The sequence below is a fragment of the Rana temporaria genome, chromosome 4, assembly GCF_905171775.1.
Source record: "Rana temporaria chromosome 4, aRanTem1.1, whole genome shotgun sequence".
Lineage (NCBI taxonomy): Eukaryota > Metazoa > Chordata > Amphibia > Anura > Ranidae > Rana > Rana temporaria.
In genome coordinates, this window is record NC_053492.1 from 127,676,088 (window position 1) to 127,748,176 (window position 72,089).

The window sequence follows — 72,089 nt, forward strand, 5'->3', positions numbered from 1 at the left end:
ACCCTGCTATATAAGGTTCCTGTACCCCAACAAGCAGCCTAGATGCCCCGCTCATGTGTTTAGTTTAGTTTTATAAAATAAAAATACTGAATAGGATTGAACACTTGACTTTCTGGTAACCTAACCCGCTAAAGTTGCCATGGAAACACATAAACCCATGGAAAAATACAGATTTTTGGTAAAAAATACCCAATCGTTCAAGGAAAAAAAAACTGTTTTTGCTTGAAAATGATTAGATGATGGAAGTCAGCAGAGCTTCACTTAATTTACTAAGCTCTGGGGAAAATTCTCTTGCAAAGTGCAATTTCACCTGCAAGGTGAACAATCTATTTTTCAACCCCACTCTGTATCTTAAGCAATTGCCATGTTTTCTCCTTTAATAAGATAAACTTTTTTTTAACTCAGTACTGCTGATCCCCTCTAGTCTCCTCTAATTACTGTATTTATCAGCGTATAACATGCACAGGCGTATAACCCCCACCCTAATTAATTTTTTTTTTATTCCAAAGCCCCTCCCTGCACATTACACAGACCCCTTTGCATTACACAGACCCCTGCAATTACACTATGCAGACCCCCCGCACATTACACAGACCCACTGTACAGTACACAGTCCCCATGCACTCCCAGGAGACCCCCAGTCTCCTGGAACAGCACTGCCAGCGTACTATAAAGTTTAGAAAAAATAAGTTCCAGTCCCTTTTCATAGATACACTGGGTCACTGTCATTGTAAACCAAAGCCTGCAAAAACATCATTAGCTCCATTCTTTCCGGCTGGTCACATGATCGCTCTCCTCTGATGTTGCACGTGACCGCTCTCCTCCTTCAATCTGAAGCTACACTCAGAGGAGGAGTGGAAGGAGGAAAGAACAACGAGAATTAGGTATTTGCGGACTTCGGTTTACTATGACACTTACACAGTCTACAAAGAATCTATGTGAAGGGGTTGGCAGTGATTTTTTTTATCTTTAGAATACGCCAATGGGCTGTCCCAGGGCCAGGAGAGGTGAGGTGGCTGGCATGACACCCCCCAATGTGTGGCACACGGGGCAGACTGCCCAATCTCCACCCCCTCCCCCGTTGGTATAAAAATAAATATCGGTGTAATTCATGTAGGCACTTTTTGTCCTCTGTTTTCAGGGGAAAAGAGTGCATGTTATATGTCAATAAATACAGTATTTTCTTTCTACTTGTACTTCTCTAGCTCTGACTGCAGCGTTGTTCTGCATTAGTTTAATGATGGTGTTAACAGTGGACCATGCCTGTGCAACATGTTATAACAAAGCTGCTTGTAGTCTTCACCAGGGTTGCATAAGTCTGGGTTACAATGCATAAGCACAACTAAGCAACAGTTGTCATCCTATATTAGGAACAAAGAATACTTATGTAGCAGGCATTTTGTAATGCAATTTCTCCATTTGGCCACAAGATGGACAGAGGAAATTGCTTAAAAGAGAGGGAGATACCAAGGCTCAAAAAGTCCTTTGCTGGGACACAGTGACACTTAACATTGAGGAAAGAAGGAGTGTGAAAGGAGAACTGTGCGTCCATGAGGGACAACCAGGCAGTCCAGCACCCTCCCAGACAAGTGAACCCAAGCCACAAAAGCCCCTGGAGTAGCCCCTGGAGTTGTGCCAGCCTGGGCTCCTGAAGCAGAGGAGAGATCTGGGCTGCCCCAGCACCTTGAGGCTGCCGAGAACTGTATGGAGGACAGTTTGGTGAGAGGACGGGTGCAAAGGGGAGTGCCATCTTAGAGAGAGAGAGAGAGAGACTGAGCCAGAGAGGGGAGGCTAACGTGTGGCTGAGGGAATGCTAGCAGAGAGAGAGGGATAAAGCCACTGAAGCCCCTTTGCTGTACCACAGTTTGCACCCGTAAGTGGAGAGAGACCCACACCACCAGAGGGAGAGAGGCTGAACCACGGTCAGGGTACCAACGTGCTGCACTACAGACTGCATTTGTCCGGGCAACTCAGAGTGAGCGCACATCCCGCAAGAGGGATCATTATTGCTGGGTCTGGTGAGAGGGCTTTGCGCTCATTTTGTTATCGCGCTATAGACTGAGCTATATAAACTGAGCCATTAGTAACTGCCTAACCTTCTACCCTAATACTGCCTGTAGGTCTTACTGCCGGCCGCAACAGGCACCAACAAGCTCCAATGGTTTAGCTAGCGAAGGTTTACAACTAAAGACTGCCCCTAACCATAGTTAATCCTGGAACCTTGGTGGTTTGCTAGTTAAAGGGGTGCTATACCCTTGTTTATGCATTTGAGTGCACTCAAAGCACAGTGTAAGATTACATTCATTCTTGCTGTATTCTGGCTAATGATAATAATTTCTTTCATTTCTATTTGTGTATAGTTTTTTTTTTTGCCCTGTTTGGCAGCCTGTGTTCAAATATGTCTTCTGTGTGAAATTGTGTTTATATTGTTTACTTATGTTAATCTGTATTAATAGATTTAGCATATTTACCACAAGACAGGTGTGCGTTTGTTTATTGGCAATACCCCGCAGCCATGATGAAGGGTATAGCTCACCTGTATTGTCATTTGTGTTTGCAGTATTGTTCAGCCAGGTGTGCCTAAGGGGCTGAGGCTGTTCTTGGAGTTGAGGCGCAGAACAGTGAACCCAAAATTACCAATTGGCTTCTTTGGGGGTGGCACTACATTTATATGAACGCTGGAGATTTAAAACAATTGAAAACAACCTTTTAAATTACATTAACATGTTTCAACATAATGGAAACCATTTTGAGTCCATGCAAGATGACAAACAACCCTGGGGCCCAAGGAGAATCAAATTGTCCATTGAGAGTCATTGAAATCCCCAGAAAATTATTATTCATTTACAGGATTTATATACTGTAGAGCCAACAGTTTGAGCAATGCCTTACAAGATTAGGGCAGACAATACAGTTCCAATACAATTCAATACAGGAGGAATCAGAGAGCCCTGCTCGTTAGAGCTTACAAGCAAAGAGATAGTGAGATATGCATAGATTATCAGTTCTTTATAAAAAAAAATACTTTGTCATGGAAAAATGGCCTCCAACATTTTGTTGAATAGGCACCATGGTATTTATTGTTTTACAATTGGGGTACCTGACCACCGGGCCTTGTCTAAAGTCTGTTTAGTAGCTATAAAGGTAAGAATCAGAATCCTATATTGGTCAAGGATGCAGTTAGGTGGTTTTTCATTCAGTAGAGCTTCATAAGGATTCTTAAAGTGATACTAAAGTCTATTTTTTTTTCATTTAAAAATAACAAACATGTTATTCTTACCTGCTCTGTGTAATAGTTTTACACAGAGCGGCCCATATCTTCCTCTTCTCGTATCCCTTGCCAGTGCTCCTAGCCCCTCCCTCCTGTCGAATGCACCCACAGCAAGCAGCTTGCTATGGGGGCACCCGGGCCGCTCGGTGTGTCCATTCAGACGTGGTTCGACCTGCCTCCTGTCTCTCTCCTCATTAGCTCACTGACTTTATATGACAGCAGCGGGAGCCAATGACGCCCCCACTGCTGTCACAGTCAATGAGGAGGGAGAATTATGGACAGCCGAGACTCTCGTGCAACATCGCTGGATCGAGATGGACTCAGGTAAGTATTAGGAGGGCTGAGGGGGCTGCTGCACACAGAAGGTTTTTTTATCTTTATGCATGGAATGCATTAAGATAATAAAAACCTTCTGACTTTAAAACCACTTTAAGGATACGGGAGCCCAGAACAGTATAAACTAATTGATAAACCCTTTTTCAAAAAACTTCTTATTCTAGAACAATCCCACCATATATGTACTAAAGTGCCAACTGCTCTGCAACCCCAAAAGTAACAGTTTGAGGTGCCTTGAACAAATTTGGCCAGTCTACAGGGTATTAAAACTATTTCTAAAAGGAATTTTCTCAGGATCTGGTTACTAGTTTAATGATGTATGAGGCACCATATTTCATCTTTACTGACATAAGGAGCAGCTATTTCAACCTCCCATAGAAAAAAAAATAAGATTGAAATGAGAAGCTTTGTACTATGCATGGAAATAACGTTAGATACAATTCTGTAATATGTCATCTGTGTCGGGGACATTGGGGAGATCAACCACAGTAAAACAAATAAACATAATGCTTTCTCTAAAAATCACTACGTTTTCCTTGTAATTCCCCTCAGTTGTCTCTTCAATTGTTCCATCGGGGGTAATCTGTAAAATTCTGCTTCATGACACATTGTAATATTGTTCAAACACAAGCCAATGATGTAATTCAGTCTCCTATGATAAGTTTGTTACTTGTGAAGTAATTTATGGTTGGGAAGGGGAGCTGAGCCATAGATTCAGTGCTGTTTATGTTACAATCAAGAAAAGTCAGCATTCCATATGTTCAAGGTGTCTAACTTGTAGCTAGCATTTACCAGAAACTCCTGGGAAATTATAATCAAACGATGGCTCCCAACTTACTGCGCTCAAATGGATTTAACATCCAATCAGCAAAAGAATTAAACTTTTTCTCCCTAGGCTACAGATTGTTATTTTCATAATATTAGTAATAGACTTTTCACTTTTCTTCTATGTGTCATGGCTGCCTCTGGTGGGTAATGGAATGTAGATAAATACATATATTTTATTAATATATATATATATATATATATATATATATATATATATATATATATATATATATATATATATATATATATATATATATATATATATATATATATATATGTTTTTATGCTGTGACTTTTGCATCAGTGTACAGTACATTATTCTATTCAGTAGGTGTACATTTTTGTACCAGTTGTCTATTAGTACCAATCAAGGCTGACAGATGATAATTGCACAAGGAATAGTCAATATGCAGCCTGGGCAATATGAGCAAATGTGTTCATGCTCTGATTGTATGAAAACTTTTTTTTTATTGGTTGAATTATGCCAATACATTTGACTGTCCTCTGATTGGAGGAGGTGGAAATCTTGACATCACCTCCCCTCCTCTCCACCTCATCCAACCAGAAACACCTGGCAATTATTTGAAAAAAATTCAAGATCTTCTGTGAATGGCAGTGCTGAGAGAGCGACCCCATGTACTCAGTGTGCAGAGGGAAAAATGCATGTAAAAGACCCAGAAAAGCATGGCTATCATTCTGGTAGCTTCAACTATTAAAGTATTTAATAGTTTCCCCATTAGCCCCTCAGGCATGAGCTATGAAGATCATATAAAGACCACACCTGGAATTCAGCTTTAAAGTGCATCTAAAGCCAAAGCTTTTTTTTTTTAGTTTTGGACAGTTTGCATACTTTATAAGTTAACAACAAAGGGGAACAGGAGGGGCACAGTGTTGTTACAGTATGTGGAGGTGGGAAATAACTTGCCTGTGCTCTGTATTTTAGCTGTCTCACTACTAGAAGTAGTAGTGGCATCACTACTGTCAGGTACAGTGGGGGCCACATTAGCTGTTTGGGGGTGGATTCTGCTCTCATTGTCTGAGTAGGTAGTGGAGAGTGGATGCTTTTCTGTATGGGTGTCCTCAGGGATAGACTGCCCTTCTTCTTGTTTACCCTTTATCATGTGACATATCACATGACCAGAGGTTAGACTAAAGAGATTTGCCCTCATTCCTAACTGTGTGATCCACTGACAATGTCTGTGAGTACACATAGAATGAGCAGGGATTAAGTCAGTCCCTTAGCTCCCCTCTACCCTTGAACGTCTCATAGCCATCTTAACTTCTTCAGACCCCCCCAGCTCCCCTCCATCCCCTAAGGGCCTTTTAGTTAAATGCACAGCACAAGGTCTCCCAGCTCCCCTCCTCTCCTTCATAAACTGACACAGATGCCAAGGCAATCCTCCCCAGAATGGCACCACTGACCAGCAACATTTTCTCTGAAAACATAACGTTATTTCTTTCTCCCACCAACACTGATGCAGCAGCATTTTTTCTAGTGACACCAAAGTTATGGGGACATTTTTGCTTCCAATGACACCACCAGTGCAATGGATTTTTTTTATTTTCAGTAACACAACCAATGCAGGGTATTTTTTTTAATCCCAGTAACACCATCAATGACTTTTTTTTATGTCCTGTAACACTACTGATGCACAACCATTTTTTTACTTCCAATGACACCAGCAGCATAGGGACATTTTTTTACTTCCATTAAAAATACGAATGCAGGCACAATTAAGGGACCATTTTTATTTCCTATAGCACCTCCAATGCAGGTGCATTTTTTATTTCCAGTAACACCACCAATACATGGCATTTTTTTTACTTATAGTAACACCACCAATGCAGGTGTAAATGCAAGTGTATTTTTTATCTCATGTAAAATCACCAAGGCAGGGGCATATTATGTTTCTAGTAACACAACTGATACAGTAACATTTTTTACTTTCAGTAACACCACCAATGCAGGGGCAATGTTTTCTCACAACAATACAAGGGCATTTTTTTCTTCACCCCATATTTTACTTCAGGACAGTATGTGCATGGCTATTACAATTTTCAATTCACTGCAATATGCCACAACCATCGGCACTATTTCAGTACACATAATAGCCTCCAAGTGTGAGAGAGGCTCGGTTTGGCCTTGCAACAAGGTTCTCCTTTGCAACAAGGACACTTTTGATGAAAGAGGCACTTTCTGTAACCTTTTCTGTAGTTTTCAAGCTTAGAACAATTACCAGGCCTCTTTCTTTCTGATAACTAGCTATGCCCAAGTGTACATATTTCAACACAGAGAAATCCCCCCTGTTCATTTTGTGCAGGGTTCTGCACTGGGAGCGTCTCTAGCTGGAATCCTGGAGCAGTTCAGACTAAACAGTCACAAATTGGAGGCATCCATCAGTTTTATAGCCACTTCTCCTTATCCTGGATTCAATTTGTCTAACTACTTCAAAAAAAGGATCCCAGCTTTGAGAGGCTGTTCGTTTCAGCACATATTGAGCTTGTTCAGGGAATGTTTGTTTTGTGAAGTTTTCACCATGGATCACAGGGGAAAATATGTGAATGTGTAGTATGTTCCCTATATTATTACAGCATAAGAGGAGCACAAAAGGCAGATTGGTCACTTCTGAAGAATTGTTATCCCCAGCGAACAACCTATTGAGAAAACTGCAAAAACATGCATAAAAATCATTCAATCTTTTTTTGCAGTATGACATAATGCCCAGTTGTAACCAAAAAGTCTTTGATAACTTTTATGAAAATAATTGAATTTATTTAATAATGGAGCACTAATTTAGAGCAACCAATCAAAATGATTGTTGTAATCCATAGCAACCAATCAAAACTATGATTAATTGCTAGGCTGCTAAGAAAATATCTATGAGCTAGTTATGGAAAATGTGACCTGGCAGCAATTTCTACAAAAGAAAATGAGAACTCTAGTCTAATTAAAAATCATTTTTTTGTTTTTTTAGCTATGGAGAATCTAAAAGATGTACCACTGACTAAATCACAAACATTTACTTAAAGGGTAATCCCAGTGAAATTCAGACTTTTGTTATACATTTCCCATACAAAATAGCATGTTCTACAATGCACCGCAGACCAGTAATAGCAAATGAAGCCTGTCTTCAGAAAGCAAACTAACCATTACATCCTAAGAACTTCATTCCAACAGCCCCTCCTTCTAAAACACTAGAAACCGGCATACCTCTTGTAACACAAACACTACTGCAGCTTACCATTAAAAACATACTAAAAAACATATGACATTACATTATGTAATCTGAAAGTGAATTTGCTTTGACTGGAGTTTTCTTTTAATAAGAAAGATTAAAGTGCAGTTCATCATACATAATCATAATTGTATATTATTCATTAGTTGTGAAGAGTACATTGAAATAGCATGTTCTCTCTGTGTGTATTTAAAATTAAAAATTTTAATTTTGATTTGATAATGCCTTTGAGCTCCTATTCTGAGTCCAATGCAATGGAATGCAATTATCAAAATGCTCTGCCTGAAGGTAGCCTAACAGACTACCAATGAACCACAAAGCATGGCGGTACACCGCGATGCACTACAATGCAGGTGTGTGAAAGGTGCATTCCTTTAGAACATTCAAAAAGATGGTACCACAATGCATGCATGGAGCATAGGTGTGAAGGTAGCCTCAATCAAGAGTTTTTTTTTTTTTTTTTATTTAGCTACTCAGTAACCAAATTCCTCATAAGCAAACACAAGTGTAAATTACATGTTTTACACTGATATTCACTGCATAGAGAATTTAAGAGGAGTTTTGTTACAACATTGTTCTGTCTAACATTTTTAAAATTTCATCCTGTTGGGAATTTTCAGGAACCCGCCTATAAAAGTAGAGACTGGTGTTTCCATGTGAAATGTACACAAGGTAACTTTTTGCTTGGGAAAATACTTTATTGCTTACAGACACCAGCAAACACAGTTCATCTGTTACCTAGCCACCTGTATCGTGTCTGCCCAACTCAAGGCATCACCAGCTATGCCCCCTACGTTCATTCCTCACACTTTTTCTAGGCACCTTTCCAAATAGACAATGGGTAAGAATGCTGTAAAAATAAATGGGAACAATAATCAGCTTACTTGTGCACACACAATGAAGGCCTCTTGGGGAAAGGGAGCCTTGACTGATGGGGGCATGGCCATGTACAGAATAAGGGGGCTCCAAGGATTGGTTGCTAGGGGGAATGGGATGGGCCTGAGCTCTAAAAAAGTATTGCCCCAGGGAATTCTGGGTCTTTTAAGGAACGTGGTTTTAAGAGCTGCCAACCCTCCCGCCCCTTTTTTTCTATGGTATGTCACAGCTTGCTGTGGTTTCTTGACCTTGCCAGCATAAAATGGCTGTAATGGGCTATGCCCTTGATGGAAATAGCAAGTAGGCGGCCTGTCCAGCACTTATGGTAAGGACAGGCCCCCTCCCCCTTTTGGAATTGTGTGCTCACAGTACAACTGTGACTGGCACTGGTTGAAAAGTGTTCACATGTTATGTTTGGATTTAATAAAGCCGTGGCCTTGCCCTTTCCAACCTAATGGTTGTAAGTGTGTTTATTTAATGGGGTGGAGGGGCAAGGGGGAAGGTTTTTCTATACATCTATGTTACAGTTAAAGGGGTTGTATAGGAAAAAATTTTTTTCATAATAAGCATCCTTTACCTGCAGACATTCCTCTTTTCACTTCCTCATTGTTCGTTTTTGCTCAGAAGTTGCTTCATTTCTTCTCTGTTCACTTCCTGCTTGTCTGATTTTACTGACCACCGTGAAGCGAGGCTTTACTGCGGTGGTCAGTAATGTGCTCACCCCCTCCTGGGAACTACATCTGTGTGGCAGGACACTCTCTACGTGTTATGCCGCGTACACACCATCGCTTTCTGCGATGAAAAAAAACGACGTTTTGAAAAACGTCAATTTAATTGACTGTGTGTGGGCAAAAACGTTGTTTTATGTCTTCTAAAAAACGACAGAAAAAAATTGAAGCATGCTTCAATTTTATGTGTCGTTTTTGGCCGACGTCGTTTTCTGTGTTCTAAACATTGACCGTGTGTACGTAAAAACGTCGATTTAAGCCCGCGCATGCTCAGAAGCAAGTTAGGAGACGGCAGCGCTCATTCATGTAAAACAACTGTTCAGAATGGAATCAGCACATTCGTTAAGGTCTTTTTCAGCTTATAGACAAGAAAAGAAAGCGCTTCTTTAACCCCTGCTTTTAACTGCTACCCAGAAATGGACGTTTGTTGCGGCTGATCTTGTTACATAGTTATGACAAGCTTTTAATTAGTTTCTTTCTTGTTTGATAATGTTTATGTTTGTGTTCTGTTATTTAGTTGTATCTTCCATCTTAAAAATTTTAAATATATATATTGGTCCACCTTTGTTTTATAATTTTTTTTTTTTGTCACCAATTTTATTTGTAATCTCTATTTTGTGTTGATTTGGGAGTGTGTGAAGTGTCTGCAACAACCTAATTTTTTCTTTAACTCACCCACAAGCATGTTTTCTTACCTTGTTAATGTTTGCAATATTTATTTTGTAATGGGTCTGCCCACTCAATAATGATCTCTCAAATCTACAATAAAGAAACATGGTCAAATTTGGCTGAAAAATTAACATTTATTTTATTCTTCATAAAAATTAAAAAAAAAAATGGTGGCAACCCAAAAACACAACATAATAAAAACAAAGATGCCAAGGAAGGCAGCACTTTAGAGCATGCTTGAATATTTCTGAAAACAAGGGTCCCCGAAGCCACAAAAACAGCCTGTGAGTCCACATTAAAATTCCATCAGGGGCACCGTATTATTTCTTGGGCTTTTTCTTCCCAGCAGCCTTCCCTGCAGTCTTCCCTGCAGCCTTCCCTGTAGCCCGAGGCCTTGGGGGCTGGGTTCCTGGAGGAGATGAGGTGGCAGGAGCCAGAGCAGCCTCATGAAGAGGAGGAGCAGGAGCAGGAGCAGGAGCAGGAGGAGCAGCAAGGACAGGAGGAGCAATCCGCACAATGTCGGTGTCGTCATCGAGCTGCCCCAGGGATGCCATGCTTATGGCTTTGAAGATGAGTTGTTCGCAGCGCACACGCTGGCTCTGCTCCAGATTGTAGAGCCTGGCTGCAATGAGCGCTGCGAACCCCTCAACTTCACTGGGTGGCTCTCGGATGGCTGCAGTAGCTTGGCGAAGCAGGCCCTGGGTCTCCTCCTCCATTTGTCGCATACTCCTGAGCCGTTTATTGGGATTGCGGAATGGAGGGATCCGGGAGATGGTATCCCGCCGGCGTGCCTCCTGGGTCCCACTGGGGCCTGCCACCTCCTGGCTCCCAGTGGGCTCTGCCACCTCCTGCCTTGCAGTTGGCCCTGGCTCCTCCTGGCTCCCTGTGGGCCCTGTCTCTTCCTGGCTCCCTGTGGGCCCTGTCTCTTCCTGGCTTTGGTCTGCCTGTGTATCAAAAAAAGGAACATATTTTATTTGCGTTTGTCATTAATCACACACATTTTTAAAATCATGAGTGATGCAAATTGAATGTCAATATATATTACACACAGGGTCGCCATCCCTAATTATGTGGCCCCTTACACACCTTCAGACATGGTCCCCCTGGAATTATGTGGGTTGTTGCAGGCCTAATTTAGCAAATAAGTGGCCTTTTCCCCCAAAAATTAATTATTAAATTTCGTGTCAACTAGATTGTACTCAAAAAGGGTGTTTTCCATCTGGGACCCCTTGCAGGTGGATTGCGTTACTCCCCCCTACTGGCCTATCTGAAAATGCCACCCACTCCTTCATAAACATTATTAATTGGCCAATTTTGTCCCCATCATGTTTTGCCACTACTGACTATTGATCTTATCCCTAAACTTAGGAGATTCACTTAGAATTTAGAACAATAGTAACATACATTTAACATTATTACTATACTTGTCATATACTAACTAAATTCATACCAAAAACACATACCATGCTCCATGGCTCACAATTGGGGTCCTCCAGGAACTCTTGCTCTTCCTCCGAGCTTGCCTGCTCTTGTCTGCAGGGAACACTGGAGGATTGGCTGCTGGGAAGCTGGGAGCTACCTCTTGGGGGAAGGGTAGACATGGATGCCCTGGTCTCAATGTGGTCGTCCAGGAACTGCAGCTGACTGTAGTACCACAGGGTTGGTTTGTATATGGAGTCAGCTGCAGCCCCAGACCTCATTGAGGCCAGGACTTGGACCCGTTGGGCCCTGTAGGTGCCCCTGATGGAATTAATTTTGCTTTTCACTGTGGCTTTTGTGGCGTTGGGGACCCTTGTTTTCAGAAAAGCAAGCATGCTCTCTTTAGCTTTTTCCCTGGCATCTTTGTTTTTATTTATTGTGTTTTTGGTTTGCCACAGAACAGGATGTTCCTTCCATTTTTGAATGAATTCGGTGAGGAAATCAGCATCCTTGAAGGGATCCATTCTTTCTGCACATGAAACAGAAGCCAAAACATAATGTAATTAAAGCCACTAGCTTACTTCCCCTAACTAGCCCACAAACTCATTCCCTCTTCACTATAATAAAGTCGCAAAAAAAACTTACGTATCGTCGTTATGAAAGATCGTGATTTACGCCTTCTTCCACAGACTATGCACGCCGTTTACAAACACGTCCCATCCCTTTTACACTACGCACGCGTGACGCTCCGCACGACACCCCGCCCCTGACGTTCGGTATCGTCCTTTCCACGCCCCTTCTCTGTCGTTTGGTGAGGGAGAAAAGATGGACAACATGGAGGTGTATTCCAGCTCAAGCCAGGAGGCAGGCCAGGCCCAACCACGCCGCAGATTCCGATGCAGAGCCTCCAACATGAGTTTTAATGAAATGGTGGAGATGGTCACCATATTGAGGAGGGAGGACTATGATGCCAAGCATGGCCCCTACATGCATCCAAATAAAGTGAAAGCTAAAATTATGGAGAAGGTCATCCGTAGGCTCCAGCGGAAGTTTGGAAAAAGCAGGAGCAGAGAGCACCTGCGCAAAAGGTGGTCGGATTTAAAAAAAAGGGAACCCCACCAACTTGCCAAAATAAATAGGGTGATTCGAAGAAGAAGTAAGTTTTTTCCATGTGTATTAATTATTTTGGTGTGTTCTTTGTGCCATGTTTTTTATTTTTGCAGGTTGACCATAATTAATATTATGAATGTGGACGCATGATTCAGTCGTCGTAGTCGTCGTTCATTCGCTGACTTTCAATAATCCAATACCATATTACTGAGAAATGGCATCATGCCTAGTTTGCATGTGCAAAGGGGAGTTGAAGCACTGTATCATAATTAAAAACGTAAATGTAGGAATTGTTGGCGAATGAACGACGACTCCTATGACCAATTATTCGACACAAATATGAAAGTTGTGACATTTTTGGGGCTTAAAAGGTGTCTTCAATTCTGGTATTGATGTAAATGTGTTTCAGCTTATTTTAGAAGAAACGTAAATACCTTGAGATTCCCAAAAAGGAGCGTTTGCTACTCCTTTTTTTATTGAACATGTGTACTCAGTAGCACAATTGTTTGTCACAATCACAACCTATGTTGGGTCACACACAGGGGTGAGCAGATCCAGGGGATACTTGGTTAGCTTACATATAGACAAAAAAAAATTGTCACCAGATTTGACATTACTTTGTGAATGGATTAAATACTGGTCTATTTTCTTGCTAATTTTTTACAATTCAACAATATTGCCCTCTTTTTTATATTTTTTTAATATTTTTGGGTCATTTCAGGCCGCTCGTAATGTTTTAACCTCCTGTTTTCCCTTTCTTCAATCTTGTAGGGAACAATGAAGCAGCAAGGCAGGAGGCACAAGCCAACCAAGCCACACCCCCGAGGGATGTAGATGAAGAGGAACCTGCCACAACATCCGGTAAAGTAACATCTACCACATTTTCAGGGAATAGAGATATAGGCATACAATCTTTTAACACATGTTTTGGTTCCACATTTCAGGAGGAAATCGGGCTGGTCAGGGACTGGACACGTATAGTGCCCAGCTCCTCATCGGCGAGGTTCTCACCTGCAGGGCCCAAGTCGAGGACATACATCTGGCCTGCCGGGAAATTCGCCACAAAGCGAAGACGCTGGAACGGCAGCTTAAAAATGTTATTAATGTTTTGGGGAGGGTTTAATTGTTTGTGTTCATTTTATTTACAAAGAATTTTAAAAACAAAACAAAAAAAAAAAATATATATATATTTTGTACTAATCAAAAAAAAGACAAAAAAAAAGATAAAAATATATTTTGTACTAATCAAAAAAAAGACAAAAAAAAGAAAAAAATATATTTTGTAATAATCAAAAAAAAGACAAAAAAAAAAATATATATATTTTGTACTAATCAAAAAAAAATAGAAAAAAAATAAAAAAATGATTCTATTTTGTAATAATCAAAAAAAGACAAAAAAAAATAAAAAAATGATTCTATTTTGTAATAATCAAAAAAAATACAAAAAAAAGAAAAAAATGATTCTATTTTGTAATAATAAAAAAAAGACAAAAAAAAGAAAAAAATGATTCTATTTTGTAATAATAAAAAAAAAGACAAAAAAAAGAAAAAAATTATTCTATTTTGTAATAATAAAAAAAAGACAAAAAAAAGAAAAAAATTATTCTATTTTGTAATAATAAAAAAAAGACAAAAAAAGAAAAAAATGATTCTATTTTGTAATAATAAAAAAAAGACAAAAAAAAAGAAAAAAATGATTCTATTTTGTAATAATAAAAAAAAAATGAAAAAAAATAAATAATATTTTGGTAATGTGTGTGTAGTTATTGGTATCAATGCTGACTCATTAAATTACTCAGGCATATTTGTTGAGTTATTAAGATTTAACACTCATGGGAATTTATGACATCCCAAACACATGGCTGGATGAGAACCTAGGAAAAAGAAACATTACCCCCAAAAAATAAAAAATTAAGAAAATCAAACAAATAAACACTGTTTAATCAAACAAAAAGTAAATTTTATTATTTAGTCAAGATCGGGCATTGCAATGCCCCTCCCCATAAAATAGTCCACATAGGATTGACGCACTGCACGTGCGGTTTGGGGGGCCAAGCCTCTATGGCTAGCCTGACGTCCCGGCTCCGGAGCCACAACATCTGCCTCATCAGGCAATACCGTGAGGTAATTTTGTGAATGTCTCTTTAAAAAATTGTGGAGAATGCAACAACATAGGATGATGTGATTCCATTTGTATTCCGCAAGGTTTATTGCTGTTAAAAACAATCGGAATCGGCTGGCCATGATTCCAAAGGCATTCTCTACCACACGTCTTGCTCTGGCCAGCCGATAATTAAAAACCCTCCTCTCATGGGTGAGGGTGCGTACGGGAAATGGCCTCATGAGGTGGGGACCCAAACCAAAAGCCTCATCTGCAACAAACACGAAGGGCAGACCCTCTTCGTTCTCCTCCGCAGGTGGCAATCCTAGGTCCTCCGACTGAAGCCGTTGGGCGAACTCCGTCTCCGCAAAGACACCGCCGTCCGACATCCGGCCATTTTTCCCAACATCCACGTACATGAACTCATAATTGGCAGAGACCACCGCCATCAAAACAACGCTGTGGAACCCCTTGTAGTTGTAGAAATGGGATCCACTATGGGGTGGGGGCACAATGCGGATGTGCTTGCCATCAATGGCTCCTCCGCAGTTCGGAAAGTTCCAACGCTGGGAGAAGTCCGCTGCCACAGTCTGCCATTCCTGTGGCGTGGTGGGGAACTGGATAGAAAGAAAATAAAAAATCCATTCAAACAAACATTGTGAACAGAATATAGCTACAATTTCAAGGGATCCCACCAAAACTTAAACAAAAAAGGTTAGTATTAAAAAATAACATGTGAACACTAAGCATATTAATCACCCCCTCTGATGTTCAAAAAATATATTTAGGGGGAGTGGGGGCCCAAGATGAGTTTCTCACCTGAGAAACAACCCCACAAAAAAGATAAAATAATAATAAAAATAATTATTAGTATGTAGTTCAAAAATCTAGGGGGGGGGTTTGGACAATGGAGGCCACAAATAAACGGGGATATAGGGACACACAAAATGCAGCACTACAATGGAGGCCACAAATAAACGGGGATATAGGGACACACAAAATGCAGCACTACAATGGAGGCCACAAATAAACGGGGATATAGGGACACACAAAATGCAGCACTTCAATGGAGGCCACAAATAAACGGGGATATAGGGACACACAAAATGCAGCACTACAATGGAGGCCACAAATAAACGGGGATATAGGGACACACAAAATGCAGCACTACAATGGAGGCCACAAATAAAAGGGGATATAGGGACACACAAAATGCAGCACTACAATGGAGGCCACAAATAAAGGGGGATATAGGGACTATGCTAGGTGGGTTTGGCCACAAAATAGAATGATGGACAGGTTGGCTAAATAAAATAAACATGTAGGGCTTTACAAATTGGGCCATAGTTTGACCATTGAAAGAACACCACTTACCTTAACATAGTCCTCCTGAAGAACCTGAATGATGGCCGAACAGGTATCCGGGATTATGAGGCCCAGAGCCTGGGGGGAGATGCCCGTCGAGAACTTCAAGTCCTGCAGACTTCTCCCTGTTGCAAGGTAGCGCAACGTAGCAACTAGCCTCTGCTCAGCAGTGATGGCTTCCCGCATAACGGTGTCCTGCCTGGTGATATATGGCGACACCGAAGCCAAAAGCTGCTGAAATACGGGGTCAGACATCCTAAGAAAATTCCTGAAATCATCAGGGTTATTTTCTCGGATCTCCCGCAGCAGAGGCATATGAGAGAACTGGTCCCTGCATAGCAACCAGTTCTTGGTCCACAACCTCCTCCTCACCCTGTTCATGGACCATCGCTGGGATGCAGCACACATCCTAACAACAAGCACAGCACGATCTCGGCGACGAGTTTGTACCCGCAACATGGCTAGAAAACGGTCGTCAAATCAGATCAGACTAAAAATTACGCCCTGAAGTACAGAATGGCCTTTGAAGAACGACCTGCTAAACAGCACCGTGCACACAAAACGTAATGCCAAAACAAATACGTCCTTAGTACAAGCACTGTATCACAGATCCGACAACAAATAGACAAACTGTATGACAGAAAACGAAATTTAAAGTACAGTCACTGAAAATCACGAATCGTATCTCACCAAACTTTTACTAACACGCAGCAACACGATATCAGCAAAAGAGGCCGTCTTCCGCATGGAAATGACCCTTTATAGTGACGTCGTGCGTGATTGACGGAACTGCGCTGTGCTAGAGCGTTGTGAAAAAGCGATGGTGTGTATGCTACGTCGTTGTTCAAATTGAAGTTTGAAAAATGACATTTTTTTAAAGCACATAAAGCGTCGCATTTTTACATCGCAGAAAGCGATGGTGTGTACGCGGCATTAGAGACTTCAAGGAGGTGTGAATTACTGGGTGTGCCGCAATTCATACTGGGAAATGTAGTTCTTACATGAACGAGCGCCGCAAACCAGGAAGTGAATGAGAGAACAGAAACTAGAATGCCGGAGGTGATATAGATGAAGGAATTTAATAGGTATTTACTCGTTTTTTAACAGAATCATTCTGTCTGTCTACCTTGCAAACATTAATTTTAGGCAAAACATTTTTTTCCTTTACAACTCCTTTAATTGTACCTGGGCTCATTGCGCCTCAGCAGTCAAGTCTCTAACTCCTAAATACAAGTTATTCACTCTAAATTACTGAATCAAAAGGCAGCATTTTCTTAAAGAAGCTCTCTGAGAGAAACCCTGGATAAAGCCGTCCAGTAAGGAGGGGGTCAGATTGTAATTTTTTGGCAAAAGCAATGCAAGGAAATGCATGTGTGTTAATAGATTAAAATGCATGAAAATGCAAAAGGAAGAATGTAAATACTGCCAAATTGTCTGGGTAATGGTAAGTAAGACTCACATTTCTTCAAGTAAAGAATTATTTTGAACAACAGCAATATATATGTTATTACTTTTTATATCACTTGACCCTCCCTTCTAGATTGTAAGCTCCAATGAGCAGGGCCCTCTGATTCCTCCTGTATTGAATTGTATTGTAACTGTACTGTCTGTCCTCATTTTGTAAAGTGCTGTGCAAACTGTTGGTGCAATATAAATCCTGTATTATAATAATAATAATAATAATAATAATAATAATAATAATAATAATAATAATAATAATAGGGTGTAGTTCTGGGGTCCACCAGTGGGAGTCTCCCAGGAGCCAACAGATCCCAGTAATCATTCTGCGCCTTATGCGGGCTGCTGGGATAATATATAACACCTCCTATAGCTTCCCTCATTGCCTCTGTGTTATTTCTTGTGCTATGCACCTGGTTATTGATGCTCTGCTCCTGACCTTGATCCTGACTCTATCCTGTTCCTGTTCCAGTTTCTGCATCTTGTGCCCTGCTACTTCATATTTGCTCCCCTTGTTTCTGATCCCAGTTTTGGTTACTTTCCTGACCCATCCCCCTAATTGTTCCTTGCATCTCCTGTCTTGCACTGCTTGCCTGTGTTCTCCCTTTTATTGTATATGTACATTTGTATTTTTTGCCTTCCATTTGCTGGTGTTGGATGGGTTTTTACTTCATTATTAATAAGTCTTACTTGAATCATGCACAGCCTGGTTTCAGTATCCTTAAAGTCATTGTACATGTTCTTGTTGTTTTAACTAGGTATTCGCGTATATATATATATATATATATTACCTGTGTTGTATGTTTTTCTTACCTTGTAATAATGGGCTCACAAATGTGGAAGACTATATGGTGATCTCTCTGTTAATTTCTCTGTCTGTGTCTGTGATATTACTAATTACAGTTTACAGTAGCTCCCACTTGCAGAACACTAGCTTGAGAGACCCAGGGATTGTGGGGTATATAGTTTTTTCACAAGAATTGTCAGATCATAGATTGCAGACAGAGGTCATGCATTGATCTGTGCAGTGCCATGCTGAATGACTCATGTGTGAACACAAACAAACTGCTGATACCAGATGATTATTTACTCTACTATAGGATGTGCATGCATGGCAACAAATGACACCACAAAACTACATGAGTGAGTGAGAAAATTATATAGCGCAACGCATGCAAACTGAATCGCCTCTGGGCGCTGAATCGATTCCATGCGTAGAGCCCCTTTGACCTCAGAAGAGATAGGTTTTAATCTCTCTCCTAAAGGCCAAGTGGTTCACCGCCAACCGAATGGTGGTTGGTAGATCGTTCCACAGACGAGGTCCCTGGACTGCAAATCTTCGATCTCCTTTGGACTTCTATCTGGCTTTGGGTATCTGGAGTAGAGTTTGATTGGTGGATCGCAGAACGCGATTGGGGTTATGAGCTTTTATTTTTTCGCATAGATATTGGGGGCGTTCCCTTGAATACACTTATGCATTAGGCAGAGTGCCTTGAAAGTGATTCTGTCTTTTACTGGCAACCAGTGAAGGGATCTCAGTGAAGGTGAGATTGATTCCCATGTTTTTTTGCCAGTCACTAATCGAGCAGCCGTATTTTGAACGACTTGCAGACGAGTGATTTGGTATTTGGGGAGTCCGAGATAGAGGGCATTCGCATAGTCAAGTCTGGAATTAATAATTGTTCCCACCACGACTGCAATGTCCTCTTTCGTGATAAAGGGGGTGAGTCTGCATAGTAGGTGCAGAAGATGGTGCGATCCGCTGACTACTGACCCTATTTGTGCATCCATTGTCATGTTGGAGTCGAAGATGACTCCCAGACTTTTGACTTTGGTGCTGGGGGTGATCGTTTTACCCAGAATGGGCGGAGGTGTCCATGTTGCTGCGGGATGACTTTTGCGGTTGGCGTGAAACAGGAGAAGTTCTGTTTTCGAACCGTTGAGTTTAAGATAACTCTGTGTCATCCAGTTGTCTATCAAAGTAAGGCATTTCTCCAGTCCGAGATAATGATCCTTTTTGTTGCATACACGAAAATACAGTTGTGTGTCGTCTGCATAAGAGTGATAAAGTAACTTCTGGTTACTAATGATTTCGAAAAGAGGGCGAAGATAGATAAACAATACGGGAGACAGAGGGGATCCCTGAGGGACTCCGCAAGACACTGTGCGTTTTTCAGAAGTGAAAAGCCCCAGTTTCACTGTTTGTGATTGGTTTTCCAAGAAGGAGGAGAACCAAGCTAAATCACATTCCGTGACTCTGGCTACTTCAGCTAGCCGAGTCAGTAGTAATCCATGGTCTACTGTGTCAAAAGCCGCGCTTAGGTCCAACAGTATCAGAAGACAAGATTCTCCTTCGTCTGCTGCCTCGAGGGCGTCAGCCCATATTTTAAGCAGCGCTGTTTCTGTTCCGTGACCAGGACGGAAACCCTATTTTTAATACGGATCGAGTAATTTGTGGATGTCTAAATGGTGTTGTAGGGGGCGTGGCCTGACGCATGGAGCTGTAGGACGTGTCTGCTCGCAGCTCCCCGGTCCCCCGGCTCCACGGACTACAAGCATCGCAGAAACCCGCCTTCACCGCCGCATATGGGGAAGGACAAGCAGCGGGCACCGAGGGGCACCCGTGGAAACACGCAAAACGGCGATCTCGAGGAGTTATTCGCCAGATCTCGGGCCGCTGCACTCCGCCGCCCAGAATCCAAGATGGCGCCGGCCCCGCCGTCTCCAGCCCGCTCTGAGTCCTCAATCCACACACAGGTGAGCTCCCATAGCCATCTCCCGCTCCCCGAGGACAATCTGTTCCCCTCCATGCTCACCAGGAGCAGGTCTAATGTATCCCTGGGCTCAGGTGATTGCTGGGACATGGAGGCCCAGATGAGATCCCTTCACAGCTACATCAGGGCCTTGCCCACTAAATCTGACTTTGAAAATTGTGTCCACAGAATAGAAAAAGCGCACAAAAAGGAGATCTCTGACCTTAAGAAAGATATGGGTGCCCACTTTGAGGACATAGATAACACCACTGATAGCCTCAGCAACACTGTGCAGGCTCATGATCAAATACTCAATGCCCACACTGTCCTGCTGCAGCAACTCGCTTACCAACAAGACGACATCGAAAATAGAAATCGTCGCAATAATATACGCATTCGCGGGATCCCCGAAACGGTTGACCCCAAAAATCTGCCCACGGCTGTGACGGCGATTTTTAACCAATTGCTGCAGCGCCCCAAAGATGACCCCATTGAATTAGACCGTGTGCACAGAACCTCGGGGCCCCGGACCCCTGACCCCTCTTTTATACGGGACACATTATGCCGAGTTCACTTCTACAAGATCAAGGAGGAAATCATGAGAGCGGCTAGCTCACAGACCACTATCCTCTTCAACGATGCCCCTGTGATGCTTCTCCCGGATCTGTCTCGTCAGACCCTGACGATGAGGAAAGCCTTGAAGCCGCTTACACAGCTACTGCACGCTAAACAGATAAAGTACCAATGGCGATTCCCCTTCCATCTCCGAGTACACCACGAGGGCAAAACCGCCATATTCCGCACCTTAGGAGATCTGCCTTCCTTCCTCAGCACACTGGAGCTTCCGCAGGTCTCTCTCCCAGATTGGCCATTCACTCCTACTACGCCGGGCCTCCCCTTTGCACCTCAATGGCAGAAACAGGGCCGCAAACGCAACCCCAAGCATACGCCTCAACACTCCGGATCCATGCCCCGGCAGGGCCCCAATGACTGAGATGTCCTGCTTTTCCGCACTGATTTCCCACTCCTACAGGGAACCCCCCTGTACTGCTAAGCATAAGCTGTATTTTCCTCTTTTTTTTTTTTTTTTTTATCACCATCGCTATATTTGTGGGACAAGTTTTTGATCTGCTGGACTGCCTGATGTTGGGGGCCTGTTATGTTTTGTTCACCCTGAGATATGTGGCATTAGTCATGCGATTGATTGTTCCCTGCAATTTGTTACGTGTCATTGTTATTTGCCATCATTACATGTTGTACTGCATGCTTGTTAGTTTTAACCTATTCTATAATTAATATTATTATTGTTTCTTTTTTCTCTTGCACTCCGTGGAGCTGGGGGACCTAGGGATTACTCTGCTTTGTGGGTCTTCCCTCGCACCCCCCCTTAAGGGTTTTTTTTTTTCTCAGTGCCATATTGGACACTGAGTGATATACGGTCGTATGTCAAGTGGTAAGGGTCTTTTTTTTTCCTTACCTATGGTTTTTTGGTGCCACCTAGTGGCCTTTTTTGTTTTTGTTTTTTCGAACCTTTTTTTTTCTAAGAATAGTTTGTCGATCACCTCATCCTCTAAATCAAGATTCCCTTTGCTTATTGTTTTTACCTCCTATTTGTGGTTTGGAGCATGGTGGTCGAGATATAGTAATTTACCTTCCTGCATTATGGGTTCTTTTGCTCTTTACTGCTCTCTCTTGCCCCTCTTTCTCTTGCTACCTCTACTCACTTTCCCTCTTCCTTCCTCCTTCCCCCTTTCTTTCTCCCTATGCCTCTCTCAACTTTGCTGGTTAGATCGAGGGCTGCTGATTTCTGGGACAATATTAATACCTACCATCCACCCTCATGGCTAAGGTGACCCCTATTGCTTTAGCATCCTTTAATTGTCGGGGGTTCAACAAGCCGGAGAAGCGGAGCCAGATTTTATATCACTTTCACAAAATGCGCTCAAATATCCTTTTGCTCCAGGAAACACATTTCCGTACGGGCTCTATTCCGGCCCTACGCAATAAATACTATACGCAATGGTTTCACAGTACTAACCCTCAGGCCAAATCCAAGGGGGTGTCCATTGGTTTTCATAAGTCCTTCAAACCTGAGATCTTAGATTCCTTTATCGATGTAGCTGGCCGTTTTATTTTTCTTAAACTGAGACTAAATGATTTTCTCTTTACAGTGGCCAACATCTATGTACCTAACGTGGACCAGGCTCGGTTTCTCTCATCCATTCTCACCAGATTATCCTCGTTTGGGGGTCCCTGTCTTATCGTCGGCGGAGACTTCAACTTCGCTATGTCCCCATCTGCAGACACTTCCTCGGGTAAGTCTCCTGTTTCCTTCTCCTCTTTGACACGCATCAAATCCCTACTACATGCGTCTCGTCTGGTGGATGTTTGGCGTGTCCAGCATCCCACAGAGAGAGACTACAGTCACTACTCTGCAGCTCACAACTCTTATAGCAGGTTAGACCACTTCCTGATATCACAGTCTTTGTTAGATACTCCCCTCCAGGCCTCCCTAGGCCACCTACTATGGTCTGACCATGCCCCGATCTATCTGACCTTAGCCCGCCCTCCAACATCTCGCGTCGGTACACACTGGAGGCTCAATGACAATATACTGAGGGACACCGTCTGTGTGGCAGACATCTCCACAACCATTCGGAACTTCATCGCTGATCATTCCTCTGACTCTACCTCCCCCCTTATCCAATGGGATGCCCTGAAATGTGTGATCCGGGGAGTGCTCATACAGCACGGTTCCCGTCTCAAGCGGATGAGAACGGATGACATACACCGTCTCCTCTCCACCATAGCGGACCTCGAATCCCTCCACAAACGGGACTTAGATCCCGCCGTGTTCGTACGACTCTCAAATGCGCGTAGGGATCTACTGCAACTCTTAGATACACATTCCCTGATAGCTCGGGACAGAGCGCGTAATCATTATTATTCTCTAGCCAACAAATGTAGCAAACACCTGGCAAAGATCCTCCATCCTAGACCGCCCCGAGACTCCATCCCCTTCATTACCTGCCCTGATCAAACCAAGACGTTTAATACGAAAGGCATCTCCTCTGCCTTCAGGGATTACTACTCCCGGCTGTACAACCTCCCCCCCACAACCCCACCCGCCCGCACCACCCATCCTACTGACACTATGCAGGACTACATTAGGGAAACAGCATTGCCTACTATCCCCAAACTAAACTCCCTGGAACTAGACAAACCCCTAGCAGTGACCGAATTCCTAGGTGCCATTAAAGTCTTGAAAATAGGCAAGTGTCCAGGCCCGGATGGCTATACCCCCCGCTTTTACAAAACCTTTGCTCTCCAACTGGCGCCACTTTTAGCTAAGGCTTTTAACGCCATAGACGATCTCCATCTGCCTTCAAGAGATCTCCTATCCGCCAACATCTCTGTGATCCCTAAGCCAGGCAAGGATCCTTCCCAATGTACCAGCTATCGGCCGATATCCTTGCTCAATATTGACCTCAAACTGTTCGCCAAGGTGTTGGCCAATCGCTTGTCTCCTCTCCTCCCGAACGTGATTCATAATGACCAAGTGGGATTCGTCCCGGGCCGCGAGGCGCGAGACAACACCACTAAAACGATTCACCTTATATCCCTTGTCCAACGTACAAGCATGAAAGCCTGCCTCCTTTCCTTCGACGCCGAAAAAGCGTTCGACAGGGTCAATTGGGAGTTTCTTCAACTCTCACTGGAACAATTGGGGCTAGGTTCTACCTTTATCTCTAAAGTGCTGTCCTTGTACTCCCGGCCGTCTGCCTCGGTTCTGGTAAACGGCACAACCTCTGAGCCGTTTGACATTGCTAATGGCACCCGGCAGGGTTGCCCCCTCTCCCCTCTATTGTTCGTTATTGTTATAGAACACTTGGCCTGTGCTATCCGGCAGAACGCCTCCATCCAGGGTATACAAACACCCTCCGCTCACCATAAGCTGTCCCTATATGCTGATGACCTCCTGGTTTATGTGCAACACCCCCATACCTCTCTACCATCCCTTTTCCATGAATTCCAAAGGTTTGGGTCTTTTAGCAACTTTAAGCTTAACGTCTCCAAGACCGAAGCTCTCAACATTTCTCTCCCTGCTCCTGTGATGTCCTCCCTACGGTCTAACTACTCATTCCAATGGAAGGCAAAGGGAGTGTCCTACTTGGGGGTTACAATACCCTCCAACCTTTCCAACCTGTTCTCCCTGAACTATATCCCTTTACTTTCTCGCATCCGGAAGGACTTGGAGGGATGGGGAGGTTCCCCCTTACCGTGGTTTGGAAGGATCAACACCCTTAAAATGGACACCCTCCCCAAATTATTGTACCTCTTTCAGACGATCCCTGTTTTAGTCCCTAAAACCTTTTTTGCGGCCCTACGCTCACTAGCTATTAGATTTCTATGGAATAGGGGGATGCCCAGAGTGAGATACAAGTTACTCACAGTCCCGAAGTCACAGGGTGGAGCAGGTCTACCCGACTTTGAGACTTATTACAAAGCCACTCATGTGGCACGCATTCTGGAATGGTTCCCCCGCCCTTTCCTAAAGGCTTCTGTCGCCATCGAACAAGACCTAACACCCGTGGATCTACGGGCCCTTCTCTGGGGATATGGGTCCAATTTTTCCCGCTTGCCGTCCCTCTCGCCATTGACGATTGCCTCTCTCAGACTATGGGTCCATAGGGGTCTATGCACCTCTTTGTCCTCCGACCCTTCCCCACTGTCCCCTTTGTTCGATAACCCCGTATTCCCCCAGGGCATAGGGGCGGCCACAATAGGGCCCTTTAGGCGTTCTGACTGGCCACAAGCACACTCTTTTGTGGACCCGCTGCGAGGGACTCCGGTCACATCGACGGGTCCCATAGACTGGCTTACCACCCTTCACCTCTCTACATTTGCACAGTGTCTACACAGTTCCTCCCAAATCCACCGTCCCTACACTGAATTTGAGCGACTGTGCTCCCTCTCTGAAACACCCAGACACCTTCTCTCTACCATATACTGTCTCCTTCAAGCTCTACTACATAGTGATTTGCCTCCTTACACGGGGAAGTGGTCTGCAGATCTGAAAGAAGACATATCCCGATCGGACTGGCAGACCTCGTTTCTGTTTACTCACAAATCAACGATATCCTGCTACTCCCAGGAAAAGAACTATAAGGTTTTGTCACGATGGTACAGGGACCCCCTCACGTTACACAAATTGTTCCCGTCTACTCCAGCCACATGTTGGCGATGCACCTCTGCTACAGGGACCTATCTCCATATCTGGTGGGAATGCGAGAGGATCCGCCCCTTCTGGACTCAGGTATTTACTTGTTATAATAAAATTTATGATGACACATTGACACCCTCCCCCAAGATCGCCCTCCTTTCCATTCTCCCTGGGTCGGTCTCATCTCAAAAGAAAAGTCTTCTCCGTTTCTTTATGTCCTCAGCGAGACAGCTCATTCCTTCATTTTGGAAAACGACTGTCACTCCCCCCTTGTCGCGGTGGGTTTCAATCATGAACGATACCATGAGAATGGAGGAGATGCTGGCCCTTGACAATGACTCATTTGAAAAATTCAAGATGCTGTGGTCGACTTGGCTCCACTTCTCCGCCTCTGATACTCTCATTAACATGCTACCACCCCCAACACGACCGCCCTGACCTATGACCCTATTTCTGGACTGATCGAGGCGTATACCTCCGGATGTCCCTCCCCATTGCCCTCCTGTGACCCTACCCAGCAAATGTTTTCACAGCAGCCCTCGTGCCCTACCCCTACTGTTGCCTGCTCTTTTCTACTCTTTCTTCTTTCCTTTTCTCTTTTTCCCTTTCCATGACCTCCTTTAGGTCGTTCGTTTCCTCTCTTTCTTCTTTTTTTTATTTTACTTTGAATTTCTCATATGCTATCTGATCGGAAACAATGACACCCGCCTGATGGGAGTCGTTCTCTGCTCCTAAAGACGACTGATGACGCTCATTACTTCCTATAAGACATCAGGAGTTAAGCTGTGGGCGATAGCCATTGGGCTGACTCAAATTACATGTTTGATCACAATCGTCTCTTTTATGTACCATTGATCATTGTTTCCTTTTGTATTATTCTGCTATTTTTATGTGTTGTTTATACGAAAACAATAAATACATTTTCAACTCTAAATGGTGTTGTAACTGTTGTACAACTTCTTTCTCCATTACCTTGGAGAAGACATTTAGGCCTGTTATGGGTCGACGGTTGTTTGGGTCTTTGGGGTCGAGGGTGTTTTTTTTTAGAATTGGTTTTATTATACCTTGTTTCAGCAAGATGGGCACCATGCCCTCCTTGAACGATTGGTTTATAAGCTGCGTGATAGCAGTTGCCAATATATCGGCACATTCTTTCAGTAGTTTAGTGGGGATGATGTCATTGGGTGATGTGCTGTTTCGCAGCGTACCAATGATATTTTTAGTGGCATCGATGGAAATGGGTTTAAGGGAGAAGTTAGTTGATTGCGGTGGTTTTATGTGGGTATTGGATTTGTGATTTGTGGAGGGGTTTATGACGGTTCTTTTTTGCTGAATGCTTTCACAGATTTTTTCAATTTTATTAATGAAATAATCCGATAATTTGTTGCAAACTTATTGTGAATCAGAATTGGGGGCCTCTGGACAGGCTGGGTTCAAAGTCTGAGTGACCAGCTTGAAGAGTTCGCAGGGGCGATTTAGGGCATTTGCGATGATGTAGGAAAAGTGATTTTTTTTGGCCATAAAGATTTCTTTGTTATATGTTTTGGTTATTTTCTTATAAATAGTGAGGTTTTCCTCTGAGGAGCATCTTTTCCAAGTAGCTTCCGCTCTTCTACGCTCTTGCTTTAGCAACGACAGCTGGTCATTAAACCAGCTGGAGTTGTTTATCTGGATGCATGTTTTGCGTTTTGGTGCTACTACGTCAGCTGACTGTAGTATCGTCTTGTTGATGGCGTAAAGTGTTTCTGTGGCTGTCTGTTGTTGTTGGATTGTTTTAATTTTGTTTCCTAGTGTCGTTTTGAAGAGTTCCGAGTGGAGCTTCTTCTGAGATCTAGTCCAATGAGTTGTCACTGGTTTTATCGGTCGATGCAGGCGTCTGCGACGGGGTCCAGTGAGGAGTTGGCCCAGAGGTTGAAATCCCCAAGCAGCAGGAGGTGTTTGATGTTTAGGGTATAGGTGGAAATGAACTCCGTCAAAGACGTGAGAAGCTGTGATTTTGGACATGATCAATGAACATCCTATGTAGGTGAAAAACACAAGGTGCAGGTAGGAATATTTATAATACCTATAAGTGTAGTTACACTGATCTGGTCAACCCTGCTGTCTGGAAACCAGCACTATAAGACAGAAATATGTTTTTTTATGTTTTTATAAGTGGGGTGCTATTTTGCATAATAATGGTGAATGATGGAAAATCATGACTTAATGTACCAGTTGACTAGAAGCCTTGGTTTCATATTTATATGCATATACAAATATACTGTATATCATATTATTTGTTATTCAAAATAACTGTTGTTCTCAACACACTTTTAAAGGCATGCCATTATAAGATGATTAATGAATAAAGCTTGTTATATTTTTAAGAGGGGCATAAATATGTTATGGCCATCTTTCAAGTAAAAAATATGGAAGTTCTCTGTGTTGACCCTGTTCTGAAAATACCAGTCGCCTGTCTGTTATACTGGACCAATGGCTTCCATACTTTGAAAACAATGGATGCAGAACAAGAATTTAGGCAAGTCGATCAAGCAATAGCAAGAAGGTCTTCATAACACTCTGTCACCTTTTACTTTCAGATAGAGAGGTCAGCAATGACGGTCTCCATCATTGGCGGCTGGTGCTCAAAATTTTTGGGGTGACGCAAACAAACTCCCAAAAATAACCCATCAATTGCAGCCTCACTGTGCCCATCAAACGCAGTCACTGTGCCCATCAATTTCAGCCACTGTGTCATCAAAGGCAGCCACTGTGTCATCAAAGGCAGCCACTGTGCCCATCAATTGCCGCCACTGTGCCCATCAATTGCCACCACTGTGCCCATTAAATGCCGCCACTGGGCCCATCAATTGCAGCCACGGTGCCCATCAGATGCTGCCTCTGTGCCCATCAGATGCTGCCTCTGTGCCCATCAAATGCTGCCACTGTGCCCATAAAATGCTGTTACTGTGCCATCAAATGCTGCCACTGTGCCCATCCAATGCCACCACGGTGACCCCACCTTCTCGCCGTCTGCCCAGCACTTACACTGTCTCGGTGGGGTAGAGGGTGACGGCGGCGTGCAGTGTTCTTCATGCATCTCCTCCTGTCCTCTCCTCTTGTCAGGCATCCAATCGCAGCACCTGTTATTTCAGCCAATCAGGTTACGGGAAACAGACCTGAGCACCTGATTGGTGGAGAGGTGGTTCAGTGTTAGGGAAGCAAATACTCATTCGCTGTTCTAACACACCTGGGTGACCGTTTTTGACGCCTATTAGAGCCTATGGCTCTAATCAGGTGCTTCAAAAACACCCCACGCCACTGTAATTCAGGCGCCTGGCACCCGAAAAGGGGCCAGGCGCCTGAATAAGGGGTGGCAGCGGCGGTCATGGATAGATTTATGCTATGCACATGCTAAGCCGCCACTGGTCTCCAACCTTATCAAGTGTCAAGCTTAGTATTAAAAATGTATATACTTGCACATTGTGGCAGACTCACCTCTTTATTTGCCTTCCACCAGTGCTGACAGTTCAGTGCAGTCCCACACTGTCCCTCGCCACTCTGACACTGCCACCATCTTCTAATAGGTTTGTTTTCAAGCTCTTTGGCTATTGGGAAACCAGTTGTGGGCATGGCCTCCTCACCCTACACACAAGGAGGTACCTCTCCTCTTGTATATGCACTCATCAATGCCCGGGAAAACGCGGGGCCATATTTATATGAAAGTCAACCTTAACCTTTTGCCGACCGCGCTATAGACAAAAGACGTCTACAGCGCGGTCGAGTTGTTCTGGGTGGACGTCCGCGACCCCCTGGGAATCATCCGTGAGCACCGGGTCTAGAAGACCCGACGCATCACAGATCGCGGTAAATTGCCGCTGTTAGCGGCGGTTTACCACGTGATCGCTCCGTCCAATGACGGAGCGCTCACTTGTAAACAAACCGGCATCATCACATGTTCCTCCCTCCTCTCTCTGTACCGATCAGTACAGTGTGAGAGGAGAGGGGGAGAGCGGAGGCAGCAGCAGTGCTGTGGGCTGCATCTGTGACAATTGCAGTCACAGATCCAACCATCCATCCCTGCGCAATACTCTGCAACAATACCCTGGCAATACTCTGCAACAATACCCTGGCAATACTCTGCAAAAATACCCTGCGCAATACTCTGCAAAAATACCCTGCGCAATACTCTGCAACAATACCCTGCACAATACTCTGCAACAATACTCTGCAACAATACCCTGCGCAATACCCTGCACAATACCCTGCACAATACTCTGCAACAATACCCTGCGCAATACTCTGCAACAATACTCTGCAACAATACCCTGCGTAATACTCTGCAACAATACCCTGCGTAATACTCTGCAACAATACCCTGCGCAATACTCTGCAACGATACCCTGCGCAATACTCTGCAACAATACCCTGCGCAATATTCTGCAACAATACCCTGCGCAATACTCTGCAACAATACCCTGCGCAATACTCTGCAACAATACCCTGCGCAATACTCTGCAACAATACCCTGCGTAATACTCTGCAACAATACCCTGCGCAATACTCTGCAACAATACCCTGCGCAATACTCTGCAATACCTCAATACTCTGCAATACCTCAATACCCTGCAATACTCCAATACCCTGCAATACTCCAATACTCTGCAATACTCCAATACCTTGCAATACTCCAATACACTGCAATACTCCAATACCCTGCAATACTCCAATACCCTGCAATACGTCCCCCTGCCACCCTCCGGTGCAAATTTTATAGACTCACAGCTACGATCAAAGCCAGTATAATTTTTTTTTTATTTCAGGTTTCCCAGCCTAGAGGTGAGATGTGAGGTCTTATTGAACCCACATCTGACTGTAAAGAGGACCTGTCATGCCACATGCCATATTCCTATTACAAGGGATGTTTACATTCCTTATAATAGAAATAAAAGTGATCAAAAAAATGTAATTTTGGGAAAAAAAGTGTCAAACTAAAATAAATAAAGTAAAATGAACAATAAAATATATATATATATTTTTTGTAAAGCGCCTCTGTCCCCTGTAGCTTGCTTGCAGAAGCGAACGCATACGTAATTTCCGCCGACATATGAAAACGGTGTTCAAGCTACACATGTGAACTATCGCTGCGAACGTTAGAGTGAGAGCAATCATTTTGGCCCTAGACCTCCTCTGTAACTAAAAACATGTAACCAATAAAAATAATTAAAGCGTCGCCTATGGGGATTTTTAAGTAGCAAAGTTTGGTGCCATTCCATGAGCGTTTGCAATTTTGAAGGGTTAAATGTTGGGTATCTATTTACTCTGCGTAACTTCATCTTTCATATTATGCAAAAACATTGGGCTAACTTTACTGTTTTGTTTTTTTTAACCACAAAACAGTTTTTTTTAAAACACGCGTTCAAAAAATTGCTGCGAAAATATAATAAAATGTAATAAAATATAAATAATTGTAATGGCCGCTATTGTATTCTCTAGGGTCTTTGCTAAAGAAGCATATATAATGTGTTGGGGTTCTATGTAATTTTCTAGCAAATAAATTATGATTTTTACATGTAGGAGAGAAATGTCAGAATTGGCCTGGGTGCTTTAGAACGCCTGATGGTGCTCCCTGCATATTGGGCCTCTGTATGTGGCCACGCTGTGTAAAAGTCTCACACATGTGGTATCGCCATACTCGGGAGGAATAGCAGAATGTGTTTTGGGGTATAATTTGTACTATGCATATGCTGTGTGTGAGAAATAACCTGATAATATGACAGAAATGAGAAAAATGTATTTATTTTTACAGAATTTTCAGTATTTTTCTTTTATAGCGCAAAAAATAAAAAACCCAGAGGTGATCAAATACCACCAAAAGAAAGCTCTATTTGTGTGAAAAAAAGGACAACAATTTCATATAGGTACAATGTTGTATGACTGAGTAATTGTCATTCAAATTGTGAGAGCACCGAAAGCTGAAAATTGGTCTGGTTAGGAAGGGGGTTTAAGTGCCCAGTGGTCAAGTGGTTAAGGTGGAGCCCCAGCTTAAAGATGAGCCATATTCTGCATGAGTTCCTTTTGGAACGTTTTTCGTCCCATATCACTACACACCTTTGGCTAATTAATGTTGCAATTAGGAGAGACACTGCTGAGCCTATGCATCCTCACCAGTTCAGCATATCTCTGGCACCTAATTCCCAGTGACAGAATGGGGTACCTAGCGTGGAAATCATGCGAACATTTACTTAACTCTTTTCCTCTCCCATACCATGAGTTTGGTCTTGTTGCTTTTTGGGAGAACTGACCACTAGGGAGGGAGCCAGACCAACAACCCCCTCGCAGGATCTGTCACCTGAGCCTGGTACTACTTCTCACTGGCTGGCTGTTCCACCTCACCAGTTCTTGCTTACCTGTGGCAACTATTCTCCTACTCCCACTTTGTAGTGGCTTTTCTTCTGACCCCCAAATGTGCTTTACAGTCCCTGTTCTTCTGATACGTCATGTACCACCATGCACCCCTTTGAATAACTTCAGACCAGACTCATGAACAGTTAACTAAGATTTAATTAGAGGTTGCAACAGTACAGTCCTTGAAAATACAAGTTCCTAACAAACTACAGTATTTCTCAGCTGCCCAGGCATACCTTTGCAGGTAGAAGTCTGTTCGTGGCAAAGTCCTTAGCAGGTAGGTTCCCTCAGGGTGGTGGTGATCGAGGGTTGCCCTGGGTCACATCTTCTTCTGGACTGGACCTTCTCTTTTCCATGTGGTCCTGCTTGCTCGCTGAGCCCAGCGTTCCCTCCCAATTTATAAGCTTAACAGGGTGAAGGGCAGAACCCATAAAGCCTAGGAAACTGGCAGACCCAATATTAACCCTTCACCACCTGGGCAGTCCCTACTTCCTAACTTCCGGCTAGATACTGATGATGTAACTTGTAAATGCGCACACAGATCCCAGGAATGGATTGGTATTGTAAACTGCACGGCACACTCCCTAAAGGCAATGTACACAAATATTCAAATTTAAAATAATGAGGAAATGCCTTTTTTGGCATTTGAGGCATGCAACGTTAATTTTGCTGATAAACTCTAACTCCTAACATTTCTTCTACAGGTAAAGTTCTATGGTTGAGACAATTTTTGGCTACTTGATATTAGAATTTAGTGGTCAGTGTCCCCATGCACTGTGTATTAGAGGGTTTTTAGTATGGAAATCCAAACATTTTTATTTATTTTTTTAGAAATGAAACATTTTTATTGTTGTAGAAGTATTGACTTGTCATCTTCAGTGTTATAAATGTACTGCAATTTATTGCAAAAATCTGGCCTGCGTATTTTCATGTGTCATTGGTTAAGTTTCAATGCTCTGTCCTAGACCACCACATTATATAGACATTACAAAAACGTAAACATGAGGGTGAAAAGGGAGATTTACACTTGAAGATTATGGTGAAAATGTGCAGGTCTCTAGTGACAAGTGATCCTATCAGCCCTATGTTAACAACGGTTCTGTTAGCGTCTCCTCTAATCCACTCATAAACTGAACTTCAAGCAGGACAGCCTTGCAGACAAGACCCATAAAAGCTGTTATTGATGTCTTTCCTTTATCTGGACCTCTGACATTTTAACATGATGCAGTGATTTACTGGAGTAGGGCTGCCCTCCTAGTAAGTTCATAGTCTCTTATATCATAGCCTCTCATGGAATCTGATCAGACTGTGCTATAGATTTAATGTCTGTGAATCATTGACCTTTTTACATTGCCTGTAACTGTTTTGTGATGTATAGAAAAAAAGAAGTTTGTACCCATCCATGCGGCTTTATATAACCCTGTCACAAGAGGAATATGGAGGCTGCAGGTTATGACATTCTTCTGATGCTACTTTTGTAGCTGTTATGCAGGCTGTCTAACTGTTAACTTTTAAATAATTGACCTAAAACAAATCTGCACATCAAGTAAGTTGGAAAAGTGTCAGATGCCCTATCTCCATTCTTGTACTGGCACAGTTATTTAGTGCATTGAAACAACAGGGTTGATTTTCAGCTTTTGGAAAACCCACGATGATGTAACGTCTGCACATGCACATAGGCTGTTCAATAAGCAAAGTGAATTCTCACTTTTGCAAAGTGGACATGTTGTTCCCCTTTACTAAATTGATGAAGGGGTCCAGTATGACAGCCAAGCAACAATTACTTTCAGGAGAGTTCCACAATGGCAGCCTGCATGTTTTTCTTTAGAACATATTTTTGTTCCTCAAACGTTCTTTATTTTTCCACCTCCAGCAAACAGAAAAATAGGATGCTCAAAGGTAAGAAGACTGAAAAATTGGTCTTTGCATGTTGTTACAGGGATAAGTGATAAGCTCTTATGAAATTAAATGGAAAACACCTTTTAAACATAACACATCTGCAGTACCTTTTATGGACACTAGATGGGTAAGGTCTTCATTGTTTCTTGTATCTAGATTGAGCAAGAACAAAACTCACTGGGGCTGATTTTCTATTGCTGCAAAGGCTTTGCCACCTCTCGGATGCCTAAATGGACATAATATTGCATTTACGAATCTCTAAATGACTGTTGTCAGTTCAACATAGAAGTTTAGGATATTAAAATTCAAGACCGCTGTTCTGTACCTATGGCTAGTGAAAACATCCTCTAGCTAGGTAGTGGCGGTCCACTTTTGTATGCCTGTTTACTTATAAGGTTTTTTCTTGTGTTTTTGGATTAGATGATGTTTGTAATATTTTGCCATCAGTTGTATATTCCCAATTCTACACCAGGACAAATGTGCTTGATAGTTATATATATATATATATATATATATATATATATATATATATATATATATATATATATATATATATATATATATATATATATATATATATATATAAATATAAAAATAAAAAAAACGCAACACCTTATGTATATCTATATATATAGATATCTATATATAGATATCTATATGTAGCACTACCCCCCAGGCGGAAGATGCGCAATGCAACCGAGCTGGAACAGAGACCCATAATTTGGCATAAAATTCTGAGCTAAACTACAGCTCAGATAACTAAATTTACAAATAGCGCCTACTCAACAGGAGCAGGGCGCTACATATATATAGATATATCTATATATATATATATATATATATATATATATCTATATATATATATATATATATATATATATATATATATATATATATATATATATATATATATATATATAGCTATACAGTGTTAAAGTTTTTGTGTGTCTTTTGTCATGTGGGTGTCCATTTGCATTTTAAATTGCAAACCAGTGTAGGACTATTTTACAATTCAGCAATAAACTGTATTCTCAACATGATCATATGGACTGGGTGGATAGCAACAGAATGGCAGCCAGCATGCATCCCGCACTTCCTGTACTAGACTAGGCCATGTGCCTATTTACATTGGGTAGCTAGGCCTTCCCTTCCTCCTTGCAAGGCAGCTTGTTCCAATAATAATTGACAGGGGCCTCTTACTCACATCTGCCCCCCCCCCACCCCCCAAAAGGATGTGCGGTTACAAGAGGGGGGACTTTAAATGGAATCAGGAAGCACCCTTTATAATAACGGGGGTCCCAGATGTCTGTAGTAGAAGGATATATTAATACCTCTTAGTAAATTATGCCAAATAATAACAGGTAAATAAACACAGACACCATGACAAAGTCCCTTGATATAAAGAAAACGCAAACACACCCCAATATAACATTGTTTAAGCATTTTAATCCCCAGTGATGTCTCTGAGCATGTGCAGAGTTTTTGAGTGTGGTTACTAAGCAGAGCAATATTAGCATATATGACAAACAGAGTGTACTATTCTGCACAACATCCCCATACCTTATAATAAAAATAAAATTGTATATATGTCAAAGGAAAATTGATAATATGTGTGTGTATACATATAGAGTTATATTTTATTATTTTTTTAGGGAGGAAGATAACTCCAAATAGTTACTTTGGTCATTTAGACCAGTGGTTATCAACCCTGTCCTGCAGGGCCCACTAACAGGCCAGGTTTTATGTATTACCTTGGGGAGATACAGTCTAGAATACTGCAATCACTGAGGAGCAAATGATATCAGCTGTGATGTATTTCAGTTATCCTGCAAACCTGGCCTGTTAGTGGGCCCTGCAGGACAAGGTTGATGACCACTGATTTAGACTATTTTAATATGTATATTTTAAATGGTATTTTCTCCACTGTCGTTATGACCAGAAGCAGTCATTGTTCATTAAAACGGACATCATCGTGTGCTTCCTGAATAATGCTACAACTACAGCAATGTTGGAACAGCATCAAGAAAAACCTTCCTCCGCTATGTTGGCACCTGGCCTATAAGTAATGTTTTCTAACATTTATGTGGAGGATGGGACTGAAATCAGTTTTCTTCTGCTTGCTTCCAAGCTCCTACACTCTCTAGCATCTGTTACCTCTTACTGCTCTTCTTTTTCTCTTTAACTTCTAACCTAGCTAGTACCTTACATGTCAACATTGTTTTCCCTTTTTCTTTCCTAGCCTTGGCTGGTCACAGATGCCAATGCCTTGCGGTTGCTCAGGCGGCAGTGGAGGTACATTGCAGTGCTGGAGTCCTCATCTTTCTCTGAGGAGGAGCAGGCAGCACAAGGAAAAGCTCTCCCACAGGGAAATAGGTCTGCCAGACCTCCTTTCACCACACACACAGCCGTCAAGCACACCAAACAATCAAGAACAGGAGCAAAAAAACATCCCAAGTCAAATACTAGAAAATAAGGAGAAGGAAGGTTTCACAATTTCATATTTGGTTTAGTTAAGGTGAATCTATAGCCACAATTTGTACTTAGCTTTGGATAAATCGGGGGAAGGATTTGCCCCCCTGTCAGGTTTTTGTGCTGTCAAGTACTGTTAGGCCTTGTACACACGGTCGGACGGTCCGATGAAAACGGTCCGCCGGACCGTTTTCATCGGACATGTCCGCTGCCGGATTTTGGTCTGATGTGTGTACACACCATCAGACCAAAATCCCTGCGGACAGCGAACGCGGTGACGTGGCCGACGGACAGGCTTCCAGCGGACATGTTTCTTAGCATGCTAAGAAACATTTGTCCGCTGGAAACCTGTCCGCTAGGCCGGGAATCCGGTCCGGTCGGCCGTACAGACGACCGAACATGTCTGCGGAAACTGGTCCGCGGACCAATTTCAGCAGACATGTTCGGTCGTGTGTACGAGGCCTTACAGAGATTTCCACTGACTCACTGTACTGTACATTCTTCTCAGTGGCAACATATTTTGGACATTATTTAGGAGAATTCTTAAATGCCTGTTGACTTTTTGTTGTTGTCTTTTTCCCTGATTTCCTGACTATTTGATAGGTTACATAGTTGGTAAGGTTGAATAAAGATTCAGCATATATTTGTGTATGTGTGTAGGTTTATGTTGCTGCCAATATCAATAATCCTATACATGCTGTTTGCTGAGAACCACATCTCAAAGCTTTTTTGCATTTATCTACCCTCCAAGCTGACACCACTAACTGTGTAAGGAAGTTCCACATCCTTACTGCTTTAACAGTAATGAACCACTTACACAGTTTGCGATTTAACCACTTCTCCTCCAACTGGTCATGTGTCTTCTTTAAAGACCTTGGATTAAACAGTTGTTTTTCAATGCTAACATCACCATTAAATGATTTGCATACTGTGATTATATTCCCTCTTAAGTGAGAGCTGCTAATAAGGGAGAATAAGTTTAATGTTTGTAGTCATTCCTCATAACTGAGGTTCTCCAGCTCCCTTATTAGCTTTGTTGGCCTTCTTTGGATTCTCTCCAGTTCATGTTGGCTGTTGGACTTCCCCTCTCCCTTGGTATGCCTATTGTGTGTCAGGGGTTCGCCTCTGCATGACGCTCTCCCCATGTGTTGACCAAAATGACAATGTGAAAAAATATTGACATCAAAATTAACGTGCTACAGTGCAGCTAATCCAGCTGGCAAAAGTAGGATAATAAAACGTGATAGTGCTAGTATCATACAGTGTAATACAATAATAATTGGTTTACTGCTAACCAATGGGGTGTATAGCGTGCATTTTCTTATATTTGTTATGGTCTGATACACCTTTCAGTGCCGCAGCCGTACCCCCTCCCTTTTCCCCTTCCCCCACTTCCTGGTAGCGCGGTAATACTCACTCCCTCACTGCAAGAACCAATGGCTTCTGCTGCTGTCAGAGCATCTAGTGAGACCAGGAAAATAATAGAATAATTGCAGCAGATGGGTACAGCGCTGGATTGAGAATAGACTCAGGTAAATGTGGGGCTGGGGGACCTGCTATTGAAAGTTTTATTTTTTTTATTTTTACTTATTGCAGATAATGCATTAAGGTAAAAAATCATTTATATTTCGTACCACTTTAAACAAAATTGGTCCCAGGACAGAGCCCTGGGGCTCCCCACTCAAAACATTAGCTCATTCTTCAGAAAATTAGACATTTATCACTACTCTTGGGATTTACTCCTGTATCCGGTTTTCTATCCAGGTGCCTACAAATTCATCAATGCCAATAAACCTTAATGTGGGCTACTGTATCAAATGTCTTCACAAAACGAAATCTAGATACACTATGTCCGCAGACCTTTCTCTATTTAAATAAAATTGAATTACAGCTCAGCTCCTCGTAAAATGTTAAAAGCTATGTCTGGCAAGAAATGGTCTTTCATAAATTCATGTTGGTTACTACTAATTTTACCATTTTCTCTGGCAAATTCTTGGCTATTATTAATCCTCACCATTCCTTCCATCAATTACATTTGCTGTAATTTGAGACTGTTATGTGTCATATTAGTGCTCTTTATTTGGTTATTTAACCACACATAGCAAACTGCCATATTTTACTTAAAAACTAGATATATGAGTTAGATTTGTGATACTTCAATAAAATATGTAACTTTTACATATATAACTTAAGTGTATGCTCCTTTCTGGCCTGTACAGTTGGATATCCCTTTTCACTTTTGTGTTGTGCTAAATACATTCCTTTTTTTTTATAATTTACATAGTATTGATGTTAGGCTGACTGGTCTGTTATTTCCAGGTATACTGTATATCCTGCCTCTTTTTTTGAAAATGGGTACCTTGTTTGCTCTTTCAGAATCTGTTGGTACCATTTCAAATTACATTGGCCCACATTCAGGTATGAGTTGCGCTTTATTTGCGGAGGCACAGGGCAACGATTTTGCCCTGCGCCCACGCAAATATTTTGCGCTGCCCTCGATTCACGGAGCAGTAGCTCCGTAAATTACGAGGGCGCGCCGGCAAAATTGGCCGGCGTAAGCGTGCGCAATGTAAATGATCCCGCCGGGGGCGGGAATCATTTAAATTAGGCGTGTTTCCGCGCCGATCGTAAAGCGCATGCGCCGTCGGGAGGACGTCATTTGCTTCAAAGTGAACGTGAATGGCGTCCAGCGCCATTCACGTATCACTTACGCAAACGGCGTGAAATTCAAATTTCACGACGCGGGAAGGGCGGGTATACTTTAGCATTGGCTGCCCCTACTATTAGAAGGGGCAGCCTTACGCTAAAGACGCCGTACGGAAACTCCGTACCTTGCGTACGCAGGGCCCGCGCAACTTTGTGAATCGGTGTTAGTATGCAATTTGCAATGCAATCACAATGGGAGCGCCCCCTAGCGGTCAACGCAAGAATGCAGCCTAAAATCTGCATGGCATAAGAGCCTTATGCCACGCAGATTTTATTCTGCAGTCGGCGTAACGATTTCCCTGAATCAGGAGAACTCGTTACGCTGGCGCAAGTCAGCAATTGCGCTGCGTAACTATGGTTACGCAGGCGCAATTGCTACCTGAATCTGGGCCATTGTTAGGTAGGTCAATTAGGTAATGATGTTTGTATCCACTACAGAAATCCCATGCGTGAGAGGTTATCATTCAGCCACGCCTGCACCCATGTATCTGAGATCTTCTTTTTAACACTCTGGATTGGTGGATGAATACAAGGTCCTCCTCCTCTGTTCAAAGATCATGTTTTATTTATAGAAGTTGTTCCTTGTCACTTTATTTTTTATTTTTGACTAAACGTGGGCTTTAAACTTCATATTCAATTCTTTGGCTAGAGCTCATTCTATATTTAACAAATAAACCCAACGTGGCACATTTATTAGGGAACCCATTTCACTCATTCTCTTTTGCTTCTCTACAGCTACAGCAAATATTTCACCAAGATATTATATATGTGATTTACAAGGTGGGAGAATGAGAAAGCAACAAATCAGATTTTGTTGAATAAAGCCCTCTTGTGTTTATAATTTTCATGTAACAATGTTATTGCTCTTTATCAAATTGAGGTGCAAAAGCATGCAGCTACAAATTACCTGAAGAAATAGGCTGGCAATGGCAAAATAAGGTAAGGTAATTAGACTCTGGTCTGATTTATGGTATTGTTACCAGTATAAATTCTTTTTATTGTGCCTCACCATAGTCTGTGCGTTTGGTTCCCTTGGGGCATGCATACTGATACAGTGACTGACATGTGTAATAGACTGCTTTAATTAAAGTAGTGTGATGCAAATTTCTATTCTGTTAACAGAAACACAATAGATTTTTTTTTCTTGGCATAATTGAATAGATTAAAACATGGAGAATGGAGCTGGTTAATAATCAAAATGCTATAGTAAATCTTTTTTTTTTTCACCTATTCTTTTTTTACCATGAATGTTAGTTTTCTTTCCTTACTGTAATTTTTTTTTTTTTCTTTCAATATTTTTTATTGAAAAAATTATTTCCAAACAGACATGCATCCAAGAAGAAAATACGTAAGCAAAGTAATGGGTACATGAATGGGTACATGAGTAACATTTGCAGTAGAATCACATACACACATTGTCACAGGGTACCCATGCGAGTTTGGGATCCCCACTCCGCTCCCCCGCGATCCCTCTCTATGGTCGCTTCAGGGAGCACTTGGAGCAAGCCTCCCGCCTCCGCACGGATATGAGCTCCTGTTTGTAGTTACGGTTTCTATAACATTAATACTTTGTACCATATGAAGCATAGGTAGTAACCAGATGCTAGTTGAACAGATACAACTACAGTCAATGAACATCCCTGCAAAGGACAAGGATCATACAACTAAATAAAATAAAATAACCTAAATAAAATAAAATTCTCCCGCATTCAGATCTATGAGTATTTAGTGTTTAGCGTTAGTAACAGTATCAAATTTACCATCACAATAGTATAATATTGTAATACGTAAGTAAGTTAAAATTCCCATAGCCTAACAGTCCCACTTGGCCCCTATAGACATGCTCCTCCTTTATACCAGTCCAACCAGTTGCTCCAGTCTTGAGATGTCTTTTCATAATTTCCCATGGCTGAGGAATGAAGTACCTCATACGTGCCGTGCGTATGTATGATGTGTATGATTTCTGTAATCGTGGGTACCTCTACTGATTTCCAATGTCTCAGTATAGCAAGGCGTGCAGCCATAACAATATGCAATATAATGGTCCTGTGTGAAGCTGGTATGCTATGTAGTTCTAGGGATAGTATTGCCATGCTTGGTGACAGCACTCGGTGGACCCCCGTCACCACCACTATTAGTCTCTCAATCTGCTTCCAGATTTGATGCAGTTTGGGACATGACCATAGGATGTGGCACAATGAACCTTTTTCGCCACAGATTCTCCAACAAAGTGGGGAGGACCCTGGGAAAATTTTCGACAACCTATATGGGGTAAGGTACCATCTGAGTGTGATTTTTTGTTGCATCTCCCTTAAATTGGTACTCCTCGTGGAGGTATACGTAAGACTGAATGTTCTTTCCCATTCCCAGGCTGTGTACTCTACCCCCAATTCCCTTTCCCATGCTAGCATGGATTGAGATTTCTCACAGATTAACTTGTTTTGCAAGGTATTATACACAATAGAAATTCCTCCAACTGATCCCTGGGGGTCCCTGTAGAACCTCAAGATCTTTCCCGGTATATTCGTAAGTAGTCCTGGGGTATTCCTCCATAAGTGGTCTATTTGCATAAAAGTGTATTGTTCAGAGGCTGTCAATTTATTTTCTTTCTGAAGTCTGGCAAAAGATTTGAGATGGGGCCCCTCCACTATATCTTCTACATATTTAATCCCTTTATCTATCCATGTAGAGACGTTGATATCTTGTATCAAGAGTCTTAGTGCCGACAGGGGAAGTTCCATAGATGTCATGCCTGTATCCCCTCTAGTGTTTCTAGACAAGTATAGCCATGCTCTGACCGATGCTTGGATAGGTGGGGCGATTTTAGTAGTAAGTAAGCCTGCAATTGGAGCAGTCATCAGAAAGTTCACTAGATTATTTTGTGGGACCTGGGCCTCCTCTAGGTTTTTCCAGATAGCCTTAGAATGTGGCAAGAACCATTGTTTAAGTGGAGCTAGTATGGATGCAAAATAATAATCTTGGATGTGGACGTGTCCTATCCCACCTGCCTTTCTATTTTTGATGAGTTTGCTAAATGCACACCTCGCCCTCCCCCCTTGCCATAAGTAGGTATTTATCATGGATTGCATAGTTCTAAAATACGAGTTAGGTAAAACTATGGGAAGTGTGCGAAACAGGTATAGCACCTGTGGGAGGATTTGCATTTTAAAGGCTGCCAATCTGCCCAGCCATGACAGTTCATTATTTGCTAGAGCCCTCAGCTTGGATCTTAATGTATCCAGAAAGGGAGTAAAGTTGGATCGTAGAAGATCCCCAGTCTTAGGGGTCAGAGTTATGCCCAGGTAAGTGATACCCTCTTGCCTCCACGTGTAGGGAACTTTGTTCCTAAGAGAGCCCTCAGCCGCAATTGGAATACCTAAATTCAGAATATATGATTTTGATTCGTTAACCTTATAGTACGAAACAGTATTAAATACGTTCAACGCCTTGTGTACCGCTGGTAAGGAGGTGTCCGCATTTGACAGCATCAGGATGACGTCATCTGCGAAAAGGCTGATGACGTGCTCCTTCCCCCCCGCCATGATGCCCGAGATATCAGGGTGGTTGCGCAGATAGGAGGCAAGTGGTTCCATTAATAGGTTAAAGATCAATGGCGAGAGAGGACACCCCTGCCTTGTCCCATTGGTTATGGTAAATGGTGTAGACAATACCCCTGCTATATAAACCTGTGCAGAGGGGAGGGTGTACAGTGCCATTATTGCTGAATAGATGAATCCCTTGAACCCAAACTTGCACAGCACTCTTGATAGAAATTGCCAATGAATCCTATCGAACGCCTTCTCTGCATCCAGCGCCAGGAGCAGAGAAGGCGTTCTCCCACCACCGGCCATGTGAATCACATTGATCAAACGACGTGTGGCATCTGATGTCTGGCGTCCTTTTGTAAATCCAGATTGATCCCCATCGATCAATCCGGGTAATATGTCTACCAGCCTATTAGCAAGCAACTTGGCATATATTTTTATGTCGTTATTGAGCAGTGAGATCGGCCTAAAATTTTGAGGGGTATCAGGGTCTTTACCGGGTTTTGGCAGGGCCACTATCATAGCTTTCAACATCTCTGAGGGAATAAGGGACTCCCCAGCTGCTTTGTTAAAAAGTTTCACCAACTGCGGGACTAGAGTGTCTTGAAAATGTTTATAGTATTCTCCCGTAAAACCGTCTGGGCCTGGGGATTTATTGTTTGGAAGATTCTTGATAACATGACCTACCTCTTTCTCTGAGATTGGAGAATTTAACTCCTCCAGGTGTTCAGGAGTGAGCTCCGGAAGATCTATGTGTTGAAGGAAAGAGTCTATCAGAGAAGTGGTCGGTTGGGGGACACTAGGGTCATCTTTGAGGTTATACAACATACTGTAGTATTGGCTAAAAGCGTCCGCTATTGCCTGTGGGTGGTATAGTTTAGCTTTGGTCACAGGGTGGATAATGAAAGGGATCTGTGTTTTGTGTCTCTGCCCTTTAAGCTTATTTGCAAGCATCTTACCTGCTCTGTTGCCACACGTATAATATTGTAGCTTTAGCCTTCTAGAAGATTTTTCAAAGTCCTCCTGAAACAGCAGACGCAGTTCAGTACGGAGCTGCGACAGTTTAGCCGTAGTGATTGGGGATAGTTTAGTTTTATTCTGTCTATCAAGTGCCTCTATTTCTGAGATCAGGTTAGTCACATGTTTCTGCCTCAACCTCTTACTTCTGGCTCCTTGCTGTATCAAGATCCCTCTTGCAAATGCCTTATGGGCATTCCATACCACACAGGTGTCTGACACCGATAAACAGTTAAATGAGAAGAATTCTCTTAGTTGATTATCAATTCGAGACCTAGTCGGACCATCCTGGAACAATCTGGGATTCGCTCTCCAGACACGTGTACCTCCGCTATTAATGTTGTGTCCTATAGACAACGTGATCGAGGCATGGTCCGACCAGGTTATGGTATTGATAGTGGCGGCTTTGCATTCAAACAGTAAGCATTTATTCACTAGAAACAGGTCAATTCTACTATACGTCCTATGACAATTGGAAAAAAAGGAATAGTCCCTCTCATTCGCATTGAGACATCTCCAGGAATCAAAAACTTCGTGAGACCTCAGGGACTCTCCCAATGACGGTGGGGGTCTCTTATGCACCGCCGTGGAATCCACAGTTGGGTCCGGGGTGATGTTGAAGTCCCCACACAATAAAACTCTACCCCTCTCCACAACCCTTATTTTCTTCATAACCTTGTTAAAGAATCGAATTTGCCCCTTGTTTGGAGCGTAGATATTCGCTACCGTGTAGGTGATAGAGTCAATGTCACAAAGCAGGATCAAAAAACGACCTTGAGGGTCTGCCACTGTTGAGTGTAATTTGAAGGCTACTGAGTCCCTTACGGCTATCATTACCCCTTTTTTTTTCTTGTCAGCGTTGGCATAAAAGTAGTGCTGGAATTTGGGGTGACAGCATTTAGGGGGGGATTCCAGGGTGAAGTGGGTCTCCTGGACGCACAGTACGTCACACTGCTGGTGCAGAGCTTCTTTCCATAATGAACGCCTTTTCGCCGGGTGGTTTAGGCCCCTGGCATTTATTGACAGAAGTTTTAACGCCATTTGATTTTATGAGGTGATTGTGTGACACAAGGAGGGTAAATTCTACTCACTGTCAGAAGAATGATCGTCCATGGTTGTGCGTGCTGAGGAGTTTGTTGAGACCTGCGGTTCGTCAAGAGTCTTGTGGGCGAAAGCTGGATGCACTCAAGGAATTGACATTCTGATCCGATTGGGGAGAAAAACAAGAACGTAAACAAAAGGTAATAACCAACATAGGCGAATAGCCCAACTAGTGGAATGCGAACAAGAGTGTGGCTCATGGCCACTCAAATATACTGGGGAAAGAAAGTCCGAGCTGTAAGTGCAACGTGGACCGCACGGACTACTCCCTCAGCAGGTGGATTGTGGCATGTCTTGCCCATCCGGACTATTTATGGGTGCGGGCATTTCTTGAGTTAACTGTGTGCCAATTTTGAGGTGGTGTAGAGCGGTTGGATTTCCCTGGATCATGGGTTTGAGGGTCAGGCGTAATCCCCCATGATTTCAGGAAGGTCAGCCCCCTTGCCATAGAGTCAATCACATAGTCCGTTCCCTCCTTAGTGACAATCAATTTTGTCGGGAAGCCCCACTTGTAGCTGAGACTGTGGTTCCTGAGAGCTTTCGTTATTGTATTTAAATTCCTGCGCTTTTGCAGCGTGAACTGCGACAAATCCGCATAAAATTGTAGATTGTCGTATGGCTCTGGAATTTTCCCTTTTACCCTGGATGCTGCCATCAATTTTTCCTTGGTGTAGTAAAAATGGAATCTCATAATAACATCCCTGGGTATATTCTCTGACAGATACGAGGGTTTAGGTAGACGGTGGATTCTGTCCACGCTAAAGTCCAGCTCCGACATGTCAGGGAGGGTAGCAGTTAGGAGTTGGGATACATACACTCGCAGATCAGCTTGTTGAATTGACTCAGGGATTCCCCTTATCTTAACGTTGTTCCTCCTGCTTCTGTCTTCTAAATCTGCCATTTTTGTTTTAAGTGTTTCCAGCTCATCCTCCCTCCCATCATTGGCATCAACCAGGTCGTTTATCGTGTCAGCAAACTCCCCCATCTTAACCTCCACATGTGTCACTCTGTCTGTAATTGAGCTCAGTTCTCTGCCAAACTTGTGCAGGCATGACACCATGTCAGTGTGCAAAGAGCTCCTCAAGGAGACCAGCATCTCCTTCAGGACAGTGTCCATAACTGGTTGATTGGCCGTGGGAAATGTGTCAATGGAGTCAGGGAGCTCCCTCGTGTCCTCTCTAGAATCCTCCCCTGAGACATGTAATGTGCTCACCTCTTCATCCGCTGCATCCGCTCTAAACCTGGACTTCTCAGGGCTCCCCGAGGAGGGTGTAGGTGGAGGAGAGGTGGACGATCTAGGAGGACTGCTCCGTTTGTTGTTTCTGCTGGCTGGGTTCTGCTGTGAACGCGGTCCCGCCATCGGCGTGGAAGTCGCTCCGGCGCCATGTTGTTTGGCCTCCAGGGGATAGAACTCCGTCAGCTTCTGAGGGCGATTCCCCGTCTTTTTGGGCTTAGTCATGCCCGCTGTGTAGTGAGCCTGCTCTGCGGTGCTTCCGCCGTGCAGGGTGCCTATTTAGCCGCTCGGATGGGCTGTTATGAGCCGTTAATTGCCTGCTGTTTGAGGAGCTCTGCTCTCAGGCGTCCATCGCGGTTCCCGGCTAGCTCCGCCCCCCTCCTTACTGTAATTTTTATGTGTAAATGCTATAACTTGTATAAATGTTGTGGCTGTTGTTATTCTTATTTAGAACTTTAGAAACACTACACAATTATATTGTGCTGCAAATATTAACATAAAAAAATGACTAGAAGTTACAGAGTACATTTAAGCATTAGAATTGTTTTAGTGCAGGGAATGACAGCGATGGATGTTTTTTTTTTACTTTTCTCATATAGTTTTTCCTGAAGAGTTTATGTACACAGTACACATTTCGTGTTTTTTTTTTTAAATATAGTACATAGGCATATAAGTCCAAACATTCTACAATGTACTTTCATATGTACAAAGTATTCTACATGTACATTTCTCGGTTGTAATTTGTTATCAACCATTTTTATATAATCGCAGATATCACTAGTGTAATAAATTTCAACTCTGGGCTTAGGTACATGACTTACTGCATAATCGCCTCTTTGGCCTTCTTTTGACAGTGGGTGGTTTCTGATGCTGCATTGATGTGATGATATCAGTGCCTCTCTTGACATCAATACACAGCGAATTAAGTGCACTGTGATAATCCCTAATTAGGGGACAGGCCAATGACACCCTGCAATCACAGTGGGGACCTCAGTCCGGGCATCATTCAACCTGAGAAACTGAGGACATCTTGTGCTGAAAGATAAAGACACTGCAAGGGACAGTTCTTCATTAAGCCTAGGTTCACATTGGAGTGATTTGTCATGCGATTTCAGAGATCAAATCACATGACAATTCGCAGCCTATTGGAGGCAATGGCACTGTTCCAATCGGTGCAACACCGAATTTTTAAACACACACATGTATACACACACATAGAACCTAGGTTCACATACAGTATGTGTGAGTCATGCGTGCGCATTAGTACGCTCATGTTGCGGTTACAGCAGCCTAGTCATTTGAATGAGCTGCTGTACCAACAAGAAATGCAGCTAAAAAGTCCCCAATACTTATTTTTTTAAAGTACCTAAACAAAAAAAACGTGCCACATTTTCCGATGAGTGGGGGTGCCATTAGGAATCGAGTGTGCTAAAGAGTAGCAGGTTTTGCCAGATGGACAGAAATGTGCATTATTATGCATGGGTTACTGACCCACAGATACAGTTCCTTGAAAAAGTATTCACACCCCTTGACATTTTCTACATTTTGTCAAGTTACAACCAGAAACGTAAATGTATTTTATTGGGATTTTTTGCAATAGACCAACATAATTGTGGAGTGGAAGGAAAATGATAAATGGGTTTCAATTTTTTTTATAAATAAATATGTGAAAAGTGTAGCGTGCATTTGTATTTAGCCCCCCTGAGTCAATACATTGTAGAACCACTTTTTGCTGCAATAACAGTTTCAAGTGTTTTTTGGGTATGTCTCTACCAGCTTTGCACAGCTAGAGACATACCCATTCTTCTTTGCAAACTAGCTCAAGCAGCTCTGTCAGATTGGATGGAGAGCGTCTGTGAACAGTAATTTTTAAGTCTAGCCGCAGATTTTCAATTGGATTTAGGTCTGGACTTTGACTGGGCCATTCTAACACATGAATATGCTTTGATCTAAACCATTTCATTGTAGCTCTGGCTGTATGTTTACGGTCGTTGTCCTGCTAGAAGGTGAACCTCCAACCCAGTCTCAAGTCTTTTGCAGACTCTAACAGGTTTTCTTTTAGGATTTTCCTGTATTTGGCTCCATCCATCTTCCCATCAACTCTGACCAGCTTTCTCGTCCCTTCTTAATCCCCCTGGCGGTATTCTCGAGTCTGGCTCGGGGTAAGACTTCAGTACCAAAAGCGGTAACCCCGAGCCAGACTCGGGATCGGCTCGCAGTGTCCACAGGCATGGTTTACTTACCATGTCCCTGGATCCTGCAATGCCTCCCCGCTGTGTGAGCCAGCGGCACCCTCGCTCGATTCACACAGTGCTTGTGTGCCGCCGATCTCTATTCCCTGCGACGTTACGACGCACGGGGGCGGAGAACGGCCCAAATTCAAAAAAGTAAATAAACACATTACATACAGTATACTGTAATCTTATAGATTACAGTACTGTATGTAAAAAATACACACACCCCTTTTCCCTAGTGGTCTGCCCAGTGCCCTACATGTACTTTTGTATAATAAAAACTGTTCTTTCTGCCTGCAAACTGTAGATTGTCCATAGCAACCAAAAAGTGTCCCTTTATGTCAAAAGTGATTTTAGACCAGCTAGAAAACAACGATAATAAATTATAATCACTTGCAGAATTGAGCGATAGCGATTTGTGGGGAAATTCGTCATAAAAAAATAAAAGTAATGACAGTGACAATTCTGCAACTGAGCAAATTTCAGTGTTTGTTTTTCAAACTTTATCATACCCGAGATGTCTACTAGACTCTTGTTTGGACAGATTTAAGTGAGTTATTCCTAAGAATTACAGGCCTACAATGTAAAATGCCAAATTTTCATGCAAAATAATTGTACCGCTTTCAGCACCTAAAACCAGAAAGAATCATACCGCCAGGGAAGTTAAGAAAAGCATCCCCACAACATTATACTGCCACCACCACAGTGGTAATGGTGTATTCAGGGTCATGTGCAGTGTTAGTTTTCCACCACACATAGCATTTTGCTTTTAGGTCAAAAAGTAAAATGTTGGTCTCATGACCAGAGCACCTTCTTTCACATGTTTTCTGCGTCCCCACATGGCTTCTCCCAAGCTGCTAACAGGACTTCTTATGGCTTTTTTAACATTGGCTTTCTTCTTACCACTTGTCCATAAAGGCCAGATTTATGGAGTGCATGACTAATAGTTGTCCTGTGGACAGATTCTCCTACCTGAGCTGTGGATCTCTGCAGCTCCTCCAGAGTTACCATGGGCCTTTTGACTGCTTCTCTGATTAATGCTCTCCTTGCCCGGCCTGTCAATTTAGGTGGATGGCCATGTCTTGGTAGGTTTGCAGCTGTGTCATGCTCTTTCCATTTTAGGATGATGAGCAGTGCTCCGTGAGATGTTAAAAGCTTGGGATATTTTTTTAAAACCTAACTCTGCTTTAAACGTCTCTAGAACTTTATCCCTGGCCTGTCTGGTGTGTTCCTTGGCCTTCCTGATGCTGTTTGTTCACAAAGGTTCGCTAACAAACCTATGAGGGCTTCACAGAACAGCTGTATTTATATTGAGATCAAATTGCAAACAGGTGGACTCTATTTACTAATTAGGTGATTTCTGAAGACAATTGGTTCTACTAGATTTTAGTTAGGGGTATCAGAGTAAAGGGGGCATAATACAAATGCACGCCACACTTTCACATATTTATTTGCAAAGAAATTGAAAACCATTTATCATTTTCGTTCCACTTCACAATTATGTGCCACTTTGTGTTGGTCTTTCACATAAAATCCCCAAAAAATAAATTTACGTTTTTGGTTGTAATGTGAAAAAAGTGGAAAACTTCAAGGGGTAAGAATACTATTTCAAGGCACTGTATGTGAATCTAGGCTAAATAACTACTGTATTTATCGGCGTATACCGCGCACTTTTTCCCCTTAAAATAAGGGGAAAATCGTGGGTGGGTGCGCGATATACGCCGATCCCTGCGCTGTGTTTGAACGCCGCTGCCTACATATACAGAGCGCAGTACATTCGGGTACACTCGGCTCCCCTCGCGGTCACCGACGGCCGCCTGGCACACGCATCGGCTCCCGAGCGATGTGCCGGGCACATTGTTTCCCCGCTGCGCGCCCCCAGCGGCGCGCACAGGGAATGACAACAACAGGACGTCCAGGGACGTCCACCCGGCACTTGAGAGCAGCGCTGTGGACGTCTTTCGTCCATAGCGCGGATCCCAAGTGGTTAAAAATAAAACTATTATGTATCATATGCATTTATATGCATAGTTTATCATTATTATTTATCATTAAATATTACATAACAATTCTTATCAATACATGTCATGTGAAAATGTCTTGATAAATCAAACACTCCTTATATATGGCTGGGACTTCACCTACTGTTTGTACAAGCATTGTGTTACAATGTTAGGTTAGATTTTTTTTTTTTTTTTTTTTGTGGAGAATCTACTTAACCAGAGCAGCACCAGAAACATCAGTAAATGTGATTAATTATTGTTGGTGCTGAAGTGTTTTTCTTTGCACATTTGTATTAGAGACAGGTGGCAGAATATTATTACTTATCCAGAAATGATTTGTTTTGACAGAGGTTAATCTGTCCATATTTGCAGATTTTTGGGAAGACAACACTACCTGCTGTAAAAGAGAACAAGCATGGGTAGTAAAGTGAGAATGTGAGTGGCAAACAGGGAAATCTAAGGACAATGGTTCAGTCTGCTGCCTAATATTTCCATATGGTCAGTACTTTAGGGATCTAAGAGTAGCATTACTGTTGGAAAAACAAAATAAATGAAGTCAAATAAAATGTACAGACTTTGCTGGTTTAGTCCGACCAAGCAGAGATTGTGAAAGTCATGATAAAAAATTAATGCATTGGATAGCAAAAATAAACATTGTTATTACAAGCTGGCAAATAGGGATGAGCCGAAATGCCATGGGTTAGGCCGAACTGCCATGGGTTAGGTTCAAACACGGTTCAACAAACTTTATATTCCACCCCCAAACTAAAAATTTCCATTTTCTGGGATAACAATGAACAGAGACACAGCTTGTCAACCTCACAGGACTCATTTTCCCCCTCTCTTTTTCTTTTCACAGACATGTTCAAAGGCAAGACAGCCCACTCTGCCCTTTCCCCTAGTTTTATCATTGGCAGAGTAAAGTAAGCCAATCGGGGGGAGCAGTAAGGAGATCTGGGGGATGGAGTTCCCAGCTCAGGCTGCTTGACTGAAATCAAGACACAGAGAACTACATATCCCAAGAAACACTGCTGCACAGGAGAAAATCTAACCAGAGAGGCTTCCTGGGAGAGAAAGAGAGCTGCCACAAGGCACGGGCGAGTCTGGACATGGGGACAGAGGGCTACAGGCTTAAACCTGTAGGATCGTGCCTGCCACAGCCAGAAAGTTGGTGGCGGGCATCCAGAACTAAAGGGAGGACCCCGAGTGTATCCCCAGGCATCCTGATCAGTATGCACTGTCTCTGTGAGGAGGTACTTGCAAGGACCGGTACCACAGTATCTTCCCCTGTGGTCTTTGGACACAGGAGTTGGTTAGCGGGCTCTTGCCCAAATCCTTCCTAAGCCAGAACAAGGAATTATCTTTGTTGCCCTGCCTCCCTTAGTTACATGGAACTGTGATGCTGTTATACTCTGTCCGTCAGTGAAAATGCTTGTATACTATCCCATAGGATTACAATACTGGTTGCCTGTCAAGCCTTTGGATGTACTGTGTTCACCTCAATACAGGAGATCAACAAGTGCACCAGCTTAAAGTACCTCAAGACCTTAAGGGCCCCATCTATGTTCAGGACACTAGTTACTTATAGGTGAATCCACACTGGGGGTTGATTCAGTATGCAGGGCCAAGTATTGTGATTAGGCAGGCCTGCTGGGACTGCGGTGCTGGAGTGAAGAAGGGAGAGGACTGGCAGACTAAAACAAGGTCATTCCTCTACCCTCCTCCTGCCTGGACTAATATAGCCCAATTTAGCTGGGGTTATAAGACCTTTGTTAAGTAACAGTATATTTCTGACTCATTATTCTTGTGCGTTGATCTCTGCTCTCTGGGGTTTTTTTTTTTCATTTAAAGGAGTCCCCTGAAAGCAGACATATTTGATCCTACTATATGCCTTAGTACTTTTACTCTTTGTTCTATCAATGTCTACTTGATTTATGGCCCAACTTTACAGTGACTTTTGTTCCATTTTTCTTTCAGCAAGTGCCCAGTAAAGTCTCTCACTTTGTTCACTATAACCCATGTTCTTTTACTGTGTTATCTACACTACATTACATCCAGGTGTGCCAGTGGGGTTGGGTCTGTTCTTAGGTTTGAAGAGGCAGAGTAAGGAACCAACATTATTCAAGCGGCTCCTGCAGGGGTAGCACTACATTACAACCAAAAATGTAAATTTATTTTGTTAGGATTTTATGTGATAGACCAACACAAAGTGGCACATAATTGAGAAGTGGAAGGAAAATGATAAATGGTAAAAACCTCTAAATGGTAAAGAATTTAGAAAACCAATTATCATTTTCCTTCCACTTCACAATTATGTGCCACTTTGTGTTGGTCTATTACATAAAAGGTGCCACGCAAGGTTTCCATTGCTTGACCGTAGCTGCAAAACTTCTAATGTTTGCTGAAGGGTAAACGCTACAGTCTACCACTGAAGATTGTTTGTAGTTATTGTCTCCCTGGTAAAATACTGTAATGTTTATTTCAGGATAAACCTTGCTTCCTCTCCCCCTCTTGTATTACAACCTAACCAAGTTGCTAATACACAATGTTCAGTCACTACAATATTTGTGCCCATTGTCTCTTAGATAAAGATAATGCACTTTTAAGACCGGGCAGTGTAGTACTGCGAAAAAAGCTCACAAACTATACTATTAACCTTTTGTGTCATTGGCCAATTTTATGAAACTTAGGGCTTTAGCTTTATTTATTTTTTAAGAGGAAACTTTTTAGCTTTTAAATCTGTTGTGGTTGCCACTTCTGCTACCAGGTCAATAAAGACCCATTTCTGTTTGATAAAAAATTAAGCGTTGCAGCCTAAAGTCCCTAAAAAGCCTTTTCTCATATTGATGCTGATGTACTTAAGCCAAGCTAAATGTAAACATGAAAAAAATCAATTACATATCCAAAATATGTGATGCCAGACTATGGGGGTTTCTGATGCAGTCTGTTAAAACAGTTTCATTATATGACACTATATACAGTTTAGGGCATTTACCAAGCATGCAATTGAAAGGATTGGAGTTTTTTTTCTTGATGCTCTCAAAGCCACATTAAATTGACCCTCTCCTTGCTGTAGAGTATTTTTCTAAAATGCTGTTTTTATTTTTAAATGTCACCTGTTTCTCATGCTCTTTTTTTCTGACAGTAGTTTGTGTATTGGCTCAAAAAATAAAATAATTTAATAGCAGAAAATAGCCCCTCTATTCTTTAACGGGATTAATATTAAAGAGGTTCTAAAGGTTATTTTTCTTTTTTTACCTCACCTTTTGGCCCACCACCCCCTTATACTTACCTGAGACCAATTTCAATCCAGCACTATGTGTGAGAGCAACATCCCTCTCCGCTCTCTCCCTCCTCCAGATTTCTAAAAGAGCACTCAGTGAGTGGTAGGAGCCAGGATGAACCCTGGTGGGGACAACAGAAGAGGAGGATCAGGCTGCTCTCAAAACCATTGCACAGAGCAGATAAGTATGACATAATAAAGCTTTAAAATCACTTTAAACTTCAGTGAATCAAATCCAGGCAGCATTTCCCATTACTAGTGCTAATGTTAACATGCAGTAAACATGCATGCTTATGAAAATGACAATATTTAAATGATCTTTCATGCTGTTGCTTTTTTTTTTTATAGTTACCTGCAATCTTTAGATTCAATCATTTACCAGATAAACAAATAAAACATACAAACATTTGAGATTTCATTTGCGATCACGATTTTGTTAGAATATTCTTTTAGTAATAATTTAACTAAATTAAAGCAATTTTTAGGATTTTCAGTTGTTTCACAGGTTTTATAAATTGTAAGAAATACTGCTACCATCTTTTCTGGGGCCCTTAAAATATGCTTGTGGGATTGGGGAGCCATATCTATATTTTAAATAAAGCACTCAGCTCAATAATACTCATAATACCAATGGTTTGTGCTGTTAGCTCAGGTAAACATTTTCAAGTATGACATGGCATGATGCTTCAACCTATCTTTGTATGTGACCTGGCTATTTTGTGCATGCATAAGAATCAATTGTGGCCTTGATCATTCATGAGCCGCACTGTTCCTCATTAAAGAGCCTTTTTATAGTGAATCCATATGGAAAATAAGTCGCTGGTGATCACAAACACGTGCATGTAAGTTTAAATCTTTTGCTCCATTAAAAAGAATGAAGCAGGTTATCAAACTCTGATGCCGCGTACACACGGTCGTTTTTCGTCATGAAAAAAAACACAGTTTTTCAGCATGTCCAAAAAACGAAGTTTTTCCAACTTCATCATTAAAAACAATGTTGCCCACACACCATTGTTTTTGAAAAATGATGAACAAAGCGCGGTGACATACAACACGTACGACGGCACTCTGAAGGGGAAGTTCTATTCGACTTTGGGCTGCTTTTAGCTGATTCCTTGTTAGTAAAAGACAATTCGCGCTTTTTTGTCTGTTACATGATGAATGTGCTTATTCCATTATGAATAGTAGTTTTACCAGAACGAGTGCTCCCGTCTCATAACTCGCTTCTGGGCATGCGCGGGTTTAAAACATCGTTTTAGCCCACACACGATCATTTTTTACAACCCGAAAAGCTGCATGTTCGAATTTTTTTTTGGGCATTTTTCAGAAGCCGAAAAACGATATGAAGCCCACACACGATGATTTTAAATGACGTTTTTATAAACGTAGTTTTTTTTCATGTCGAAAAACAACCATGTGTATGCGGCATGACAGTCTTCAGTGGGTATCAAAATAAATGAAGGTAAAAAAAAAATACATTTACATTATTTAAAAGTGACAGATTATAATTTTTATATATGGAAAAAATCAAGAGATGGTGTTGCTCTCCAATAGCATAGAATGGTGTAATTGGTAAAATGTATAAATAACCAAAAATAGTATAATTGATAAATGAATGTGCAAATAAACTGACTGAAAGATAAAAATCGCAATAAATGCTAAGATAAGGTGCATCCAAAGGTGTACTGAATGAGTGTGCAAACAGTGCAGATAAGGTGACTCAGGTGCATATATAAAATCACAACGTAAAGATAATAATATATGCAGTCGCAGAGGAAATCACAGAATGGTGTTATGCTCCAATCAAAATGAATGACTGGACATAACTGATATACAACAATGATGGATGAATAAAACAGTGAACGGAATAAGAGTGCAAATACATACAAATAGGTGACTGTATACAGTAATGTAAGTAAAATCACATCATATGAATGGTGGATGGAACTGCAAGATTGTCCAATTGTTACAAAGTGTAAATGGTGCAACTGCGACTCAGTCCAAGAGGTGAAGAAATTGCAAGGTGCAAGTAGAGTGCTGGCTGCAGAAATAAAATTGCAGCATAAAGATAATGGCCTGGATTCAGAAAGGAGTTACGTCGGCGTATCTCCAGATACGCCGTCGTAACTCCGAATGCGGGCCATCGCATCTCGGCGCCTGCCTCAATGTTGCCTAGATACGAGCGGCGTAAGTCTCCTACGCCGTCGTATATTACGGTGCAATATTTACGCTGACCGCTAGGGGCGCTTCCCAAGACTTCCTCGTCAAATATGCAAATTAGGTAGATACGCCGATTCAGAAACGTACATCCGCCCGGCGCATTTTTTTACGTTGTTTACGTAAGGCTTTTTCCGGCGTAAAGTTACCCCTGCTATATGAGGCGTAGCCAATGTTAAGTATGGACGTCGGGCCAGCGTCAAATTTTGCGTCGTTTATGTCGTTTGCGTAAGTCGTTCGCGAATAGGGCTATGCGTAAGTTATGTTCACGTCGAAACCAATGAGGCTTTGCAGCGTAATTTGGCGCATGCGCACTGGGATACGTCCACGGACGGCGCATGCGCTGTTCGTTAGAAACGTAATTTACGTGGGGTCACACTTAATTTACATAAAACACGCCCACATCTTCCATATTTGAATTAGGCGGGCTTACGCCGGCCCTTATACGCTATGCCGTCGTACCTTCTGGCGCATAATCTTTCTGAATACCATACTCGCCTCTCAAAGTTACGGTGGCGTAGCGTTTAGGAGATACGCTAGCCCGCCTAAAGATACACAATTGTATCTGAATCCGGGCCAATATATGCAGTCGCAGAGGAAATCGCAGGATGGTGTTATGCTCCCATCAACATGAATGACTGAACATAACTGATATACACCAATGATGGATGATGCAACTGCCACTCAGTCCAGGAGGTAATGCAATGTAATCAAAAGAAATTGCAAAGTGCAGATTGAAGTGCTGGGTGCTAAATGACATCAGCAGGTGACAAGGTGACTTGTTGGTGAATCTTTGGTGTATGGTGACACCCGAAGGTGTGCTAGCAAATTACCTTACGGCTGCAAGGTAAGCAGCTTTCAATAAAACCAATGGAATCACTCGGGGGTAGAGGGGATAACTCCTATCTGTCCTTCCAGTGGTGTGGCGCCTAGGGGGTTAAGGCTTTCTTCCAGGCTGGGTGGTCAGCAAGGTAAGACAGCTCCAAAGTGTGTCACCAGGCAGGGTAGAGAAAATATAGAGGAAGCTCTCTAGTGTAATATGTTTTAAACACTTAGCGGTTTATTCAAACATATAACAAACAGGGTACTCACATTTTAAAAAAAAATGCAGTGTATATCAGAAACGAACAGCGAGCTCACACTGTGCAGACGTCACTTCCGGTGTCCTAGTGTCTGACGCGTGTCGTCACTGTCACATGACTTCATCGTCATATATTGTTATTTGTTTGAATAAACCGCTGAGTGTTTAAAACATATTCCATATTATACTATTCTGGTTATTTATACATTTTACCAATTACATCATTCTATGCTATTGAAGCGCAACACCATCTCTTGATTTTTCCCTTGTCTCACTGTGGGTAGTGGTTGGCCCATACGGTAGTTTCACACACCTTTACCCTCTGCACACATAGTTTCCACTGTAGCGCAGGAATAACTACTTTACCCATCATTTCAATATAACTGTCTATTTATAAAAAAAAAAAAGGTTAATTTTAGCATTAAGATTAACAATATGATTAATGTTGAAGGAATGAGGAAACCGATCTTAATGATTCAGTTTTGATTCTGATTATTTGCACCATTTGCATTTTTCATGTTGGTGTTTACATTTTTGTCTATAATGCTGCCCTTTCTAATCTGGCAAATTATAAGTTCCTTATTTTTGTTCTATTGATCTACCAAATGTGGATCACTCTTGCAAGTGCTGGGTAAATATGAAGGGGAAACTAAAGCGCTAGCAGTGCCCAAATGTGCAGGGTGGAAAATGAAGTACTAAGAATGATACAATAAACTTAATGCTGCTCAAATCTAAAATTGCAATAACAACAAATGAATAATATGAATAAAGTGATTGATGAGCGCAAAATAGTGGTATAATAAAATAACAGTGAAACGTCCAATTAGAGAAAATAACACTGATAAAATATGATCTCCAAAGTGATGCAAAAGTGTAACGAATAGTGCCAAGTAGGCACAATGGATCTACAAAATCCAATGTGTAAATGATACTAATAATGAAAAAATAATGAAAAAATGTGTAAAAAAACAATTGTGACAACAGTTCATATGTGACAGTTCATGAATCACAGGAGTGAATGACAATTCCAAACGGTGACTGTGTATCCGAGCAGAGTGATGAAAGGATCCACATAAGCAGCTGAGCTCACAATGTGCTTACCTCACACACATGCAATGACAGCATGGTATCTCCACAGATGAAATCTGACACGAGAAACGAATCCTCCTCACCTCTCCTATAGTGACAACGACTGGAGGTCTGTGGATGGTAGAGACGGCGTCCTTCTGGTTATGTCTGCAACTCCGGACTTCACCAAAATGGAGGCTTCGTATGCAAGTGCGCTTAGGATGGTCCCAAAAATAAACGGAAAGAATCTCCAATAGTGAAGTATTGTAAAACCGATTTAATGTCGTCCACAAAATAAAATAACAGGAGGTTCAGCTAAACAGAGCCTGAACCAAAACAGACAGCGAGAACGGCTGTGTGATCGGGTAGGTGCGTCACTTCCGGTCACGTCTTTCGATGCCTTACGCGTTGCGTCACGTCACGTGACTTCATCTGAGCCTCTGATGAAGTCACGTGACGTGACGCAACGCGTAAGGCATCGAAAGACGTGACCGGAAGTGACGCACCTACCCGATCACACAGCCGTTCTCGCTGTCTGTTTTGGTTCAGGCTCTGTTTAGCTGAACCTCCTGTTATTTTATTTTGTGGACGACATTAAATCGGTTTTACAATACTTCACTATTGGAGATTCTTTCCGTTTATTTTTGGGACCATCCTAAGCGCACTTGCATACGGAGCCTCCATTTTGGTGAAGTCCGGAGTTGCAGACATAACCAGAAGGACGCCGTCTCTACCATCCACAGACCTCCAGTCGTTGTCACTATAGGAGAGGTGAGGAGGATTCGTTTCTCGTGTCAGATTTCATCTGTGGAGATACCATGCTGTCATTGCATGTGTGTGAGGTAAGCACATTGTGAGCTCAGCTGCTTATGTGGATCCTTTCATCACTCTGCTCGGATACACAGTCACCGTTTGGAATTGTCATTCACTCCTGTGATTCATGAACTGTCACATATGAACTGTTGTCACAATTGGTTTTTTACACATTTTTTCATTATTTTTTCATTATTAGTATCATTTACACATTGGATTTTGTAGATCCATTGTGCCTACTTGGCACTATTCGTTACACTTTTGCATCACTTTGGAGATCATATTTTATCAGTGTTATTTTCTCTAATTGGACGTTTCACTGTTATTTTATTTTATTATACCACTATTTTGCGCTCATCAATCACTTTATTCATATTACTCTTGCAAGTGCATTGAGGTTGAAGTCAGTGGCGGCTGGTGCTCCAAATTTTTGGGGGGGCGCAAACAAACTGAAAAATTCTGAAAAAAAACTATTAATTGCAGCCTCACTGTGCCCATCAAACGCAGCCACTGTACCAAACAAATCCACTGTGCCCATCAAACGCAGCCACTGTGCCCATCAAACACAGCCACTGTGCCATCAAATGCAGCCAGTGTGCCATCAAGCGTAGCCACTGTGCCATCAAACGCTGCCACTTTGCCCATCAAACGCTGCCACTTTGCTCATCAAACGCAGCCACTTTGCTTATCAAACACTGCCACTGTGCCCCAAACGCTGCCTCTGTGCCCATTAAATGCTGCCATTGTGCTCCAAGTGCTGCCACTGTGCTTCAAGTGCTGCCACTGTGGCCCCCGCCTGCCCGCTGTCTGCCTGGCCCTAACCTTGTCTCGGGTGGGCAGCAAGTGATGACAGCAGGCGGTGAGCAGTGTCCGGTGTCCTCCATTTCTTCCTCTATGTCTTCTGTTCTCCCTCCCGCTCCTCCTATCATCCTCTCCTATGATTGGACACCTGATAGGTGTCCAATCACAGTGCCTGTCGAGCACCTGATTGGCTGAGAGGAGGTTCAGTGTTAGCAAAGCAAATTTCTTTGCTTTGCTAACACACAGCTGAGTGAATAGCGAACGCATAGCGTTGCGCCCGATATTCAAATTTTTTTGGGTGCCTATTAGAGCCTATGGCCTCGTACACACGACCTAGTTTCTCGGCAAAAACCAGCCCGAAACTTGCTGGGAGATATTTTTTTGCCGAGGAAACCGGTCGCATGAATTTATCTATGGTGATTAGAGCTGTGACAGGAGAGGGGGGGGCGGTCACTGGTTCAAGTACTGTAGTGCTAGTGATGCTGAACAAGGCTCTGCCACCACTTATAGATTGTTGCAGATAAGGCTAAAGTCTGGTACACACGGGCCAAATATCGGCCGGTATTGGCCGGTTAAACAGAAAATCGACCCGTGTGTACAGTAGCTTGTCTGGCTTCTGTTGATTAGGCATGCTGGAAAAATAGCTACCAATTGGCATGCAATCAGTACCAATGCCAGCGCTGACCAGTGTGTTCTGGAAGGTGGGGTCTGTCTCCCTGTTAGAACATAATAGCTCAACAGGGAGATTGTTGTACTAACATCACAAAGCTCCTCATTTTTTTTTCCTTCAACCCAGTGGCTGAAGGAAAACTTACAGTGTGCACTAGGTATAAGTGTCATGGCTAAAAACTTCCACAGAAATATTTTTTTTTATTAAATTCACAAGCAAAAAATATATATTTGCTTAATACATTATTTTACTTTTGTAATAGAAGACTTTTGTAAACAGTTGCAGTTGTCACCAAACCGAGAGATGAGGGTAAATCTTTCACTGGGGACACCTGTTTAGTGAGAACTCTCAAATCCCTTCACTTTGTATATGTTTCTTTTCTGTTTCTGTTGCCTATATAAGAGACAGAAAGATAAGGGAAATCTCTATAAGGCCCTGTACACACGATCAGTTCAAACTGATGAAAACGGACTGAAGTTCAGTTTCATCGGTTCACTGATGAAGCAGACTGATGGTCTGATGTGCGTACACACCATCAGTTCAAAAACCGATCGGGTCAGAACGCGGTGACGTAAAACACACGACGTGCTGAAAAACCCGAAGTTCAATGCTTACAAGCATGCATCGACTTGATTCTGAGCATGCGCGGGTTTTGAACCGATGCTTTTGTATACTGACCATCGGTTTTGACCGACGGTCAGACGTCCATCAGTCCAATTTTAAAGCAAGTTCTAAAACTTTGGTCTGAAGGACAAAAGTCCGATGGGGCATACACGAGGTAGGTTTGGACTGAAGAAACTGAACTTCAGTCCGTTTTCATCAGTTTGGACTGATCGAGTGTACAAGGCCTAACAGGGGTCAGAGAGCAAAAGAGTTTTACCCATTTCCTACTTTTGGCTACACTTACAGTATAAGGCTTCGTTCAGACTTGCTTTGCTGGCTGAAGCATGATCTGCTCTTAGATCGCTCTTCAGACATCAATGCCTCCCTACTGCCTGTTTTAACCCCCTAATTACCAGACAAATGCACTGCACATTGAGTGCGGTTGCGGAGTGGTTGCAACATAAAAAACATGGTCGCTCTTGGCGAGCAGTGCTTATGAAACATTTAAAATCTGTATTAAGGTGAAAAACCTTCTGTGCTGAAGCTGCCCCCAGAGCCCCCCCCCTTTTCTTACCTGAGCCTGTCCGTTTCAGCGATGTGCAGGAGCCCAACGACTACAGCATCTGTCCCTGTCCTCATTGGATAGATTCATTGCAGCAGGAGCCATTGGCTCCCACTGCTGTCAATCAAATCTAGTGGCACGGGAGTGGGGGGCAGGGGCGAGTCCTGTCTGTATGAATGGATGCAGCAACAGAAATTTGTGAGCGCACAAGCACGGGTGCCCCCATGGAAAGCGGCTATCTGTGGGGGCACCCGATGAGGCCTATAGCAAAATGACGGCCATCGGTGGTTCAGTTATCCTGACTGGATGTCATATGTGATGCCTATCAATGCCCATCAGAGTTGCATACCAGTGCCACCTATCCATGCCACCTCATCAGTGCCCATCAGTGCCACCTTACCAGTACCCGTAAGTGCAGTCTTATTAGTGCCCGTCAGTGAAGGAGAAAACATACTCATTTACAAAATGTTATAACAGAAACAAAGAAAACTTTTTTTTTTTTTAAATGGGTCTTTTTTTATTTGTTGTGCAACAAATAAAAACCCCAGCAGTGATCAACTACAACCAAAATAAAGCTATATTTGTAGGAACAAAATGATAACAAAAATTGTTTGGGTACAGTGTAGCATGAGTGCGCAATTGTCATTTAAAGGGTTTCAGTGCTGAAAGCTGAAAATTGGCTTGGGCAGGAAGGGGGTGTAAGTGCCTGGTATTGAAGTGGTTAATGAACCAGCCCTAAATCCGTTGTTACTTGTCCCATTTGTTCATTAAAGTTTATTCCCTGACAAAACAATTGTCTCTGACAGGCTGTAAAAGACACGTTTTTCCGATCCTTCTCCCAAGGCAGTATGGGAGAGCAAACACCACACTGCATTGATCACTGCTATGGAACAGAAGTCATTCATGTTATGAGAAACATACATGCTACAACCATAACTGAATAGAACTGCAGGTGTGAAATTGTTGTTCTTCCATGATGGCTGTGTCAAGTCTGCTTTTATTTTCATCTTCCAACAGTTTCTTTGATCTCGGATGTGAAAGAAAATACTTCCCAGCTGGTTCTCTTTGCATGAGATTATATATATACATACAGTATCTCACAAAAGTGAGTGCACCCCTAACATTTTTGTAAATATTGTATTATATCTTTTCATATGACAACACTGAAGAAATTACACTTTGCTACAATGTAAAGTAGTGAGTGTACAGCTTGTATAACAGTGTAAATGTGCTGTCCCCTCAAAATAACTCAACACACAGCCATTAATGTCTATATTGTTGACAACAATTGTGAGTACACCCCTAAGTGAAAATGTCCAAATGGGGCCCAGTTAGACATTTTCCCTCCCCGGTGTCATGTGAATCATGAGTGTTACAAGGTCTCAGGTGTGAATGGGGAGCAGGTGTGTTAAATTTGGTGTTATCGCTCTCACTCGCTCATACTGGTCACTGGAAGCTCAAGTTCAACGTGGCACCTTATTGAAAAGATCCTCTCTGAGAATCTGAATTTTTAATTTTTTTTGCTCTTCATAAAGATGGCCTAGGCTATAAGATAATTGCCAAGACCCTGAAACTGAGCTGCAGCCTCTGATGACATCCACTCGGATGAACCATTGTCTGGCTGATGCAAGCATGCTGAATACCACAACATTTGACTTTTATCATGATGACTGTATATTCTACTCATCTGTAAGTGAACTACAATACATTTATTTTTTACCTTACGGGCTTCACTATTTTTTTGGGGTGATAACCTGTAATTGCTACCCGGGAGATCTTATGAATGGTGATTATATGCCGTTGAATTACTGATTCCTTTGAGACCACCTATGGCTTTATGGAGAGTGACACCTACTTTGCCTGAGATTGATTGATTTGAGGCGTAATATAATTGGATATCTGGTAAGCAGATTGTGATACACTTGGGTGTTGAGTGCTGTTTCCTGCTGATGCACTGGAAGTGGTGAAAGGTTCTTCATATTTTCTTCTACTTTACTAAATGAACTTTTTAACCAAGATAAAGCGCTGCATTTTGGACTATATAGAATCTGGCAGCCTTGGGTGGATCATTTTCTCCACCCACATTTTGACTCTACTCGCTTGCTCCCATGCTGATGGCCACACATCCACGACTATCACTGGTACTTAGTTATATTTACCACATCCTACCTTTTCCTACCACTGATTATATTTTCTTTACTTATGGTGGCCACTTATGCTATTTTGCTTATGTTAGGTCCTGATACCTGAAAAAATTGTCATCAACCGCCTATCTTTTAATATGGTTTCTTGTTATTCCATCTTACTCCAATGCATTTTATGTACCATGGATTGTTAAATGGACCCTTGGCAGCCGTGTTTGTTATCTGACTATTGTAATCTGTTTAAGTTTAATAAAAATATTGAACGAGAAAAACACCGTCAGATTTGCATTGCTGTATGTGTCTCCACTGGGGAGCTTCATATTTTATTTTCCCTCTTTGTTGACATTCTCTTTTGTCTTTGAGAAATTATTAAACTATATATATATATATATATATATATATATATATATATATATATATATATATATATATATATATATATATATATATAGTTTAATAATTTCTCAAAGACAAAAGAGAATGTCAACAAAGAGGGAAAATAAAACATGCAGAATGAAGCTATATATATATATAGCTATATATATATATATAAAATACATGTAGGAATGAGCGGAAAGATTTTGCCAAATATCAGTGCAGATGGTCTCAGCTGCTGTGAAAGATATATAATTTAAGTATTGTTGCAGCTTAGTCAGAAAAAGGGTTTATAAATTGCACAGTGTGTATGCTTACTGGCTATATTTATTTTGACTTCAATCCTTCTGTATGTTTTTTTATTAAATTAATTTTGATTTCATTCGTGCATGTTATTTATGGATTTAAATAACACACAAACCTCAAATTTCGATTTTTTATTGTATATACATCACCATTAAGTAGAAGCAAATAAATGTTTTCGTTTTTTCTTTTTTGATTTTCAAGGAGCAATTTGCAGATGGTCATAAGCTTCACAAGCCAGACCTCATCTCTGAGAAGCAAGCATTTAGCCATTTAACTGAAGCAGAAAATATGGAAGAAAACTGAGATATATATTTTCACATATAGCCCACAAACCTCAAACATGCAACAAAACCACTTAAAAAGGTTGACGTAGCATGTGGAGAGTCATGGCTCTCGAGGTCTAGGTGGTCCGTACCTCATAAAGTTTACTCCCCCTCAGGGTAGATTGCCCTCCTGTACTGCACTATATATAGTGCTGGATACAAGCCTTTAGCTCTGCCAAAGATGTAAATATTTCCCAGGTTCATTCTGAAATTTTGTGGTTATATTACATCTAGTTTGCATGCTTAAAAAATGAAATAAAACGAAAATCCTAGAAATGTTATAGCTTTTTAAAAAAAAAGAAAATTAATGCTTAAACTGTGCTCCTGAGCCTTGAGGATCGTATTAAAAAATGCCAAGAGTCTATCGAAAAGTTAAATGACAAATCTTTTTTATGCTATACAAGAAAACATCTACTTATATAAGTGACGGTTTTGTGTCTGGAAACAAAGCACAGTTCTTAAGTCACTTGCTAACAATCTCTATGAAGACCAATACATTTGTTGTAGAAGTAACTGCCATTTCAAACTCTTGACTGAACTGCAGACTGAGAAAAAATATGTAATTCTCTTGGGTCAATAAAAGGTTTAGTAAACAAACAAAAGAAGAAAGGCAATATGGTGGAAAAAATTACCATAACTTTTTCTTTACCGGCATTTTTTTCACAGACAACTCGTTATAAATATTGCTGCCAGATTTAGTCACCTATCAGGCGCATAACCTCACTTTCCCTCCTCTACTGAACTGCGCTCTGCATTACCTAAATTTTAATGATAAAATTCAAAAACACCTATTTGAAGCGGCGTTATACCGACACCGCGGCTCCCGCCCCAGTCTGAAAGGGCCCTGACTTTAATGTATATCCTACAGGTTTGAGATTGAAGCTTTGTTCAGTTTTATTGTAATCCATAATGTGCTGCATGGCCTTTGAAATATGGCCAGCAGGTTAGAAAGGCCAATAAGGGGTCTCTCTAAAAAAGAGGGGGGGTCAAAGCAGTCATAGTGCTAACATGTCTAAAGATGTTGTAGGTAAAGCATAAAGAAAGCTGACAAACTGAAAACTCATTGTTGGGGTAGTTTTTGCTTTTCATTTTATTTTGTGCTTTATTGGAGGCTTTTGTTTTAGGGACGTAGGGCCTGATTCCCAAAAAAGCTGCCTAACTTAACTTTCAGCAGTTAAGTTACACTGACTTAAAATCTCTACCTAAGTGCCTGATCCACAAAGCACTTACCTAGAAATTTCAGGCCGTGTAACTTAAGTGCCGCCGTCGCAAGGCGGTCCTCCTCTCCGAGGGGCGTTTAAAATTGAAATGAGGCGCGCTCCCGCACCGGCCGTACTGCGCATGCGTGTGACGTAATTTTCCCGACGTGCAGCGCGCGAACGTAATTGACGCCGGCGGCTTTGTGGATTGCGACGGGACACTAAAGTTGCGATGGGTGAAAAAAAATATACGCGCCGGGAAAACAAAGAATTATAAAAAAAAATGACAGCGTCGCTCAGCATGCATTCCTGAGAGGGAGAACTCCATGCCAATTTTCAAAGAAAAAACCGGCATGGGTTACCCCCCCAGGAGCATACCAGGCCCTTAGGTCTGGTATGGGTTGTAAGGAGACCCCCCCATGCCGAAAATTCGACGTAGGGGGTCCCCCTACAATCCATACCAGACCCGTATCCAAAGCACGCTACCCGGCCGGTCAGGAAGGGAGTGGGGACGAGCGAGCGCCCCCCCCCCCCTCCTGAGCCATGCCAGGCCGCATGCCCTCAACATGGGGGGGTTGGGTGCTCTGGGGCAGGGGGGCGCACTGCGGGCCCCCCCACCCCAGAGCACCCTGTCCCCATGTTGATGAGGACAGGACCTCTTCCCGACAACCCTTGCCGTTGGTTGTCGGGGTCTGCGTGCGGGGGCTTATCGGAATCTGGGAGTCCCCTCAAATAAGGGGGCCCCCAGATACCGGCCCCCCACCCTAAGTGAATGGATATGGGGTACATCGTACCCCTACCCATTCACCTGTAGGCAAAAAGTAAAAGTTATTAAACACACAACACAAGGGTTTTTAAAATAATTTATTATTCTGCTCCGAAGGCCCCCCCTGTCTTCTTTATTAGCTCTATTACCAGGGGGGGCTTCTTCCACTCTCCGGGGGTCTTCTTCCACTCTCCGGGGGGGGTTTCTTCTTCCGCTCTCCGGGGGGGGCTTCTCCGCTCTCCGGGGGTCTTCTTCTATCTTCGCCGCTCTCCGCTGTTGACTCGGCGAACCCCGGTTCTTCTGCAGCTGTCTGGTGCCTTCTTCTTCAGCGCTGGCTGCCTGCTATCTTTGTGTGTTAGCTCAATTACTAGCAGGCAGCCATCGCGGTCTTCTGTGACGTCAGGTTCTTCTTCTCCCTTCTTCCGATGTTGACTCGTCGCCTCTTGTCACTGTAATGATGGAAGCGCGCCTTGCATCCCATTTATATAGGCATCACCGTCCCATCATGCTCCGGTAGGTACCCACGTGGTGGGTGCACGTGGGTAGGCACCCACCACGTGGGTACCTGCCGGAGCATGATGGGACGGTGATGCCTATATAAATGGGATGCAAGGCGCGCTTCCATCATTACAGTGACAAGAGGCGACGAGTCAACATCGGAAGAAGGGAGAAGAAGAACCTGACGTCACAGAAGACCGCGATGGCTGCCTGCTAGTAATTGAGCTAACACACAAAGATAGCAGGCAGCCAGCGCTGAAGAAGAAGGCACCGGACAGCTGCAGAAGAACCGGGGTTCGCCGAGTCAACAGCGGAGAGCGGCGAAGATAGAAGAAGACCCCCGGAGAGCGGAGAAGCCCCCCCCGGAGAGCGGAAGAAGAAACCCCCCCCGGAGAGTGGAAGAAGACCCCCGGAGAGTGGAAGAAGACCCCCCCTGGTAATAGAGCTAATAAAGAAGACAGGGGGGCCTCCGGAGCAGAATAATAAATTATTTTAAAAACCCTTGTGTTGCGTGTTTAATAACTTTTACTTTTTGCCTACAGGTGAATGGGTAGGGGTACGATGTACCCCATATCCATTCACTTAGGGTGGGGGGCCGGTATCTGGGGGCCCCCTTATTTGAGGGGACTCCCAGATTCCGATAAGCCCCCGCCCGCAGACCCCGACAACCAATGGCAAGGGTTGTCGGGAAGAGGTCCTGTCCTCATCAACATGGGGACAGGGTGCTCTGGGGTGGGGGGGCCCGCAGTGCGCCCCCCTGCCCCAGAGCACCCAACCCCCCCATGTTGAGGGCATGCGGCCTGGCACGGCTCAGGAGGGGGGGGGCGCTCGCTCGTCCCCACTTCCTTTCCTGACCGGCCGGGTAGCGTGCTTTGGATACGGGTCTGGTATGGATTGTAGGGGGACCCCCTACATCGAATTTTCGGCGTGGGGGGGGTCTCCTTACAACCCATACCAGACCTAAGGGCCTGGTATGCTCCTGGGGGGGGAACCCATGCCGGTTTTGAATTTAAAAATTGCCGTGGAGTTCTCCCTCGGGAATGCATACCAAATGCCGTCGCTTGAATGGGCCTTTACAAGGTGTGACTAACTTTCCACATTGTAAAACCAGCCCTAGTTTTGCGCAGGCAAATTCGGAACTTACGCAGAAATCACAATGATGAAATGCTTTGTGGATCTGCTTAAGTCCTCATTTGCATACTCAAAGCTGCATTTCAATGAGAAATGCCCCCAGCGGCGGATGCGGTACTGCATCCTAAGATTTGACCGTGTAAGTGTCTTACACATGTCAGATTTTCTGCCTAACTTTGGAAAAAGCCTTTTGAGGATCGTTTCCAAAGTTAGGCACAGACTGAACAGCAGTTAAGTCTGCGTATCTCTTTTGGGAATCAGGCCCGTAGTATTTAGTTTTTTTTTTATTTATTTTGGGGTATACTGTTTTTTATTTTATGTTGATAAAGCCTTTATTTTTAGCTAAATAGCTTTTTTTGATAAAAAAAATAAAGGAGGCTTTTTATTTTTTTTGTGGATTTTTTCTTTACAATTATTTTATGTTGATTTGGCCTTTTTTAAGTTTCATGGTGCTCAAAACAGAACATTCATTTGTTACTAACCATCTGTACTTGAAACTGCTGACCATAGTTCAAAGGACATTCAGTGATTGTGGTTTAAAAAAATCTCACAGGCTAATCTGCACATAAATGTGCTGGGATCTGCAAACCCCAACCTTACATCCTCCATTGCAGTTCCCAGTTTCCCAATGTGTTTTTTAAATGTATTTATTTATTTAGGTATGTATTTATTTTATTTTTACAGTTGTTAGAATAGTCCTGAAATCTGACCAGTTTCCCAGTCCTGACTGCTGAAAAACATCCCCACAGCATGATGCTGCCACCACCATGTTTCACTGTGGGGATGGTGTTCTTTGAGTGATCTGATGTGTTGGGTTTGCACCAGACATAGCGTTTTCTTTGAAGGCCAAAAAGTTAAATTCTAGCCTCAGCAGACCAGAGCACCTTCCTCCATACATTTTGGGAGTCTACCACATGCCTTTTCGTTTTTTGCTGAATGTAATGGCTTTCTTCTGGCCACTCTGCCATAAAGCCCAACTCCATGGAGCGTACTGCTTATTGTCATCCTATGTACAGAAACTCCAGTCTCTGCTGTGGATCTCTGCAGCTCCTCCATGGTTACCTTAGGTCTCTGTGCTGCCTCTCTGATTAATGCCCTCCTTGCCCGATCCGTGAGTTTTGGTGTGCGGCCGTCTCTTGGCTGTTTTGTGGTTGTGCCATGTTTTTTCCATTTGATTATGATAGATTTGATGGTGCTCCTAGGGATCATCAAAGATTTGGATATTTTTTTTATAACATAACCCTGACTTGTACTTCTCAACAACATTGTCCCTTACTTGTTTGGAGAGTTCCTTGGTCTTCATGACAGTGTTTGGTTAGTGGTGCCTTTTGTTTAGGTGTTGCAGCCCCTGGGGCCTTTCAAAAAAGTGTGTATATGTAATGACAGATCATGTGACACTTAGATTGCACACAGGTGGACATCATTTTACTAACTATGTGACTTCTGAAAGTAATTGGTTGCACCAGAGGTTTTTATGGGCTTCATAACAAAGGGGGTGAATACATACTTGCATGGCAATTATCAGTTTTATATTTCTAAAAAAATAGTTTTATGTATATATTTTTCTAATTTTACTTCACCAACTTAGACTATTGTGTTCTGGTCCATCATATATACTTCAGATAAAAAAAACATTGAACTAAAGGCTGTAATGTAACAAAATGAATACTTTTGCAAGGCACAGTAGAACTGCTACTGTAACAGTAAGGCTTTTTTTTTTGCATTTGGTGCCTTGCAGGAACACACGCAAACTTGTACTCTTTCCCCCAATACACAAAAACATGCTTCTCTTTTACAGAAGAATGGTGATTCCATTCATTCTTAATGGCAGTACATATACAGTACATGCATTTTGGTTCAGCACAATTTTTAAAATGGTGCAGGCACCTGTTTTGAATGTTTCTCATGCACTGAGCAACCCAGTGAAATGAATAGACTGCTCAAAATATGGTATGCAGGAACACGCAGAAACATTCAAAAAAACTATTCACACTTGGTTGTAACTCCGTGGTCTGAACAGAGCCTAAGGGCCCTTTCACAGGGGACGGATCCGTGATGATCCGCCCCGTGAACCTCTGCTTGCTCAGCGGGGGTCGCTCCGTTGATCCTCGCTGAGCCAGCGGATGACAGGGCGGTCCCCGCACACTGTGCAGGGACCACCCTGTCAGATCTCCGCTCTCCCCTATGGGGGGATTGGATGAACATGACCGTCTGTCCGCGTTCACCCGATCCGATCCACAGACGGAAGGAAAATAGGGTTTTCCTCCGTCTACAGAATCAGAGGATTGCGGACCTGGATGAGATCGGGTGTCAGCGGATGGTCATCCCCTAACACCCGCGATCTCCTTGGGACCAATGTATGTCCCTTTTTCATCCGTGAACGGATGGATGAAAAAGCGGACATACGTTCTGCATGTGTGAAAGGGGCATAAAAGGTATTTTTTTGAATATTTATTGTTTTCTATATTTTTTCTTTTTACAGCAGCTCCACAGTGTGATTTGTGTTATAACTGCTATTCCTTCCACCACTTTTATTCTTCAGTCATAGTCACTACCTTTAAGTATTACCCATGTGGAAGTAAAATATATTTTAAATATATTTTAAAAAAACATTCTTAATATATTTTTCTCAAATATATTGCCATATATTTGAAATGCTACAATTTTGGCCAGATTCAATATATTTCAAAAATATATTTCAATATATTTGTGAATATATTTTGGAATGCATTGTGAAATATGTTGCAAATATATTCATAAATATATGTTAAATGTACTTCTGAATGCATTTAGCAATATATTTATGCAACCATAAATATATTGCAATGTGCATTTTGGAATGCATTGTGAATATATTCAGAAATATATTGCTAAATGCATTCAGAAGTACATTTCACATATATTTATGGATATATTCACAATGCATTCCAAAATGCACTTTGCAATATATTTATGGCTGAAAAAATATATTGCTAAATGCATTCAGAAGTACATTTAACATATATGTATGAATATATTTGCAACATATTTCACAATGCATTCCGAAGTATATGCACAAATATATTGAAATATATTTTTGAAATATATTGAATCTGGCCAAAATTGTAGCATTTCAAATATATGGCAATATATTTCGGAAAAATATATTAAGAATGTTTTTTTAAAATATATTTTAAATATAAATGTAAATGTACTTCTGAATGCAAAATTTAAAAAAATACATTCCTATTACATTTTGAAATGCTGTGTATTTATATATTGTATTTTATATATTGTAGGCCTATAAAACTAGCAAACATTTGAAAAAAAAAATAATAACACAGTACAATACACACAACTTTATTATCATGTAAATATACAAAAACTTCAACACAGGGAATAGAAAGTGGTAAATGGCATTAATGACATAAAAGTTTGTGGTATTCTGCTGAGGTTCCTGATGTTTCCCTTCAGGTGATATTTCAACGCAGCAATTTTTCTCGTAACAGCGTCACTGATCACAGCTTATGAAGTCCCAGGAAACTTTGCCAAAGTAGCAGCTTTAAAAAGTAAATGGAAAATATTAGACTTATTAGATTTTCCCTGTGAATCAAAAGCCATATAAGACCCTTTTCACACTGCAGCGATGCTAAAGCTCCGGCGGTTTTGCAGTGTTTTTGTAGCACTTTAGGCGTTTTTTTTTTTAAAGGGAAAAAGTCCAGTTTTAATGCGCTTTTAGGGTGCTTTGGAAGCACTGCCCATTAATTTCAATAGGCAGGTGCGTTTTTGGAGCGCTCCCAACCCGCCCCAGATGCTGCTTGCAGGACTTTTTCTAATGTTGCGCAAGCGCATCGCCCCAGTGTGAAATTACTCATTGCACTGAAAGGGATGCAGTTTCATGAGCTTTTTAGAGGCTATTTCTAGCGCTAAAACGTCTGAAAACTGCCTCAGTGTGAAAGGAGTTTAACAGATGCAGCTGAGTAAATAAAACTAACAAAATTAAGCATGTATAAAAACATCAAAATATTGTAGACTTTTCAAAAATCAGTATAAAAATCAACATCTTGCCTACAACTTGCCTTATTAGTTCAGACTACTACCAGACTGAGCAAGATATCTCATTTTGACACAACAGTCAAATTGGCTTACAGTCTACAAGTCAAAGCTGATGTTTTCATAGGGTCTAACTGTACCCGCTTCTCTCCATCTGTCAGCCGCTTGGAGGCACCGCCTTAAGGCCGGATTCACACTAGTGCGGTGCAAATTTCAGCTCTCTTATCTCTGCAGAGAGATAAGAGAAG